At 39.9% G+C, this 71,119-nt stretch overlaps 5 protein-coding genes, 1 non-coding gene and 1 pseudogene across 8 annotated transcripts; 4 read left to right on the forward strand and 3 right to left on the reverse strand.

The window, feature by feature from the left end:
* The first annotated feature begins 1,375 nt into the window (after positions 1–1,375).
* LOC104757891 (protein EARLY STARVATION 1, chloroplastic) lies at positions 1,376–5,614 on the forward strand. The gene is made up of 11 exons (XM_010480672.3): positions 1,376–2,649; positions 3,016–3,107; positions 3,273–3,466; positions 3,739–3,778; positions 4,056–4,137; positions 4,243–4,320; positions 4,431–4,556; positions 4,723–4,844; positions 4,939–4,978; positions 5,174–5,248; positions 5,331–5,614. Exons 1-11 carry the CDS (start codon positions 2,354–2,356, stop codon positions 5,485–5,487), a joined length of 1,302 nt encoding a protein of 433 aa, XP_010478974.3. The 5' UTR covers positions 1,376–2,353; the 3' UTR covers positions 5,488–5,614.
* A 947-nt stretch (positions 5,615–6,561) lies between these two features.
* Positions 6,562–9,416, forward strand: LOC104757892 (uncharacterized). Of its 3 annotated transcripts, XM_087494227.1 has the most exons (5): positions 6,562–7,471; positions 7,556–7,568; positions 7,646–7,702; positions 7,780–8,357; positions 8,432–9,416. In XM_087494227.1, exons 4-5 carry the CDS (start codon positions 7,788–7,790, stop codon positions 8,546–8,548), a joined length of 687 nt encoding a protein of 228 aa, XP_087350353.1. In that variant the 5' UTR covers positions 6,562–7,471; positions 7,556–7,568; positions 7,646–7,702; positions 7,780–7,787; the 3' UTR covers positions 8,549–9,416. The 3 variants fall into 3 exon arrangements, with proteins under 3 accessions (XP_087350353.1, XP_010478975.1, XP_010478976.1); XM_010480673.2 differs by having other exon boundaries at positions 7,556–7,702; XM_010480674.2 differs by having other exon boundaries at positions 6,562–7,454; positions 7,556–7,702.
* A 14,221-nt stretch (positions 9,417–23,637) lies between these two features.
* Positions 23,638–24,162, forward strand: LOC104759754 (uncharacterized). Its single transcript, XM_010482642.1, has one exon. The coding sequence runs from the start codon at positions 23,638–23,640 to the stop codon at positions 24,160–24,162; it is 525 nt and encodes a 174-aa protein (XP_010480944.1).
* A 2,420-nt stretch (positions 24,163–26,582) lies between these two features.
* Positions 26,583–34,990, forward strand: LOC147924487 (uncharacterized). The gene is made up of 3 exons (XM_087496799.1): positions 26,583–26,759; positions 26,982–27,524; positions 34,832–34,990. Exons 1-3 carry the CDS (start codon positions 26,583–26,585, stop codon positions 34,988–34,990), a joined length of 879 nt encoding a protein of 292 aa, XP_087352925.1.
* LOC147924488 (small nucleolar RNA R71) lies at positions 29,608–29,708 on the reverse strand (annotated as a pseudogene).
* Positions 34,991–37,651: 2,661 nt separating the features above from the next.
* Positions 37,652–37,758, reverse strand: LOC147924489 (small nucleolar RNA R71). Its single transcript, XR_015587942.1, has one exon. It is a non-coding gene; the product is annotated as a small nucleolar RNA R71 (small nucleolar RNA).
* Positions 37,759–42,662: 4,904 nt separating this feature from the next.
* Positions 42,663–53,962, reverse strand: LOC147924490 (uncharacterized). Its single transcript, XM_087497350.1, has 7 exons — positions 53,777–53,962; positions 48,205–48,302; positions 47,747–47,890; positions 47,556–47,636; positions 46,233–47,182; positions 43,127–46,136; positions 42,663–43,051 (listed from the first exon to the last, which is right to left on the reverse strand). The coding sequence occupies exons 6-7, from the start codon at positions 43,523–43,525 to the stop codon at positions 42,920–42,922; spliced, it is 531 nt and encodes a 176-aa protein (XP_087353476.1). The 5' UTR covers positions 43,526–46,136; positions 46,233–47,182; positions 47,556–47,636; positions 47,747–47,890; positions 48,205–48,302; positions 53,777–53,962; the 3' UTR covers positions 42,663–42,919.
* Positions 53,963–71,119: the final 17,157 nt, after the last annotated feature.

Here is a 71,119-nt window from a genome sequence, read left to right on the forward strand (position 1 = left end):
TCTTCTTTGTCTCTGTATTTTTCTAAACCAACATTCTACAGTTTTATTCAACTATCTTCCATTTGATAGTGAACGAAACCCCAGTCTTCTTTATATATAAAATTTTATTTCTTTAGGGACAAACTTTCATGAATTTCTCTACAATATTAACCAATATCTCTATCACTGCTGCAACTCTTCAAACTATTGACAAAATTGTAACGCCTAAACCATATGCCCATACATTCATTGTTTATACTAAGAGGAAAAGGTGGTGTTTTGAGTCACTCCCTATGCCCTTTACTCTTTTGGTGATCCATCTATTTTCTTGGGACATGTTCTAAGACTCTCTAAATTTCTTATGTAAATACTAAAATTGTTTGTGATATAAAAAAAGAATAAAAGACATTAAAGATGTTTCATATTCCTTTAAGTTTAGGTATGTTTGCTTTTAATGAGGATATAAATGTGGCACTCTCTCCAATGTTGACCTGTCACTCAAATGGATATATTGGCTATCTTTCATAGTATAGATTATATTTATTTATATTCTTAAGCAACCCTTAACAACCCTTTAAATACCACAGTTGAACGAGCTCTTAGTGAGAGGTAATGATATCATTTAACAATATCTAGACTTTTTATGAAGGTCATCCTTAAGTTTCAATGTTTTTTATGAAGGTCATCCTAAAGTTTAAGAACGCTTTCATGAATTTCGTAAAATCCTTCCTTAATTTTGTGAAAAATGTTGATGGATGCTGGTTTTTCAAGTTGCAAGAATAGCATAAAGGATTCTAAAAAATATATAGAACTTAAACTAGAAGGAAAAACCGAATAAAGATCCTTGTTAATAGCACTTAAAACAAATCTAATGCTATGAACATAACAACAAGTTAGAGGATTACACTACTAAATTTAAACCTAAGCATGGTGATGAGATTTTCAAAGTCTCCAGCATGATGGCGACTCCAATTTCCTTCTTCTGTTAACAGTCACAAGTTGAAACTGAACTGGTTCATGTTCCAGCAAATTAACAACAATCACTAATTTTACCAACAAGACAATAAAACAGAGAACTTTGAACAGAAGAAACAACAACAACAAAAACAAAACTAAATCACATCTGAAACTATAGCATTACAAAACATTAGGTATAAGTTAGGATTTGTATCTATTACAACCTTAATTCACTAACAATGTCGCTTTTTTCAATAATAGCAAACATCATTCACTAATTGTAACAACTAATCTAACAAAAAAACAGAGAAAAAATACAAAAGTTTGCACATAAACTACAAAAATCAAACTTCAAACACCCAACATACACAAGCCTCTATAAGCACAAATGCATGAAATCATCATCAAATATAATGAAAACAAACAATGATACACACCTGAACCTAAATCTCCAAATACAACACATATTCTAAACTCAAATCATTTTATTTCCACCATTGTCTTTGGTTATGTCTTCTTCTACCTCTTTCCTATATCATTATACTTCCACTATGTCTATCAGTCACCTCCTCCTCCGTCTCTGCACCACCACCACCACCAACACTACCGTAGCTATATTGTGATCTTGTTTCTCCATCAACGAATCCACAACATCTTAGTTTCCCCTGCTAATAAAGATACGGAGACGAACACTAGTAACAATCGAGATTCAGAGAAGAACAGAAACCCTAATAAAAAATCGAGCGAAATATCCTTCTCAATTCCAGATTTCGCAGAATCATATCTCTCTGATTCCCCTAGCCACCGATCCGGTAGCGTATGATGACCTTCTAATCAAGTGAAGGAGCAGCAGCTAAACGCAGCCGCCTCAGACGTCGTCTCCGAATTGAATTTTATCTTCACGCTCTACTACGAAATCCTTTGGCTCCTCCAAGGCGTGATCCCATCAAGCTACAGGTTTTCAATTTCACCTCCACATTCGTTGGCCAAAAGCTTAACTTTCATAATAGAGTCATGAAATTAATAATTAAATTATTATTTAATTAGAACTTGGGTGCTAAATTTGGATAATTTAAGAATGTGTGTTAGGTTTTGTAGAAAAACTTAATATTTATGTTATTTTTGAGAATTATCTATTTGGATTCGAGTGTTCTCGGTTAGGAGTAGATCGGATCGGTCGGTATCAGATTGGTTAACCCGAATTAAACACCCTCATATATAATCTCGCCTCGGGCTTTCTCTTCTCTTCTCTACTGGACTGAAACTGAAACACTTTTCATTCTCTCTCTCTCCCTCTCTCTCTCTCTCTCTCTCTCTTCTGAGCTCGCTCGCTTCCACGGATCGAGAGTTGTGCAAATTCGCATCCTAGGGTTTCTCATTTCTCAGGTTTTATACCCATGGCGATTCTGTGAGCGCAATGGCGGCTAGCTCCGCAGTCTCTCTTCTCGACATCAAACTCGGACGATTCGGGGTTGGAACAAGAAGTAATCATGGATTGCGCCTAACGAAGTGGAAAAGGAAACTACTATGGTTCGATGGTGATCAAACCGGAGCTCCGATTCGAAGATTTAGCTGCGTTGCAGATATGCTCGCACCGATTCGTCGCTCTGGGGGCTGCGAGAAGTCTGAGGAACGGCGTTTCGATCAGAAGACGAGTGCCCACGGTGCCGGTATCAAAACTTCGTCATCTGCTGTGCCATTTGCCTCGCCAAAGTAAGTGTAAATGGACTTGATTTCCATTATAAGTCATTTTTTTTTCCCCAATTGAATTTGGTATCCTTGCTTGTGAAGATTCTTGTTTCAATTGAAGAAAGCAGTGTATATGATGATTAACGCTTCTGGCTTTGTTTGGTTCAGTTTTTGTATTATTTATGAATGTTGCTCAAACGTATACAAAGGCCCTTTATACTAAACAAAACCAGTGACATTTTTGTGGTTGTTTTAATCTAAGGTGCTAGCTAAGATGTTCTTTATTCTTTTCTATTATGGCTTCTTAGGAAGTCTTTGATGTTGTTTATGTGAGTCTTTTTGTTTTCAAAGTGAAATGACGAGCTCCATTAATTGGTTTGGCTTTGGCAGATCTCGATTTTTGTCCAAGCAAGAAAAGTTCTACCCTCGTTGTACTCCAAGGCTTACTGGCCCTCAGTCCCGTGATACTCCGCCTAAAAGAGGTAATCTACTTCTTTTATGGCTTTATCCGCGTTCCGAGTTATGTTGCTACTTTTGAGTGTTGAGCCCATGCCATGGCTTAATTGACGAAGTGTAATAGTGTATAATTAGTTTCAGATGTCTTACCGTGACAGATATTTTTAACCTTGTCATTTTTATTATTGTAGACACCGGGATTGCTAATGAAAAGGATTGGGGGATCGATTTGTTGAATGAGAATGTCAATGAGTCTGGCACTAATGAAGATGGCAGTAGTTGGTTTAGAGAAAGTGGACAGGACCTGGGAGATAATGGGTACAGATGTAGATGGACAAGGATGGGTGGTCAATCTCATGATGGCTCTTCTGAGTGGACCGAAGCGGTATAAAATCGTTACCCTAGTGTTAAACTTGACAGACTCCCTTTGCTTTTCTTCTCATTGTGGCCATTGATATTTACCATACCTTACTAGTGCTTGCCTTGTCAGAAAACTGACCGTATGAGTTTAATGAAAAGAAAGTTATAGATCTTAAATACTAGGATTGAATTATTATTGTTCCCTCAGTCTAGTTATCTTGAGGTTATTCTCCGTAAATCCATGGAGTATCACCCCAGGTGGACGTGTTTAATCGGATTTATTGATATCCTTGACAGTGGTGGGAGAAAAGTGACTGGACTGGATACAAAGAATTAGGTATTGTACTCCTATCCTACTCTTTATTCATCATTTTTATTTTTCTGTAAAGATCATACCTGGTTTGATAGGTGGGAAAATTGGGATGTTTAAATGGTGTTGTTCCCGCATTAAAACTGGTGGAAGTTACCTTTATATTTAGTTTGTTTTGCTTCACTTCCTTTCCATTTCCCCTTTTTCACTGGAATTTTGGTACTTCTTGATGATTTTTTAGTGTGTCAAGTTCTGTGTTTTTGTTTTTTCAAATTCTCACCCCAGTGGAGTGAACTTTTTGTAGGTGTGGAGAAATCTGGTAAAAATGCTGAGGGGGACTCTTGGTGGGAAACTTGGCAAGAAGTGCTTCATCAAGATGAGTGGAGGTCTATGTTCTAGCATTTCCTTTACCAGTTTTAGCATCTTTGCTAAAGTTTTTCACGTTGCTAGATTCTCACACTCGTCTCATTCTAAAACTGATTAAATTGCAGTAATCTAGCGAGGATAGAAAGGAGTGCACAAAAGCAAGCCAAATCAGGAACCGAAAATGCTGGTTGGTACGAGAAATGGTAGGTCAATGACAACACAAGTTGTTAATATTACCCTGCAGTGTCTGCTTTTGTTTGAATATTAGGGAACATATGCTGCTAGACTAATAGTATCATTCACTGAAAATCAGGTGGGAGAAGTACGATGCTAAAGGGTGGACAGAGAAAGGAGCACATAAATATGGTAGACTAAATGAGCAGTCATGGTGGGAAAAGTGGGGAGAACATTATGATGGAAGAGGATCTGTTCTCAAATGGTTTTCACTTCTAACTACTCTATTTTATTTACAAGTTCTAAACGTTTCGGTCACTGGTTAGTCTATAAGCTCCTAGTGATCCCCATAAACGGGGATGGGAGTTACTTGAACATGTTTCTGTAAGAGTTTTGAAATTTTGTTATTGGTGAACTACTGAACCATCCAGGACTGACAAATGGGCTGAGACAGAGTTGGGAACCAAATGGGGTGACAAGTGGGAAGAGAAATTTTTCAGTGGGATAGGTTCACGTCAGGGAGAGACATGGCATGTATCACCTAACAGCGACCGTCAGTTCCTTCTTCTTCTTCTTCCTTGATTATCCTACATCTCATCTGATACGTTTGTGATCCCATGTGACTCGATTATCTCACATGTTTGTAGGTTGGTCAAGAACGTGGGGAGAGGAACACTTTGGAAACGGGTAAAAGGAACTTTGAGTACTGTCTCAGATGTTTGTGCCTTAGTGTATATATTTTACTAAATGAATCCACAACATGATTTCTTCTCTTTGATGTAATATTTGTAATATGAAAATGCAATTTTTTCAAATGTAACTGTAAATGCATATATGAGCTGTTGAAACAATAGAGGCCTAATATTATGTATGTGATTGCAGAAAGGTTCACAAGTACGGAAAGAGTACAACGGGAGAAAGCTGGGACATAGTGGTGGATGAAGAAACATACTATGAGTAAGAGAGAGAGCTTACATCTAAACATATTATCTAATTTTGTGGTTTATTGATATGTCTTTGGATCATGTTTTTGGCGAAGGGCTGAGCCACATTATGGGTGGGCAGATGTCGTAGGTGATTCAACACAGTTGCTCTCGATCCAACCCCGAGAGAGACCTCCAGGTGTCTACCCGAACCTCGAGTTTGGGCCATCTCCGCCTCCTGAGCCCGACCAACCCCCTGATAAACCACTATAACATCGCATCTGTTTGTTTAGCTTATCAGCATAATATTCTTTTTGGTCGTCATTTTCTCGATAAATGTAGAATGCTGTGAATTATGGGTTTATATGAGATGATTCTAATCCATTTTATCCAACGTCCATAACTTGGAATCTCTCTTCCTCAAGTATTAGTCCTCTCTCGCACACTTTAATTTCTATGTACAGAACACATGTTAACTTGGAATCTCTCTTCCTCAAGTATTAGTCCTCTCTCTCGCACCCTTTAATTTCTATGTACAGAACACATGTCCACAGGCTGAGCAATCAAAATATCTTAATACATAAGAAGATTCACATCAACATGTAACGTATCAAAAATAAGTAAACTCATCTGTTTCTATCATAACAATTAAGCTTTATAATGATTCAGCACCATATTCTAACTCTACTGAGAACAATCAGGAAGAAAATATGCAAATTTTATCACATACAGAGGACAAAACTGGAAGACTTCAACTAAACCACCTCCATAACAAAAAATTAATTCAAATCAAAAATGTAAATTTAATTCAAACCAAAAATACTGATTTTACAATGACTGTGGTCTGGTTCTTAATCGATGCTGAACTAAAAGTTGAGGGGAAGTTATTGTTCACGAAAAAACTTAAACGTCAAAGGTCGACTAAGGCCTCGTGGCAAACCAGTGGGCTAGTCCGTCATCGTAGGAGAAATCTCCTTGAGTGCGGATGGAAATGAATCTGTTGCGAATGGTCTTGTCGATGTGCACGACCAGCTGAGCAGGTATGAATGAGATTCAGAGAAAATTATACAACATCAGTACCATTCTATAAATTGAAATCAAAGAAGCTGCGGGTAGAGACGTTCAGGCCAGTTGGGATAAGCATGCTTGTATAAATTCATGCACACTATGTCATGTTGCTGAACCACTCCATTAAATATGCATTTCATCGCCCGTGCACAGTGTAAATCCCCTTTTACTTGGGCTTTCACTGAGTTCATGGGTCGGGCCTCATGATGACACATCGGGGGTCTCCTTATCCTATAAATACCTCCTCTCTTCATTTTACTTACTTCAGCTCTGGGGTATGCCCTTCTTCTCGCCTCTTTTTTTATTGTAGATTTCCTTTTTTTTTTTAACTTCCCTTCATGGATCCCCCCCAATCTGCTTCGTCCAATTCTTATGCTGTGAGCTATCTTCGCTGAGTTACTTCCCCCGATTCTGACGGCTCGGTTAGATCTAGTCGTCGTAGGGAAAAATCTCCAACACCGAGCCAAGGTTCTTCAGACTCGTCCTCGTCCGATTCTGATTTCGCTAATTTGGCTGAACTTCAACGCCGTTTGTCTTCTAGCGTAGTTGTTTCCAGCTCGTCTCGTATTTCTTGCAAAGTTCCTTCTTTGATCGACGAGCCGTTGGATGATCTTGGCGTTCCATTAAATCAGATCAGTCGTGGGTCTCTCCCGGTCATCACTGACCTTCCAGGAGGCACATTCTCTCCTTTGTCCCCAAATCCAACTCCAAGCTTGACTAGGCAACTAAAAAGGTCAGGATTGGGAAATTTTCTGTACAGCCCAACATTGTGATTCCTGCCTGGAGTGACAGTTCATGGGACATGCCACCGGGGTCATCTGCCTTTCTGAAAAGTTCTTCACTTTTTCCCTGCCCTCTTTATTGTTGAGGTACTTTGCCAGGAGGCAAGTGGTCATTTCCGAGTTTGCCCATGCGACCTTCGGCAACGCGGTCAGCCTTTCATTTTTGCCGAAGCGGGGGGCGTCAAACATACCTGTGATCATTTCGAGGATCTCACACGGTTGACCCCGACTAACAGGAGGAAGTAACCAGGGGTTTACTATGTAAGCTCGGTGAAGAAACCGCTGCTCGTCGAAGGAGCAAAAGGAAAAACCTAAAATTGGGGAGGATCTAACTTCTTCCTAAAACTGGTTCTCGGGCGTCGAGGATCCTACAATCCCTTTGTTTTCTGGGTGGAACCTCTCACCCGGTAGCCGATTTTGTTCCAATGTCCTTTTCTTAGCTTCTCGAATGTGTTCGTTTAACCTTTTCAATTCCTCTTTTGTTTTTCCAGTTCCTGTTCCAAGGTATCTTCATCCTTATCCTCCTGATTTTTAAGCCGAGATTGACGCGATAACTTTGGTGAGCCCCTATGCTTTACCAGGGATAGAAGCAAAGAGAAAGTCACCGTCCAAGAAGAAATCCACTCCTCAAAGACCAGGTAAATGTTTTGTCGATGGAGTATGGAATTCTCGTCCCAATAGCTTCGTCTTTAACTTTTGAGACCAATAATTTCAGCTACGGAAATGGGAAGGTTGAACATGGATGTTTCGGACGTTTCAGCTCGCCATCACCGAGCTCCCGAGGTCTCCTCTACACCTTGCTCAGATCCTCCTCGCCCTCATGGTCGGTCAAGTTACAGTCCAACAGGACCCCACTCATCTCAGAAAATTGCCTCCCTACCCTGCGACACGCGTTTCCCCGAGGCTCGTGCGGGTAAGCAAGTCGTCAAAGAGACAGCCCCTTTGCCACTAAACCGTCATATTAGCCCCGTCGAAATGGTTTCCCAGGGAAGAAAAGTTGGTAACTCGGGTCGCTCTTCCCTCTCTACTCGTCGAACTGAGCCAGGCAAGAATCCTCCTCAAAAGTGGAAGGAAGGTGGAAGTCCTGCTCTCACCGACCCTGCGAAGAGGCAAAAGAAAGCAGACTATCGGTGGGACTTCCACCATACCACCGCCAACCGTTCTCTCCCTAACAACCCCCCTTCTTGTGCAGAACTGTTTTGCAAGATCAATTTCGGATCAGGCTGTCTTCCTGCCGTCAAGCAAACGAAAGAGAGAGACTCAATCACCGACGTCACCAAAGCCTTCTTCGAGGTTCATCCTTTCTACACAATTCCTTCATTTATCCTGGTTCATTCTATTCATTCATTTTTGTAATTTCTGCATAGATCGTTGCGCTTACGAACCGTATGACCTTGCGTTACGAGCGATGTATTCATGACCTGGAGACCTCTCGTCCCTTGTCTGTAACACTTCTCGACCCTTCTACAACCGAAAGGGTCTAGTGGCTTGAAGGTCAGCTTGGAGAAGCTCTTCGTTCAAACCAGAAGCTGAGCGATGAAGTATCCAGGCTTGCTTATCATTGCAACGGCTTAACTGCAAAGAGAGACGACCTTCTCGCCAAGTTTGAACAGTCTGAAGTTTCTCATAACGGGCTGCATCTCATTCTTAACATTGAGACCAAGAGGCTACGAGATCAGCAAGACAAGTTTGGTTACTACGAGAGGGTCAGCGAATATTGAAGAATGTTAAAGTGTGTACAGAGACTCCTAAAAAAGCACAAAGAGTATGCCGAGGTTGTCGAAGCATCTCAGGCGCAGTTCCTTGAGTACAACCAAGCTGTGGGGAACCTTCGGATGTTTCAAACACTCGTTGCAGATCATCAGATCTCGTACCTGGTGGATGGGGTACTCGTTACGACGTTTCAAGTTAAGGATGAAGTAGGGGAGATTTTATGCCCGACATCACTGAATCCGAGTTTGATATCTCCTCGATTTTTGCCAATCCTTTCCCTGAATGGGTGGAATGGATCCCATCTCCAAGGAGCAAGGGGACTGAACCTCATGAGGACGAGCAGATAGAGGATGGGTCGGATGGCGACCGAGATGAGAGGGTTGAAGAGGAGTAGAACGACGATCCAGAAACGCCGGGTTTTCAAGAGGATGACTTTGCCATGAAGGATGATCTACGACCTTTGAGCGCAGCTCCCCTGTTGATGGTCTTGTTGAATAAGTTCTCTCTTTTTTTGTTCAAATTCTCTTGTTTGTGCCGTATTGGTGGTTGGCTCTATAATTTTTTTTTAACTCTGATCTAGCTCGTCGAGCCAGTGTAATCCTATTATCCTGTTTCGCGATAATCTGTTTTCTTTGATTTTTTCTTTTTCTTTTCTGGTTATTCTCCACAACACTATTTTCTTGTGCCTTTTTTGGTCGTTCAAAACTGCGGTGAACGACCTGGATTCGTTTTTCTTTTTACATACTCTTATTTCTTAGGTGCGACGCGCGATGATCATCTTATTCTTTCTCAGGTCTTAGGTCGAAACTGCGAGTTGCGGCTCAGGTTACTGTTTTAGTTCCTAAGGGCCTTTGCAAGCGACGTTTTGGCTTTATTTATTACTTACAATTATTATAAGTATATACGTCGGAACGTCGAATCGTTACTAGGCGAGAGTGACGATGTGCTTTTAGCTCGTTGTGTTGTACTTTAGTCAAAAAGATAGAAAAAATTATTAATGGGAGTTGTGTCCCGTGAACGGGAACTCCTACATACCTTCCGATCAAAAGGGAATAAATCGCTCGTAGTTCAGATTACATACTCTACGAATCGTTTTAAGTGCATCGAGTTCCATGATCTAGGGATAGGGTTGCCACTCATTGTAAATATTTCTTACACACAGGGGTGAACGACCTTTGACACGTGGTACGGTCCTTCCCTGTTTGCTCCCATATTTCCATTATTGGGTTCGGCGGTGTTTTCGAAAACCTTTCGGAGGACGAGGTCGCCTTCATTGAAATGCCAGTTATGAGCTTTCTTATTGTAATACTTAGCCGAGGTGAGTTAGTAATTCTGAATTCGTAGTGTTTTATCATGTTTTTCTTCAAGCTCGCCCAATCGGTCCACAATTATGTGGTTTTTGAAGTTCACGTCTTTTACCAGCGCCGATCATCGTAGGCTTAGCTTCCGACCTCTGCGGGTGCCATTGCTTCTATCCCTTAGGTTAACAAAAACGGGGTTTGGTTCCTCGCTTGTCGGGGAGCTGTGCGGTAGGCCCGGAGCACGCCATCTAATTTGTCGGCCCAAGCACCTTTCTTAGCATGATTATGCGCAAACTCAGCCTGACGAAGTTTGGAATCCCAGCCTTTGATATAATCACCCACCAAACACCGCAATAGACTGTCCAAGGACCAGTTGTTACCTCCGTCTAACCATCCGTTTGGGTATGATATGTCGTACTCATGTCGAGGCTATTGCCAAGAAACTTCCAAAGCGAGCGCCAAAAATGACTAAGGAAACAGGTATCCCGATCAGACACAATGGAAGAAGGGAGACCGTAGAGCCAATAGATTTCATGGAAAAAACAACACCGCCACGCTCACCACCCTTCACCATAAAATGTGCCATTTTGGAAAAATGGTCAACGACAACAAAGATAGAGTCGTTCCTCCATTGAGTCTGTGGAAGCCCAAGAACAAAGTTCATGCTTACATCAGTCCATGGTTGGGTCGGCATTGTGAGGGGAAAATAGAGACCCACATTAGAAGCTTTCCCCTTTGCTTGTTGACAATTCCTACAGCGCTCCAAATAACGTTCAACATCTCGCTGGAGCGAAGGCCAAAAATAAGAAGTGACCACGAGCTGTAAAGTCCTGTCCCTCCCCACATGTCCTTCGTGATAAAGCTCACAAGTGATTTATTGTCGCAAACTGCGCTGAGGGATGCAGAACCAGAGACCCTAGAAAAGGAACCCATCTTGCAGCGTATACTCATCATTCTGACCTTGTTGCACCTCCAAATAAATACGACAAAAAGAGTGAGTGGCGTAAAGATCCCAAATGACGCAAAACCGAGCATAGAGGAGTGCATTAGCATCAACAGACCCGTACAACAACTTAATGCATCCGCCACACGGTTAGTTTTGTCTACTTGATGACAAATGGAAAATGTAAACTGTTGCGGATAGGTGATCCAAGACGCATGACGTGATGACACCTTTACTTAGCTATCAAGATATCGGAGTGCTTCATGATCCGTAAACAACACAAACTCACGGTGGACAACGTAATGAAGCCAGTGTTTGATAGCTTGTACTATCACATATAATTCCACATCATAAGTGCTATAATGTCCCCTTGAACGGGAAAGCTTCTTGCTATAAAATGCAACTAGCCATCCTCGTTTGCTCAAGAATGCACCAATTCCTACCTTTAATGCATAACAATGGAGCTCAAAAGTGGTAGAAAAATCAGGGAGTACCAAGAATTGAGATGAGGTGAGCTTTTCATTGATAACCTCAAACGCTTTAGTGGCCTCCAGAGTTCACTAAAATTTACCCCGCTTCATAAAACTTGTGATTGGCTCCATTATAGTGCTGAAATGGTGGAAGAAATGGCGATAAAATGATGCAAGCCCACAGAAGATCCGTACGTCAATCAATGTCCGGAAAAGAGGCCAAGAACACACTACCTCCACTTTAGACAAATCAACTGAAAATCTCTTATCGGAGACAATGTAAGCGAGGAATAGAACTTCATGAACACCAAACTCACATTTTTTCTTGGCAGCAAATAACTGTTCGCAGCAAAGATCCCACAAGACATCACGCATATCCTCACAATGCTCAGCCACCAAGGAGCTAAAGATCAAAATGTCATTTAAAATATACCATAACAAACTTTCCAATAAAATGCCTAAGAGCTTGGTTCATGATGCGCGATACTTGGGGCGTTGGATAAACGAAAGGGTATCACCAACCATTTAAACAAGCCTTCTCGTATCTTGAAAGCGGTTTTCCATTCATCTCCAGGGTGGATCTGTATTTGATTATAACTGCTCTTCAAATCAAGCAAAAAATGGGGAAGCGGTAGCACACGATGATTTTGTTAATCGCCCTACTATCCACACATATTCGTCACATACTATCTTTCTTTTGAATAAGTAAGGATGACACTGCGCATGGACTAAAGCTTTCGCGTATCTAACCATTGCGTAACAAATCTTCCACTTGGCGCCATAACTCCTCTTGTTCATGTGGACTCATATGATAGTGCGGTCGATTCGGCAGTGTAGCACCAGGGACAAAGTCAATGTGGTGTAGAATGTCTCGTAACAAGGGAAGAGCAGCAGGTAATTCCGTGGGGAACACGTCATCAAATTTTTGGAGAACTGTAGAAAGTTCTGGGCTGAGAGTTGCACTAAAGACTGACATAGGTTGCGTGGCCAACATGGCATACGCAAGTGCTTCCTGCCGGAATTCCGTTGAGAATGTAGCTTCAGAACATAACATTGTTGATGAGGACTTTGGTAGTGTATGCGTCGTTGGAGGAACTAGCATTCGTGGTGGCGTGAGAAAATGGTCACGAGAAGGAAGGAGCAAAACATGGTGTGTCTCCCAAATAAAACTATACATATTTTGGGCATCATCATGAGTGATTTTGCAGTCAAACTCCCAAGGACATCCCAACAACAAGTGACTCATGTCGATAGATGCAACATCGCAATAGGTGCGGTCACAGTGGTACTGGCCTATAGAAAACGGCAAAAGCGCATGCTGAGAAATGCGCATCTCAACTCCCTCCCTCAGCCAACCAAGGTTGTATGGAGCTGGATGTTGTTCATGCACAAGTCCTAGCTTATCAACCGCAGCCTCGGCGATGATGTTGCGACAACAGCCCAAATCGATGATAAAGGTACACACACGACCTTGAATCATACAAGTGGAGCAAAATATGTTATTGCGAAGCTATTGTGTATCTTGACGACAAGGAGTAACACAAGTACAGGTGACGACCAACGTGTGACCAGTATCAGCAGGATTTACGTGGATACCTTCTTCCAGTGTCTGCTCCTCCTCACCCAACAAATCATAGGCAAGTTCTTCCTCCCCATAGTATCTTCCGAAAATAATCCACGTCGGGACTGATGTGTGCACGTTGTTTGTCGATGAACCATCTCACCGCAAGCATAAATACAAAGTGCTGGGACTCAACTAGAATTCACCACAAGAAAAAGGCTTATTAATAGCAATAGCACATTAGGATAGCACTAATTTCGTAACTGCTATAAATGATAGAGTTTTAATTTTGGTTAGTATTAATAGCACAAGAAGAAAGCTATGATAAAAATTCATTAAAACGTAAACCTAAAATCACTTTAGTCTGTCAATACTTAAAAAAAAAAGTTCACTTGAGCCTCGTTCGTATCTAAAAGTTTTAAGTGCCCCTATATTTTTTTCCCTTCTCTATACGATGAATAGAAAAAAAAATTTTCCCCAAACTGAAATCTAGGTCTTCTCGTGAAGCTCGTCGCTGACCTCATTTCGCATCCATTCTGTCAACTCCGAGCCTGAGACTGAAGACGCCAATGGAGACAAGACCAATCAGGACAAAGATTGAGACTGAGATTGAGATGGGGACCGAGTACGTGAGCACGACTGGGAGAGTGATAGGGGTGAGATCGAGATCGCGATAGGAATAGAGAGAGAGAGAGAGAGAGAGAGAGAGAGAGAGAGACCGTGAGCTTGACTGTTGAGGTTCAGATTGTATGAAACAATCAAGAGTTTCACGTTCGTCCAAGTGCACCCACCATGTGTTTGCTTTTATTCCTTACTCACAATTTGAGTTTTTAATTAATTGAGCTTAAAAATTTCTTAGCTTTGGATGTTTGTCTGAATATAAGGTTGTTCTATTCTTCTGGTTATTAATCGAGCTTCAAGTTCATAGCTTTGGATGTTAGTCTGAATTGAAGGTTGGATGTTTGTCTGAATTGAAAGTATCTCCCTTCGATAGAGAGAATATGTTCACAAATCTCTTCTTGGACAAGTAGGTTCTTATCCTTGCGGGTCGGCTCCAGCTTATCAAGTCAGTTCTTACAAGTCTCGCAAGTCTCTGGCTCTCTGCTTTCCGGTTACAAAAAAAATGTATCATTGAGATTGAAAGCCTCTTCTCGGCTTTCCTTTAGTCCGGTCCAGCTCTTAATCCTCAAAAGGCGAAGGTCGCTTGGTCAGAAGTTTGTAAGCCAAGAAAAAGAAGGAGGCTTAGGTGTTCAGTTACTCTCGAAATCAAACACTGTTAGCCTCTTGAAGCTTATCTAGCGGTTGCTTTCGGCAAAAGACTCCATGTGGGTTACTTGGTCATGCATTACTCTACTTCGAGGTAAAGCTTTGTGGTCAATTAAGGGAACTACTTGCTCAGGCTCATGGATATGGCGAAAACTCTTGAAATATAGAGATAAGGCCATGTCTTATCACAAAAAGGAAGTGCGATCAGGCACAGATACTTTCTTCTGGTATGAAGTTTAGTCCCCTCTCGGGAGGCTCATTGATCTATTAGGACCTCGTGGTACCATTGATATGGGGGTACTTCTTAACGATACCATCGCTGCAGCCCTGGCCACCCATTGTCGACATCGACATCGGGCTCATACACTAATTCAGATTGAGTATGCGATGGATTCTCTTCGTTTAACTACGGGTAATGATATCTCCCTTTGGAAAAAAAAAACTGGTGTTTTTAAGCCACATTTTACTTCCAGTGGTACTTGGCATTTGGTCAGGCAGACAGTCCCGGTCTGTACGTGGTACAAAGCAGTCTGATTCCAATATTCTACTCCTAAATACTCTTTCATCACCTGGCTCGCAATACGTAACTGTTTAGCAACGGGGGATAGAATGCTAAAATGGAATGGCTCTGCCAATGGAACATGTGTGCTATGTGAGGCGGCTGTTGAAACACGAGACCACTTGTTCTTCTCCTGCCCGTACTCCTCCCAGGTCTGGTCAGCTCTTACAGGAAGGATTCTAGGAAGCCGATACACAATAAGATGGCACTCACTTCTTACCATACTTGTTGATACAGCTCCACGTCTACACGCTTTTGTGCTACGATACACTTTTCAGCTCACCATACACAGTCTTTGGACCGAACGGAATCGCTGGCGACACGGAGATACTGCAACACCGCTCCGTATTCTCATTGCTATGATTGATAAACATGTCCGGAATCGTTTGAACACCATGTCAAGCATTCCGGCTTATGCTGACAGCCTCCTTTTTTGGTTACAACATCATGGTTACTAGTTTTAGTTTATTGCCACACTTTTCTAAAATTTCAGATTGAAGTTGCATTTATTGTAAAACAGTTTTTTTGTTGAATATAATTTTATATTCATACAAAAAAAAAGTTTGAACTGAAGGTTGTTCTGTTCTTCAGTTCGTCTTTTCTATTTAGTTCTTTTGAAGAGGACTTTGAAATTTTGTTATTTGGTTTTCCTAATCCGTTCGCCTGTTACTGTGCTATGTTGGGGGTAACTATTAGATTGTGTATCCATTAAACCTCGAGGTGGTTTTGATGAGTTGGTTGCAGATTGGTTCTACTACGATTGGAGTAAAGACAAAACAGGGAGGTGTTCTTGCAGTCAAGAAGCGTAAGGAGATAATAAGAAGGTTTGAGAACTAAATCTTTTTGTGAATTTTTGTTGTTTATCATTTTCATGTTTGGATGTTCTATAAACATTTTGAATCTCATATAAGAAAGAAGAAGGCTGTTCACAAGTCTATTACAACCGATGACAAGTTTTGTTGTCCCTTCTTTCGATCTCCCTTGCTCAAACTTTGTTTTCGTTGAGCTGTTGTTTGTATTCTCATTTTTTTTTTTGGTAGAAAGGAGATAAGAGAGCCAGTCAGCCAGAAATACTAGGCCACAAGGTTAGATTTTTTTGCTTTTATATTGTGTTACTGTTACTAAACAAGACCTTGACACTCTTGGCTAGAGAGTCTGCTTCCTACCAATTTGTATTGCTGCATTTGGTCTGATATTTACTTGAATGTGCAGATTTCTAAAATACTTTCATGACTAGCAATTCATCTAGTGTCTTGTCTTTCTTTTTGTCCATTACTAATTTTATCAGAGTCTTTCTCTCCTTGCCTCTATGATCTAGTTCTTAAATTATATTTTTTTTTCACTTCGCTTGATTCTTCTCTCTTTAAATCTGTTATAGTGTCTCATTCTCTTATTCATTCGTGTGTTGGTTATAGGCTGAAAAAAAAACAGATGATAAAGTTATATTTTTACTTTTAGACTTCCACTTATGTGCTTTGTGAGAGCTTGCTTATAAACACTTATAATGTTTCTTGTTTGTGCAGTGTGTGACTGTTTGGAGTTTCCAACATGAATGAAGAGTCTGGGATCCATCATTATATATAGAAGGATGATAGTTTTAAGTATTTTTTGGAGACTTGTGTTATGGATGAATAATGTTTATTTTATGAAATGATGTGTATCTTGTGGATGTTTATTATATATAAATTGGATATTTTGCAAATTAAGCAGGTGAATAATGCATATTATAGCTTCATACAATTGCATAAAATTATTAGCTTCATACAATTGCATAAAATAAGAGTCATAACAATGCATATTATAGCAATGGGAGCATAAGTAATAAAACAAATTATGGCATGTGAATAACGCTATGATAGGGTTACATATATTATAGCGTCGTATAACAAAACAGCTATGGTTGATAGAGCCAATAATAGCATACAAGAAAAATGCTGTAATATAGGTGGTACCTAAGATAGTTGCGGAGAACATAGCGTTCATGAAAACGCTATTAAACACATATGATGGCGGTTATCATGTGCTATGAATATTGATATTTCTTGTAGTGCGAACGACAGAATTGTTGTTCACCGGTGGTGTTGGGAGACTTAGCGGGTGTAGAAACCCAGTCTAGGCTGTCCTTGGAGAGGTTCGCTGTGAGTTGCGAGCCTTGCTCCTGGCTGCGAGGGCGAGACGGCGAACTAGTCCAAGATGTTGAGCGAAATTTCTGTTCAAATGTGGCAGCACACAGTCAAGCTTATGCGATGGTGTTGGGATAAAACTGAGACAATGCTTATTAAAGTTGCGGGCAAAGACCTCCAATAAACCGTGAAACAAGCTGGCTTTTGTTGGTGCGGGAATTGGCACCCCCAACATACCGATCTAAACCAGCAGGGAAACCGGTTATCTAAACTGGGAGTTTTGCCTTGAGATGGATTTTACCCTCGAATGAAGGCCCAATAGCGTCAGGAAGCCCAGCTCAGAAACAAGGAACCGACCTCCCAGTTCGCCCGGCGGCCGGCCTAATAAGAAACAAGAAACTTTCCAAATCATGGTCGATCTGATTAGGAAAGTAGATATATTTTGTAATCTAAGACAAAGTATAAATAGAGGAATACCTCCTCCTTGTAAATCATCTAGCAATTAATACAATAATTCAACTTCTTTATTGTTCTTGAGCAAAACCCTAGCTTGTTCCTTAAGAAATTAAAACCCCCTTTTTGATTGCTAGCTTTGATCTGATTCTTTGAGAGAGTTGTTAAGTGAATTTGTTTCCCCCATTAAACAAACATTGTGTGAACCCAATTTCTACAATTGGCGCCGTCTCTGGGGACGCTAAGTTCTCAAATCACTTCTCTATTAGATTCCTGATAACTCTCTAATTTATATGTTTTTAGCATCATTTTTTGTCCATATTTTGCATTGTTCATACCTCTAACTTAGCATTTTTAGGCCATTAACTGTAGGAATTCACTTTTAGACCATTTAGGGTGTTGCATTTCTGCATTTGCATATTTTGGATGAAAAAATTTGCTAAGAGCCAAAAATGGGGAAAAACAAGGACAACTCGAGCATGTACCCAAAGGAGCCATCGAGCTGCAAGAACAAGTCTGAACCCCAACACGATCGAGGAGGATCCAAGAGCATGAAGAGCCACTCGAAGATCCACCCGAGGAGTAACCCGACTTCACCCTCGTGTACCCCATCGAGTAGAACATCGGGCAGGTCTAGGAAGCTAGGTCAAAAGGGTTTCCATATATAAACGCCCTCCTCTCTTAGCTCGGAAAGGAGCATGCCGCAGACCCTCAAAGCAGAGAGCGAGAGCTTCTGTGAGAGAACTAAGAGACTCAACATTTTTCCTTTTTGTTTTTACATTTTCTTTCATAGTTTTTATAGTTTTTTCTTAGAATTCTATATTGTACTCCTTCTATTCTACTCTATCTTTTAATACAATGCAATTTTCTTTCATTTTCGTTACTTTATTTCTTGTTATCATGTCCGAGTAGTGTAGTAAAGTTTCTAGGGATGAGATAGATGATTTTGTGTTCTTGATCAGTTAGGATGCCTTAGTTTGATTGTAAATGATTGATAGTTTTCCTTCTAGGTTAGTGTTCTTAATGCTGTCAACAGACCGAGAGGTTGAGATTAGATCTAGGGCGTTTACCAATGCTACAGGCCGAAAGGAGTAGATAAAATGCTTGATTTAGCCAATGTTAGAGGTTTACTTGACTCTGAGTAAGAAATTAGATGAGTTCGAGTCTACTGACAATAATGAATCGATCTTAATGCCTGCTTGTTCATATTGCTAGTGCGAGAGTGTGGTGACAAGGTTTTAAAGATTTATTGTCTAGGAAATAATTGCTTGAGGAAATAATTGCTTAAAGAATACTTAGTATTCGATTACCCCATTCTTAGGAACTTTCGTATTTTATTTGTTTGCATTTTCTTTACTTACTCGATCACTTACCCGATCAGGTACACGATAACCTGTATCGAGTAATACCTCGAGCTGTTCATATCTCATTTGTTTACTCGATCCCCCCCCCCACTCGATCCTGTACTAGATTGCTTGCATCGAGTGCTTAGGTCGTGTGGTTTCTTTGTTTATATTCTTTTCTTTTATTTATTTTAGGACTGTTAGAACCAAAACCCTATCTCCTTGGCTTGACTTGTATTGTTCTGATCATATCCTTCCTGCTAGCAATAGACAACCATTTGGATTGTTAACCCTTTGTACTACAACTGCATAAGGAATTTATACCCTAGGTGAAAACCTGTCTATCAATTCCTTTGAAACTTATCAAGCAAGAAAGACCATGTCTCTAGAATCCGACAACGGTGTCACCAACGCGACCGCTCCACAACACGACAACCCGGTCACCGGAGCCTCCGACTCGCAGGATGTCACCACGGATCCACCCACCAATTCGCCTGCCACACTTGTCTATGTCCGACGCCACCTCGGCACGTCAGAAAACCCGGCAGACGACACAACGGCACCCTCCGTTGGGGTAGAGGATGTCAAAGCGCCCAATCACGGAACCCAAGGGCCTGACGGAGAACTACCCGTCGATGGATCTGTGGCTAGACAAACTTTGTCTGCGCAAACTGCGTAACCCTCCTAACTCGTCTCCATAGACGATCTCCGTCATTTATTCAGAACGATCTCTAAGGATCTCTTCCAGGCGATATCTGACACAATCCGACAGATGGACGTGATAGAACATCGTGTGCCCCCTCCACTTCAGCAAAACACCTTGTCACTGCAGGCAGCCCGGACGAATGGGCCCTTAAGCCGACAACTGTTTAGCGATCCGCCACCCTCGGCCTTCCAATCTCAAAACCAGTACGCACCCTCGGTGCTAGCTTCATAGGTGCAGCCCCACATCAGACAGTCTTCTCAGGGAGATCCAATTCCTGCTCCCTATCCAGAGTTAGAAGAGATTCACCTCAAAATCCGAGATATCGGATCACTCCTCCACCGGGCTGTGAGCACGGCCCCATAGATCGACAGGATGTTTGAGGCCACGCAGCGGACCCCGTTTACCAAATAAATCTTGGAGATGGACGTTCCGGCCATAAAGCTAAGGCTTCCAACCTATGAAGGAACAAAGGATCCCGTACAGTACATCACTTCGTTCATGGCTACTGTATTCAAAGCCAGATTCACCGAGAAACAGAAGGACGCTGGTCAGTGCCAGCTATTCGTCGAGAGTTTAATAGGGAACGTAATGTAGGGAGATAAATACGAAAAGGTCTTAAGATATCTATGGATTCTTGAAGAGCAAATTCGTAGCTGAGAGTTCTTGTTCTTATGGATCAATGGATCAAAAGAAGAGAGAAATCAAAGACTTAAAAAAAAGAGAAGAACATCTCTGTTTTCTTTATCAATAATATCAAAAAGCTGCGTTCAACTTACAATAGACTTAATCTTAAATAAGAGTTGAAAACCCTAAGAAGCAACAACGTGTAAAGAAAGAAATGTGATTAAGAAGTAACACCAAAGCCCAAGTAAAAAGCCCAAACGAAAATAATAGAGATAAGTTGATATCAAACATGTAAAGCTCAAAGTGTTTGATATGAGAAGATGCGGTGCATCAGGTCTCCTGGGGTGAGAAAAAATTCGACCTCGAATTGGCATTGTCATCCTTAGCAAGATAAGGTCTGAGATGCTGAACATTGAAGATATCTGCTGAATGGAAATGAGGAGATAAACTATCGGTAAGCACTTCATGAAACACAACACCATCAGTGAGAAGGTCTGCAGAAGAGGGAGCAACAGCTAAAGAAGACGACGAATCCGCCAACAGAGCGCACACCGTATTTGTGTCTTGAGTAGCAGCAGAACATTGTGATTGAGTACAAAACAGGGCATGTTTGTGTTCCGCCACTTTTCTTGTATTCTGGTCTGCAACTTTGTCACATGAAACAGTTTTGGTAGTCTCTTGGGAAGGCAATAAGGTGATGTGTTTTCCTTCAAATGTGAAGTTGTAGGCGTTGGCAAAGCCATTGTGTATTGTGCGTCGATCATACTGCCATGGACGACCCAACAAAAGATGACAAGCATCCATGGGAATAACATCACACCAAAGTAAATCCTTGTAGTTAGCTCCCAACAAAAACGGTACACGGCAACGTTTAGAAATACACATATCTGTTTTTGATTGTAACCATGCCAAACGATATGGAGCTGGATGTTGCTCAGTACTTAAGGCGAGTTTATGAACAGCCTCTTCCGAAATTGCATTGGTACAGCTTCCAGAATCAACAATGAGACGACACTCTATGCCATGTATTGTGCAAGTCGAGTGAAAAATGTCCGTACGTAGCCAAGATTCGTCAGCACTATATGGCATCAAAAAACTTCGGCGAGTAATCAACATCAACCCAGTATCACCTGAAACTTCTTCAACTTGCATATCATGTTCATCGTCCTTTGGAGCTTCATCACATATCGGGTCATCTCTCGTGAACAGGCCTCGTCGCCCTTGATGAGGACAATTAGATTTTTGATGCCTTGTTTCTCCACATCCAAAACACTTAGAAAGGCGGTTACCACGATGGGCAAGTGTTCCTTCGCCTGCATCAAGTGCTTGTGATGGAACAGATTGGAGAGGAGTAATCTCTGTTGGCTTATTTGTTCCCAAATCAATAAACGAACCTCCAAGTTGACGCGTCGTTGAAGAATTCCAAGAGGAATAAGAATGATTAGCTTGTTGTTCGATTAAGAGAGCTCGTTGGTGAGCTTCAGAAACTGAAAGAGGATTAAACTGGAGAAGAGAATTCTGCAGTTGCAGACGCAAACCAATAAACCTGGAAACCAATTGTTCTTGTGTTTCTTTTAGTGAATTTCGGGACAAGAGAGAAAAAATTCTGAAGCATAATCATCAACAGATTTATTTCCCTGGCGCAAATTCTGAAGACGTGTATACATTGTCTGTGAATAGTTGAAAGGTAAAAACGCCAATCATAGTTGTTGTTTTAATATTTCCCAAGACGTAATTCGACATTTCCCAGCTCTCTCTCTCTGCTCTTTCACCTGTTGCCACCACGCAGAAGCACGGCCTTTAAAACGTGTAGCGATCAAAGGGACACACCTATCAGTTGGAACTTGCTTGAACTCTAATATTTCATCCACCGAACTGATACAATCCAACAATTCATCTGCTTGTAGGCTGCCGTGAAATTTAGAAAGGTCAACCTTAGATCCTGATTCCCATCTACATGCATCATCTCTAGGGTTAGCGACAATTTCACGTTGTTGTTGAACATGATCTCTTGCAAAGGGGTTATCTTCAACTTCATCACCCTCATCATCATCATCCTCATCAAAGATTGATTCCTCACGACGTGGCAATTTGGGAGCTTTGTTTTGCACTTGAATGACGGCACGAACTGCAGTTTCAATAGAGGTACGCATCGTCTCGACCATGCTCCGTTGAAACGCGGCTAACATCTTTTCAAATGCATCTTGTTGCTCTTCCAACTGTTGTTGAAGGTTTTTCTTTGGAGGCATAATGAATTAGGATCTTTTGTCTCTGATACCAACTAATGTAGGGAGATAAATACGAAAAGGTCTTAAGATATCTATGGATTCTTGAAGAGCAAATTAGTAGCTGAGAGTTCTCGTTTTTATGGATCAATGGATCAAAAAAGAGAGAAATCAAAGACTTCAAAAGAGAAGAACTTCTCTGTTTTCTTTATTAATAATATCAAAAAGCTGCGTTCAACTTACAATAGACTTAATCTTAAATAAGAGTTGAAAACCCTAAGAAGCAACAACGTGTAAAGAAAGAAACGTGATTAAGAAGTAACACCAAAGCCCAAGTAGAAAGCCCAAACGAAAATAATAGAAATAGGTTGATATCAAACACGTAAAGCTCAAAGTGTTTCATATGAGAATATGTGCTGCATCAGAACGCGTTAACCTGGTTTTCTCGACTCCCGGTGAACTCGATCGACAGTTTCGCTCAGCTGTCAACAGCCTTCCTACGGAATTACCAGGTCTTCATAGAGCGCGGTATTTCCAGTGCTGAATTATGGGAGATAGTTCAGGAGCCCGGCGAACCCCGGCGAACCTCTGCGACAATACCTTACCAGGTTCAAGGAAAAATATGCCAGCGTCTCGGTCACCGAAGACGTCGCGATCGCCGCCTTCAAGAAAGGACTCACTCCCGGGTTGCCTTTGCAAGTAGACCTCAATATCCACGAGGCCAAGGACTTGGATGATGCGCTTCATTGGGGGTCTCGTTTCGCATACGTCGAAGAGGACGAAGATAAGCGGACTGCAAAGGCCCCTCCTACACGTCCGGTCTCAGCAAAAGAAAAAAGTCGAGACGATTATCATGAGCCCCGCAAGCATCACGACCCAAGAGATCCTAAGTGTGGAGTAGTCAATGCGATCTCTGAAGATGAAGGGCAGGACAATTCGCCTCCGGACGCACAAGCAGAACTGTATTGCGATTTCCACATGTTCGGGGTCCATTCCATAGCTGAGTGTAAACATCTGTCCAACTATCTATTCGAAAAGTATTTATCCGATGAGATCAAAGCTGTCTATCATCCTAAAGACTTCCACCGTGGTCGTGGAGGAAGAGGTCGCGAAGGCAGATCCGGACGATCCAACCCTCCAAATAACGCGCCGAGCGAGCAGCAACACCCACCTCCTGTCACGGAACAGAATAATCCAGCGCCAGTGGAAGGACTCCTGGGACCGCCGAAGCGCCAAAAAGGACAAAAACTGAGCGCACAAACTTCCCACCTAGGGGTCGTATCTACATGATTATCGGTCAGACCGAAGAATGCAAGGATTCCGTCCGGGCTATGAAAAAGCGAGCGCGCCAGATCTGTAGTGTTCAGGCGATCTCCAAAGAAGAACCGGTCAATGCTGACCCCATCACATTCACAACCGAGGACGCCAAAGGAATCCAGCATCCTCATAACGACCCCCTGGTCGTGGAAGTCACAATGAGCGAGTTCGACGTGGAGCGAGTCCTAGTGGATACCAGCAACACGGTCAACGTTCTATTCTGGCAGATGTTGGCGAAAATGGGCATGACACCGGAGCAAATCAAACCAGAGTCCAGGACGCTGACCGGATACGATGGTGTGGCCAAAATGTTAATGGGCGACGTGAAGTTGCAAGTCCACGCTGGCGGAGTAACTCGCAAGACCAAGTTCGTGGTCATATACGCACCGCCAATTTACAACGCCATTTTGGGTTCACCTTGGATCTACTTGATGCAAGCAGTCCCTTCCACCTATCACCTCTACGTTAAATTTCCAACTGCTACTGAGATTTAAATGCTCTATGGCGATCAAAACATGGCCAGAACCTGCTCTGTTCTCGAAAAAAAGAAGTGGCGGAAAGAGAACGCATAGCAATTATAGAGCGGGGATCACCTGGTCGATCCTCATAATTTAGCCAAAGGCCACGAGATGCCGAATTATCCAGGTCAACATAGACGATACGGATCCCTACCGGACGGTTGGGATTGGGGCCGAACTCGAAGATCGGAACAATACCAAACTGATAACTTTTCGGAAGTCCAGATCCTCGACATTCGCCTGGTCCACTAAAGACATGGTCGGTATCGATCCCTCGGTTACTTGCCATAAAGTGAACGTTGACCCCACTTTCAAACCTGTGCGGCAAAAACGTCGACATCTCGGATCCGATCGGGCAAAGGCGGTGCAAGACGAAGTCGAGCGACTTCTTAAAGCCGATCAGATAATGGAAGTACAATACCCCGATTGGCTGGTAAATCCGGTGGTGGAAAAGAAAAAGAACGGCAAATGGAGAGTCTGCGTCGATTTCACAGACCTTTACAAGGCATGTCCCAAAGATTGCTTTCCTTTACCTCATATCGATAAACTCGTAGAAGCCACCGCGGGGAACCAACTACACTCGTTCATGGATGCATTTTCCGGATACAATCAAATCGCAATGAGCTCAGCCGATCGCGAGAATACTGCATTCATTAGGGATAGTGGGACTTACTGCTACAAAGTAATGTCCTTTGGGCTGAAGAACGTGGGGGCGACTTATCAGCGCCTGGTTAATACGATGTTCGCCGACCTGTTATGAAAGACAATGGAAGTCTACATCGATGACATTCTAGTCAAATCCCTGATAGCGGAACAACATATCCAGCACCTCGCTGAATGTTTTGACATCTTGGATCAATTCCAGATGAAGCTAAACAAAACCAAATGCACATTCGGCGTAACCTCGGGAGAATTCCTAGGGTATATCGTGACCGAGCGAGGAATTGAAGCAAATCCAAAGCAAATCGAAGCAGTACTGGGACTCTCATCTCCGACCAATAAGCTAGAGGTACAATGCCTAACAGGTCGGATAGCCGCGCTAAATCGGTTCATCACCTGATCAACGGTCAAATGTCTTCCGTTCTACCAACTCCTCTGGGGTAATAAGGATTTTCACTGGGACGACGCATGCGAGATAGCCTTCGGACAACTCAAAGAGTACTTGACCAGTCAGCTGGTACTCGTCAAGCCTGAAGAGGGGGAGACATTATATCTCTACGCCTCTGTCTCCAATTCGGCAGTTAGCGGGGTGATGGTCCGAGATGATCACAGTGATCAGCGACCAATCTTTTATGTATCCAAGGCCATCAATGACGCGGAAACACGTTATCCCACCTTGGAAAAGCTAGCTCTTTCCTTGGTCGTCGCCGCTCGGAAGCTCCGGCCTTATTTCCAGTCACACTCCATTGTCATATATACCGATCAACCACTCCGGACTGTTCTTCATAGCCCTCTTCAATCCGGGCTAATTGCAAAATGGGCGATCGAGCTAAGCGAGTATGATATCGAATATCGTTCTTGCCCGAACTATCTCCCGAACTCGAAGAAGCCATACCCAAGGAGGAACCTTGGACGTTGTTCGTCGATGGTTCTTCTTCCAATCAGGGATCCGGCGTTGGGATCATTCTCCGATCACCAACTGGCAAAGTCCCCGAGCAGGCTCTGAAACTTGGTTTCAACGAACAACGAAACTGAATATGAAGCCGTCCTGGCCGGACTGCGGTTGGCACAAGGACTTGGGGTAACCAGCATCCAAGTTTTCTGTGACTCATAGCTCATGGTCAGCCAATTCAGTGGAGAATACGACGCTAGGAATGAGCGTATGGGGGCGTATCGCCAGTTTCTCCGATCTCTTTCGGAGCAGTTCACGTCGTTCTTGTTAATCAAGGTTCCGAGGAGCGAGAACACATTGGCAGACGCTCTCGCCACCCTGGCAAATTGTTCTGATCCTGGCTTGCGACAAACAGTTCCGATCGAATGCATCGACACACCTAGTATCGATCGGGCAGGTTTTACTTTCGCTATCCATGACGACGTGGAACCAATGGAAGTCGATGAGCCAGTTCAAGGCTCGGCGGATGTAACACAATTCCAGTTGATTGGCAGCTCGAGATCAAAATGTACATCGCGGATGGCAAAGTCTTACATCGAGATCAAAATGTACATCGCGGATGGCAAAATGTACATCGCGGACGGTTAAAAGCCCGATGTGCGCATTACGTCATGTTAAGGGATAACCTTTTCCGACACAGTTCTTCTGGAGTCTTACTCACCTGTGTCGATCAAGAAGTGGCAGAACGTATAATGATGGAAGTCCACGAAGGTGACGGTGGTAACCATTCCAGAGGACGTGCACTTGCATTGAAAATTAAAAAAATGGCCATTACTGGCCGATCATGGTCGCTGACTGCGAGGCGTTCTCGGCGAAGTGCGAAGCTTGTCAACGTCACGGACCGATGAAACATGTTCCTCCTGAGCTGCTAAACACGGTCACTGTGCCATATCCATTTATGCGCTGGGCAATGGGCCTCGTCGGACCACTGCCTCCATCAAAGTCGAAGCGTTTTCTTTTGGTCTTCACCGACTATTTCACTAAGTGAGTGGAGGCTGAATCATTTCACAAGGTATAATCGCTGGATGTGACCAACTTCAATTGGAAGAACATCATTTATCGCCACGGACTCCCATAAGAGATCGTCACCGACAACGGAACACAGTTCACCTTGCTCATATCCCGACGTTTTCTGAGCAAATGGCAGATTCGTTTGAGCACCTCGACTCCCCGATATCCTCAGGGGAAAGATCAAGCCGAAACCACAAACAAGACCATAATAGATGGTCTGAAGAAACGTCTCGAAAAAAGAAAAGGAGCTTGGGCAGATCAACTCGATTGCGTATTGTGGTCCTATCGGACTACCACGAGGCGAGCTACGAGGCAGTCTCCGTTCTCGTTGGCTTATGGCATCGAGGCATTGGCTCCAGCAGAGGCAGGGGTGCCAACACTTCACCACACCATGTTGGTCGTCGACTCTGATCTTAACTATAGTATGATACTCGATCATATCGACTTTGCCGAAGAGTTACGCGATCAAGCTTTGGTCCGAATCCAGAACTATCATAACGCTGCAGCCAAGTACTACAACAAAACTTTCTGTCAGCGGCGATTCAATGAGGGCGACCTAGTGCTATGCGAAGTTTACGAGAATACCAAGGAGATAAACGCCGGTAAACTCGGTGCCCGTTGGGAGGGGCCATACCTCATCTCCAAAGCAGTTCGCCCCAGAGTCTACGAGCTCTTAACCATGGAGGATACACAGGTCAAAAACTCTTGGAATGCGGTGATATATCATGGTTTTTGTGGTTTTTAACCATGATATAAGGAGTCTTTTAGAGTCTTTTGATTTGTTTTCTAGGATGTTTTTGAGTCTTCACAGGTTTTCTAGGATTTTGGCATGAAAGGAGTAAAGTGGAGCAATCTGGATCAGTTTGGAGCAATAATTCGCAAGAAATCAACTTGAAATCGATCAGAGGAGATGGTGTCGATCGACACTGCCTTAGCATCGATCGACACCCAGTCCAAACCGACGAGAGAGCCAAATTTGGAAGTTTTACAAAGTTGCCCGAAGTTTTCCATATTTGCAAGACTAGTCCCTGGCGTGTTTTAGGACATATATATATAGGTTTTAGGTTTTCCAAACCCTTAAGTTTTATTCTAGCTAGTTTTTATTTTTCTGCAACCCTGTGAGATTTTGAGAGCTTTGGAGAGAGAGATCTGCTTTGAGAGAAGAATTTCTTGAACTCCCTTTTACTCTTTTAATTTCAATTGCTTATTATTCAGAATCATGTCTTGTTCTTCATTGATTATGTCTGAGTAGTTTGCTTGTTAGGTTTAGGGTTTTTCACAGGGATTTTATGAATTATTAGATCTGATTATTTAGGATTCATTATCTATCTAGATCTTCATCTTAGGTTGTTCTTCATATTAATCCTTGATTGGCCATCTAGAATTAATACTTTAGAAAATAAATTGATATGAGAATATAATTGATTTTCCTGATAAAACCTTTTGATGAGCAAAATTATTTCTTGCAAAGAGATTTGATTTAATAATTTTGTGAACAATCTAAACCTGTTTTTAAAGCTGATTTATTACCTAGAATTTTACAAAGAGATTTGGATTTTCTGGTTTTAAATTTAGATATTATTTGCACTGAGAACTGATTTAATTTACAAAAGTGTTTAGAGTTCTAGTTCTGTTCTTAATTGCTTGAATCCTAATTTATTGATTGATTTAATATTTCATAATTTCCTGAGAAATTCCCTAGGCCTAGCTTTTTGATCTTCTGAATTTACAACAGCTTTTATTTAATATTTTGCATTGCTTTTCTTTATTTAAATCAATTTGTTTAGCATAATTATAAAACTCTATAATCCATTGTGTGTGATCTTGAGTCTCTGTGGAATTCGACCCCTAAGTACTGCAGTGATCTCTTTATTTGAGAGAGTAGCTCTAGGGTTAATTGGAGCATATCAAATTTTGGCGCCGTTGCCGGGGACTCTTTGATCTACCATTAGATTTGAGTTTTAGATTTTGTCTAAATTTTTCTTTTTATTTTCAAGTTAACACGCTTTTGTTTTCTTCTCTCTTGTGTGTTTCAGGTGTATGCCTAATAAGCCTAACACAAGGAGCAACAAGACTGGTCCAATTCTGAAGCTTTCAAACCAAGAGTTGGGAAAACTTGAGTGTGAGAACAGAAAAGCAGCCAAAACTCTGAAGATGGTTAATACGATTATTCTGATGCGTGATGAGGCTGGTGTTTTGAGGGATCAAGAGGGCCACTTGATGCTGAAGGAAACGTGATTGTTGAACCTGTTGTCAACGAGCAGGCTGTCGTGAACCAGCAAGCTGGTGTCGTTGATGATCCGGATCTTGGTGTCGATCGACACCAACCAGGTGGCATCGATCGACACCCACCTGCAGACGTGCGTGGAGCTGCCAACCACGTACAGAACCCAGTTCGACGACAGGAGCAAAACCGGGACTTGATCAGGACCATTGCTGACTACAACCGGGCTGATCTTGTGTATGAGAACCGGTCTGCTATTGTTCCTCCCCCTTTTCAGAGGAATAATTTTGAGTTGAAACCTGCGTACTTTCAACTAGTTGGACAGAGACCTTTCTCTGCTTTGCCCAATGAGAAGCCTCTAGACCATATTGAGCACTTTGAGGATCTTGTGACCAGTATCAAGGCTAATGGAGTGACTGAGGACTTCATATTCTGCAAGCTCTTCCCATACTCACTTGCAGGAGAGGAATCTCAGTGGTTGAAGCAGTTGCCAGCTGGATCTTTGACATCTTGGCAACAAGTCAAAGTGGCTTTCCTCAACCATTTCTATGATGATGCAATGTCAGATGAGTTGAGAATCAAGCTGTCTTCTTTCAAGCAAAGACCAGATGAAGCCTTCAAAGCAGCTTGGGTGAGATTCAAGGCTTACCAAAGGGACTGTCCACACCATGGTTTCTCAAGGGTTCAATTGCTAAGTATCTTCTTCAGAGGGTGTGACTGGGAGTATCAGTTAGCTTTAGATGCTGCAAGTCATGGGAATTTCAAGACAAGAATGCCAGAAGATGCTGAATTGTTGATTGAGAACTTAGCTGCTAGCAATAGTACTAAGAGAGCAGATGCTGAAAGTAAGAGATTACATGGAGGATATGATTCAAATCAGCTAGCTTCTGTTAATGCTAAGCTTGATTCAGTGCACAATCTTCTTGTGGGAAAGAAGTCAGTCCAATTTGCTGCTGAAGTTGAGACGTTTGAGCCAGAGCCAGAGAATTCAGAGGAGAATGTCAACTATGTGTATGGAGCTGGGTATCAGGGACAGAGATTCGGTAATCAGCAAGGAAACAGACCTTACAATGGTGACCAGAAGCAGCAACAGAACAATGGCTATACAAGAACCTATGAGAATTCATCTTATCAGTCTCCACCTCCTAAGACTTCTTCTGAGAGTAGAATGGAGACCATGCTTGAGCAGCTTCTACAAGGTCAAGAGAATTTGAAAGTGACATTCAATGGAAAGATTGACAATGTCTACACTGAACTGAATGGGAAGATAGAAGCATTGAATGTTCATGTTAAGAAGCTGGAGGTTCAAGTTGCACAGACTGCTGGGTCTGTCAAAAGGCAAGAGAATTATCTTCCAGCAAGAACTGAGTCAAACCCCAGACATGCTTGCAATGCCATATCAGTGCGAGATGAAGATGATGGTGAAATTGCTGCTGCCGAACTGGGTGAAAAAACGACAAAATTCTCGGTTTCAGATGATGGTGTCGATCGACACCACCTGGGTATCGATCGACACTCATCTCAGACGGAACCAAAAGCTGCGAAATCTCAGGTTCCAACAGTTGAAAGGGTCTACAAGCCTAAGGTTCCTTTTCCCAAGCCAAGAAAGTCTAAGCAAGAGATGGAGGAAGCTAGATGCAAAGCAATGATGGACAAGGTGATGATTGAGATGCCATTGATTGATGCAGTAAACCTTTCACCACCACTTAAGCGCTATGTCAAGAGAATGGTATCCAATGGTTTGAGCCCTGAAGAAGGAGCACTGCTTACTAAGGATGTCAGTGCAATTCTTTTAAACCAACCTTCACAGAGGAAGAAAGAGAGGAAGCAGGAGGTGGTTGTCTCTAAGGAAGTGAGTGCAATCATTCAATGTAGGACTGCTAAGAAGTTACCAGATCCTGGAAGCTTTGTTCTTGATTGCTCAATCTCAGCAGGAAGGTTTTCTCACTCACTTTGTGACCTTGGCTCTAGCATCAACTTGATGCCACATTCTGTTGCTGTGAGACTTGGGATGAGAGAATTCAAGCCAACTTAGATTTCTCTTATCTTGGCTGATCGCTCCCGAAGAATTCCTGAAGGTGTTTTAGAGGATATTCCAGTTAAGGTTGGCAACTTCATGATTCCCACTGACTTTGTGGTGCTGAAGTATGATAAAGAGCCTAAAGATCCTCTCATCTTAGGAAGATCTTTCTTGGCTACAGCTGGTGCCATCATAGATGTGCAGAAGGGACACATAACAATGAATGTGGATGGATTGAGTATGCATTTTGAGATGGATAAGCTGAGGAGGGCTCCTACTATTGATGGACAGACTTTTTCTGTTGAAAAAGTTTCTGCAACACGGGCATCAGGCTGAGTGTCGATCGACACCACCAAGGAGGCATCGATCGACACCCCTCCACATCCGAGTTCAACCTTGTCCAAGACTGATGTTTCAAGTCAGAAACCTGTTCCCAAACAGAAGAGTCATCAATCCACACTCCAGAGCCCTCAGGTAAGGCAAAGGTACACCTCTTCTGCACCTAATCCTCCTCCTATCATCAACAAGAATTTCAAAGAGAGAAAAACAGTTTTGCAGTTAACCAAGCCACGAGATTATCGTAGAGCGCTTGTTTCTTCTGTTGATGATTTTGTAGGACATAAGAGAGGCAAACCAATCCCTAAATCCCACCCTGGTCCTGTTCCTCACATCCTTGGCAAGCCTCATGCACCTAAAGCTTATACACCACCTTGGATGAAGAGGACTTCACTGCCACGTTCTGATCCTCCGGATGCATGAGCTCCAACACAGTCAAGCTAATGACTGAAAACAAGCGTTTTGTGGGAGGCAACCCACTAGTAGGTTTTCTTTTTCTTTTGATTTTGATTTTTATTTATTTTGTTTTTATTTTTGCTTTCCTCTTGGTTGATAACACTGGGGACAGTGTTGTTTAAGTCTGGGGGAGGTTAGTTACTAACTATGTTTTCTGTTTTTGAGTTTCAGTTGTGTCAGTCAAAACCATAAAGTTTGAGTCAAATTTTTCAAAATTTTTCTTTTTGTCTTTGGGAGTTATGATCTTGACTAATGATTTCTCTTATTTGGCTAACACTATAATGATTACTTGTTTATGCTTGATCTCAGAACTGAAGCTTAGAAAGTCTATGAGCCTTATCAACAATCCTGAAAGCCCTTATTCAATGGATATATGATTGATCTAACGTTGTCTCAACTTTTATCAGGATTTTAACCGGACTTAATCTCTTACTTTGGGGTTGGAAATCAGTGGACTAGACTTCTTCTTCAGGCCATACAAGACAGTGCAATTTTTCAAAGTATGTCTCCCCTCTCTCTTCCCTTCAGTGCTTAAAAAAAAAAGGAATAAAAGATGAAATGATTTTGATCAGTTTAGAGAGGTAGGTAAATTACCTGTGACCTCATTATTCTACTCTTGAGTCAAATGATCACACAAAGCTTGGAAGCGAGGGGTAGATAAATTACCGATGACCCCGGTATTCGCTTACACCTTTGATTTAGAAAAAAAAGAAAAAAAAAAGAATGGAAGTGAGAAAAGGGAGAGGAAAGGAGATGTAAGAAGAATGTCTTGGCCTGAAGAGAGTCCATATGCCACTGATCGATACACCCAAGGTAAGAACTCACCTGTACTTGCTTTAATTTATATAATGAGATGACAATGGAGATTTCAGAGATTCCAAGGGATTGTGGGATTTGAGTAAGGAATGTTGATGCTAATCATGGTTGAGTATAAGAAGTAAGTTCTTGAGTCAGGTAAATGAAGAGTGTAAATAAGAATCATCATGCAGTTGAGTGAGTTTCCTGTTTTCAAACCTCTTTCACATGTCTAAGCTTATGTTTCGCTTGAGGGCAAGCAAAGGCTAAGTCTGGGGGAGTTGATATATCATGGTTTTTGTGGTTTTTAACCATGATATAAGGAGTCTTTTAGAGTCTTTTGATTTGTTTTCTAGGATGTTTTTGAGTCTTTACAGGTTTTCTAGGATTTTGGCATGAAAGGAGCAAAGTGGAGCAATCTGGATCAGTTTGGAGCAATAATCCGCAAGAAATCGACTTGGAATCGATCAGAGGAGATGGTGTCGATCGACACTACCTTAGCATCGATCGACACCCAGTCCAAACCGACGAGAGAGCCAAATTTGGAAGTTTTACAAAGTTGCCCGAAGTTTTCCATATTTGCAAGACTAGTCCCTGACGTGTTTTAGGACATATATATATAGTTTTTAGGTTTTCCAAACCCTTAAGTTTTATTCTAGCTAGTTTTTATTTTTCTGCAACCCTGTGAGATTTTGAGAGCTTTGGAGAGAGAGATCTGCTTTGAGAGAAGAATTTCTTGAACTCCCTTTTACTCTTTTAATTTCAATTGCTTATTATTCAGAATCATGTCTTGTTCTTCATTGATTATGTATGAGTAGTTTGCTTGTTAGGTTTAGGGTTTTTCACAGGGATTTTATGAATTATTAGATCTGATTATTTAGGATTCATTATCTATCTAGATCTTCATCTTAGTTTGTTCTTCATATTAATCCTTGATTGGGCATCTAGAATTAATACTTTAGGAAAATAAATTGATATGAGAATATAATTGATTTTCCTGATAAAACCTTTTGATGAGCAAAATTATTTCTTGCAAAGAGATTTGATTTAATAATTTTGTGAACAATCTAACCCTGTTTTTAAAGCTGATTTATTACCTAGAATTTTTCAAAGAGATTTGGATTTTCTTGTTTTAAATTTAGATATTATTTGCAGTGAGAACTGATTTAATTTACAAAAATGTTTAGAGTTCTAGATCTGTTCTTAATTGCTTGAATCCTAATTTATTGATTGATTTAATATTTCATAATTTCCTGAGAAATTCCCTAGGCCTAGCTTTTTGATCTTCTGAATTTACAACAGCTTTTATTTAATATTTTGCATTGCTTTTCTTTATTTAAATCAATTTGTTTAGCATAATTATAAAACTCTATAATCCATTGTGTGTGATCTTGAGTCTCTGTGGAATTCGACCCCTAAGTACTGCAGTGATCTCTTAATTTGAGAGAGTAGCTCTAAGGTTAATTTGAGCATATCATGCGGCTCATCTTAAACGCTATTACTACTAGGTCGCTTGTCCGACCTCGATTTCAAAAGCGCTTGTACTATGAACTACGACTGGCTTGATCCCAACTTTGGGTACGTAGGCAGCCCCAGATCTTTTTGTTAACATTTAGTGGGCACAGCTAGAAAAATATTAAAATTTCTTTTCACCAAAGAGAAATCTTTATTCATTTCAAATTGAGTAAAAAGTCAGTTCGGCATCTCGCCAAATAAAAGAGCAATCTTTCGACACGGCATATCGCAAATATATAAAAAAAAAACAACAAAGAGCAACAGTACTGCAAAATTTTAAAGACTTGGTTTCGACAACTTGGGGGAAAACCGGTCTCAATGGACGAAATGACTAGCCTTCTGATCTCGGGGAGCTTGTCCGAAATGATATCTCCCTCCTGTGATCTCAACCTTCTCGGCGACTCACAGGCGCAGAGCTTGAGAGGTCAGACTCCAGTGGCTCTTCGATGATCAAACCCTCGAGGTAGGATCGGCAGCTTTGACGCTCCCGCCTTAGTTCCTCTAGCCGGACTGTCGGCACCTCCGCACCTCTGGCTGCCATCTCTTCGAGGAACGGACATGGACCTTTTATGGTGTTGCTTTCCCGGAAAAGGTGCTCCGTGGATTCCAGATGGAGGATGTACCATCTTAGCTTCTGATTGCGACTCCTGTAGATGGGGATCTCTGTGATGTGCAGATGTTTCGATTCACCCAGCGGTTCGTAATCACCCTCCGGCAGATCGGGTATCAAGGCCCTAGCAACCTGTACTTCACATCGGGCACGGTCGGCAAGCTGTCGGGTCATACGCCAGTTCGCCAGATAGAAGCCGTCGGCGATGAGCTCGTCAAGAACTGAGATGGTTCCTTCTAAACGTTATAGCTGGAAGATGAGATCGTATTTTAGGCGAAAGGCCTTGATGTACGAACTCATCCTTTGACAGCGGGCTCGGTACACATGGGTTTCTTTTTGTAACGGACTCTCCTCGAGGTCCGCCACGTCCGATCCAATAATAGCAAGCTCGCGAGATTGAGACAAAACTTTCCCATCTAAGGGGAGGGCAACATCTGATGCTTCGGGATCAAAACCACTAACTCCGGCGGAAGTTAGTTGTCGAGCTTGCCTCAACCATGCGGATCAAGTTGTTGTAGGCATGCTTTGCAATCTGTCCTTCTTAAATTTGGATGTGAGATGCTCAGCGTACCCCTTTTCCTCCTATTGATAGTGAGAAGGGGGGAGATAAATGCTGCCTCCCGAAAATCTCACACCAATCAGATTGTAAGGGGATACGCGCTGCGTCTCGAGATTTTCCCCGCAAATCAGATTACATTGTGAAACCGCGTTCGCATTTAATGCAGCGGTTATGCCTCGGGAATGAGCAAAAAAAAAAAGACTAGTACGTCTATCCAGTTCGGAACGGAACGTATCGACATCCTGGCCAGATGATCGACATGCGTTATTGATATATCATGGTTTTTAGGTGTTTTTAGCCATGAAATAAGTCTTATCGATAGAGTCTTTTTGGTGTTTTTAGAGTCTTTTGAGTCTTTATAGGATTTAACATGGATGGGAGCTTAATGGAGCTAGGAGGATTTGGAGCATATTCAAGCATTGAGGCTGAGCTACAAAGTTGGGAGACGAAGTTCAGAGACTTGCATCGGTCGATGCAAGTGATGTGTCGATTGATGCAGTATCCACAAGAAGAATTGGAAGTTTTCCCACAAGTTTTGAAGATTTACAAAGTTGCCCCAAAGTTTTCCCTATTTGCATCATTAGTCCCTGGTCGTGTTTTAGGAATATAAATAGGATTTTTAGGTCATTGTTTAGACCTAAGATTTATTTTTCCCTGCAACTTTTGAGAGCAAAACCCTGATAGATTTTTAGAGAGTTTTTGGAGAGAAGAATCAAGACTCCTTCAGAGAAGATTCAGAACTCCTTTACTTCTTCCTTTAATCTCTTAATGCTATCTATTTTATTTATGATTTGTGTTCATACAATTATGTCTGAGTAGATCTGCTTGATAGGTTTAGGGTTTCTCATTAGGGATTTCATGGATTGTTAGATCTGTTAATTTAGGATTCATTATCTTTCTTGTTCTTCACCATAGGTTGTTCTTAATGCTAGATCTTTGATTAGTCATCTGGATTTAGATCTTAGGATTATTAATTGATATGAGAATATAATTGATTTTCCTGATAAAACCTTTGGTGAGCAAAGAGATTTGAATTAGTGATTTTGTGAACTTATCTAACCTGATTTTATTGCTGGTTTTTAACTTGAATTTTGCAAAGAGATTTGGATTTTCTGGTTTTAAACTTAGATAATATTTGCAGTGAGAACTGATTTATTTTATTATTGTATTTAGAGTTCAAGAACGGTGCTTAATTGTTGAATCCTGCTTGCTTAATTAATTGATTTGATTTTCCATGATTTCCTGAGAATTGTCCTAGGCCTAGCGTTTATTCCTATTGAATTTACAACACTTTTTAATTCTATTTTTGTATTGCTTTTAAATTAATATTTTACTTTAGCATAATTAAAAGATTCATATATTTATTGCGTGAGTCTAGAGTTCTTGTGGATTCGATCCCTAAATACTACATTGATCTTTTAATTTGAGAGAGTAGCTCTAGGTTAAATTTGAGCATATCAAATTTTGGCGCCGTTGCCGGGAACTCTTTTGATTCACCATTAGATTAAAATCTTTGATTTTGTCTAAATTTTTCTTTTTCTGTTTTACTCACACGCTTTTGTTTCTTTCCTCTTGTGTGTTTCAGGTACATGCCTAAGCCTAGCACCCGAAAAAAATCCTACTGGTCCGGTTGTTAAGCTTACAAACCAAGAGTTAGGACAACTAGAGCGTGATAACACAATAGCAGCCAAATCAGCGAAGATGGCCAATATAATCATATTGAGACCTGATGGTAATGTGCGCAACGAACATGACCAAAAACTTGATGCTGAAGGCCAGGTTATTCAAGAAGAACTTGTTGTGGCCGATGGTAATGCAGATGGCGTCGATTGACGCAACAATGGCATCGATCGACGCAACCAGGAAGACATCAATCGACACAATGCTGGTGTCGATCGATGCAATGCCCAAGCCGATGCGGAGAATGTTCAGAGGCGACAAACAACAATGGAGAACTTGTCAAGACTCTTGCGGACTTCAACAGACCAGACATGTTCTATGAGAACCGCTCTGCAATTGTCCCTCCTCCATTCCCAAGGAATGACTTTGAGCTAAAGCCTGCCTACTTCGCTCTTGTTGGACAAAGGCCATTCCAAAACTTGCCAAATGAGAAGCCTCTCGACCACATTGAGCACTTTGAGGACATAGTTACAAGCATCAAGGCTAATGGAGTCACTGAGGACTATCTCTACTGCAAGCTTTTCCCCTACTCTCTTGCTGGGGAAGCTTCTCATTGGCTAAGGCAGCTCAAACTAGGATCTCTGACAACCTGGCATGACATTAAGGTGGCATTCTTGAACTATTTCTATGATGATGCGATGTCTGATGAGCTGAGGATCAAGCTCTCTACCTTTAGACAAGGACCTGCTGAATCTTACAAAGCTGCTTGGGTGAGGTTCAAGGTATACCAGAGAGATTGTCCGCATCATGGGTTCTCAGAAGTGCAGTTGATCAGTATCTTCTTTAGCGGGATTGACTGGAGGTATCAAATGGCTTTGGATGCAGCTAGTGATGGGAATTTCAAGACAAGGTACCCAGATGATGATGAGAAGTTGATAGAAAGGCTAGCATCAAGCAACAGTACCAAGAATGCAGACTTAGAGCGGAAAAGAGCATATGAGGGCAATGGTTCAAATCAGTTTGCTGCGGTAAATGCTAAGTTGGATACAGTGCACAATCTTCTGGTAGGAAAGAAGTCTGTCCATTTTGCTGAAGATATTGAGATTTTTGAGCCAAAGCCAGAGACTACAGAAGAAAATGTCAACTATGTGTATGGAGCTGGCTATCAGAATCAGAGATTTGGTCAGAAGAATTCCTTCACAGGAAATCCACACAGCAATTTCACAAGGAACTATGGATCTTCTTCTTACCAACCCCTCCCTCCACCCAATTCAGAGAGCAAGATGGAATCAATGATTGGACAGATTTTGGAAGGTCAACAGAAGTTAACAGTAGACTTCAATGGGAAGATTGATTCTGTATACACTGAGCTGACTGGGAAGTTTGATGCATTAAATACTCATGTCAAGAAGCTGGAGAATCAAGTGATTCAGACTGCTGGGTCTGTTAAAAGACAAGAGGAAATTCTTTGTAGAAGAACTGAGAACCCCCACCATGCTTGTAATGCAATTTTGGTGAAGGAAGAAGATGAAGATACGTCAGTCGGTCTAGCATCGATCGACACTACACAGGAGCATCGATCGATGCAATCATCACCAAGCGTCGATCGACACAATGTCAGCAACAATCGACACCCCCCACAGACATCTACGGTTTTTGTTCCAGTTCAACCATCTGATTCAGAAAAAGCATACAAGCCTAAAGTCCCTTTTCCTAAGCGTAGGAGGTCCAAACACGAGATTGAAGAAGCTATATGCAAGGCTATGATGGACAAGGTAATGATTGAGATGCCTTTGATTGATGCTGTCAAGTTTTCTCCTGGTATTAAGAGATATGTGAAGAGGATGGTCACCAATGGTTTGAGTCCTGAGGAAGGAGCACTGCTTACAAAGGATGTCAGCTCAATTATGTTGAAGCAGCTCCCACAGAGGAAGAAGGATAAGAAGCAGGAGGGGGTTGTCTCTAAGGAAGTAAGTTCAGTGATTCAGAGTAAGATTGCAGAGAAGTTACCAGATCCTGGAAGTTTTGTGTTAGATTGCTCTATCTTCACAGGAAGGTTTCCTCACTCACTTTGTGATGTTGGCTCTAGTATTAATCTGATGCCACATTCTGTTGCTGTGAGACTTGGGATGACAGATTTCAAGCCAACTAAGATCTCTCTTATCTTAGCTGCTCGGTCCAGAAGGATTCCTGAAGGTGTCCTAGAGGATATTTCAATCAAGATTGGAGATTGCATGATTCCCACTGACTTTGTGGAATATGACAAAGAGCCTAGTGATCCTCTCATTTTAGGACGCTCATTCTTGTCTACAGCTGGTGCCATCATTGATGTTAAGAAGGGACACATATCTCTGAATGTGGATGATTTGGTCATGAACTTTGAGATGGACAAGCTGAGAAGGGTTCCCACTATTGATGGTCAGACATTTTCTGTGGAGATTGCTTCTGATTATGATCTGATCATAGAGCTTCATGAAGACATTACTGCTGGGTATGTCAAAGAGTTGGAGACTGTTGAGAAAGTAAGCAAGCAAGTTGTTAAGCTTGAAGATTGGAGTGGGGATCATCTAATAAGTACTAGAGACCATGATGAGGTTCTGATCCATGACAAGTCGCTGGTAGATGATGTTTTTGTAATGGAAACACGGATTGCTGAGGAAAGTTGTAGAAGCGTTGACGAAACACGAGTTGCAAGCACTGCATCGATCGATGCAGATGTTGCATCGAACGACACTCCTTCCAGAGTCAGCTCGGACTTGTCCAAAACCGAAGATTTTCGAGTTGATGACTTAGCTGCAAGTTCTAGACCAGTTGTAAAGCTAAAATCTCACCATTCCACAGTCAAGAACTCACAGGTAAGGTCAAGGTATGCATCTCCTTCTCCCAAACCTTCTCCTACCAAAAATAAGGATTTCAAAGGTATAAAAACTGTTGTGCAGTTAACCAAGCCACGAGATTCTCGTAGAGCGCTTGTTTCTTCTGTTGATGATTTTGCAGGACATAAAACAAAGCCACCCATACCTAAGTCCCACCCTGGCCCTGTTCCTCACATCCTTGGCAGATCTCATGCACATACTGCCTACACACCACCTTGGATGAAGAGGACATACTCTCAGAAAGCATTCACTCCCATGTTCCGATCCACCGGATGCCTCCGACACAGTCAAGCTGATGACTGAAACCAATCGCTTAGTGGGAGGCAACCCACTGGTAGGTTTTTCTTTTTCATTTTTCTTTTGATTTTCATTTATTTTTATTTTTATTTTTATTTTATTCGCCAATCTCTTATTTGATAGCACTGGGGACAATTACTAACTATATTTTTGTTTTTGAGAGTAAAAAAAAAAAGGTTTTATTGAATCAAAATTTTGTTGGGAACTATGATTTTTCTTTATAGTGTATTGCCTTGGTTGATTAATGCTGCAGATTGAATCCACAAATCCGACTAATGAAAAATCCAATGGCTGATTAGTGACCCAGAGACATCCAAATTTCCAACATAATCCATAAAAGCTTGAGGTAATTTATGTACTTTTCTTTTTATCTCATCAAGGAGATTGATGTTCATAGAGCTTGACTCCTTGTTTATACCTGACAAGTAAGACTTCAGAAAGAAAATGGTACTCCTCTCCCTTATTCATGTTAAGAAAAATCCTGATAGCTTTGTTAAAAAAAAAAGAGAATAAAAGATGAGATGATTTTGATCAGTTTAGAGGGTTAGGTAAATTACCTGTGATCCCAATATTCTACTCTTGAGTCAAATGATCACACAAAGCTTGGAAGCGAGGGGTAGGTAAATTACCAATGACCCCATTATTCGCCTACAACTTTGAGAAAAAAAAAAGAAGAAAACAAAGCAAAGCTCTAAGGAAAATTAAAAAGAATAAGTCTGGGGGAGAGAAAGAGTACCACATGTGGTAAAAGATATGTCTTGCTTGTTATGGTATTGTACGGGAATGAGTCTAGAAGGTTCTTGATATTGATCAAATTGATGAGACTCACCGATGAAAGCTTAATGGTGGAATTGGTGGAATTTTGTTTGAATTTGGGATGCTATGAAAGTCAACGGAGAAGTACATGGTGGTTCGATTTCAATTTATCTGCTAAGCATGTGGATTAATGTTTGGATGATCATGGTATTACTTTAAAAAGAAAATGAGTTCTTGCGTTTTCAAACCTCTTTCACAGATGAAGTTTATGTTTTGCTTGAGGGCAAGCAAAGGCCAAGTCTGGGGGAGTTGATATATCATGGTTTTTAGGTGTTTTTAGCCATGATATAAGTCTTATCTATAGAGTCTTTTTGGTGTTTTTAGAGTCTTTTAAGTCTTTATAGGATTTAGCATGGATGGGAGCTTAATGGAGCTAAATAGGAGGATTTGGAGCATAATCAAGCATTGAGGCTGAGATACAAAGTTGGGAGACGAAGTTCAGAGACTTGCATTGGTCGGTGCAAGTGATGTGTCGATCGATGCAGTATCCACAAGAAGAATTGGAAGTTTTCCCACAAGTTTTGAAGATTTAAAAAGTTGCCCCAAAGTTTTCCCTATTTGCATCATTAGTCCCTGACCGTGTTTTAGGAATATAAATAGGATTTTTAGGTCATTGTTTAGACCTAAGCTTTATTTTTCTCTGCAACTTTTGAGAGCAAAACCCTGAGAGATTTTTAGAGAGTTTTTGGAGAGAAGAATCAAAACTCCTTCAGAGAAGATTCAGAACTCCTTTACTTCTTCCTTTAATCTCTTAATGCTATCTATTTTATTCATGATTTGTGTTCATACAATTATGTCTGAGTAGATCTGCTTATTAGGTTTAGGGTTTCTCATTAGGGATTTCATGGATTGTTAGATCTGTTAATTTAGGATTCATTATCTTTCTTGTTCTTCACCATAGGTTGTTCTTAATGCTAGATCTTTGATTAGTCATCTGGATTTAGATCTTAGGATTATTAATTGATATGAGAATATAATTGATTTTCCTGATAAAACCTTTGGTGAGCAAAATTACTTTTTGCAAAGAGATTTGAAATAGTGATTTTGAGAACTTATCTAACCTGATTTTATTGCTGGTTTTTAACTTGAATTTTGTAAAGAGATTTGGATTTTCTGGTTTTAAACTTAGATAATATTTGCAGTGAGAACTGATTTATTTTATAATTGTGTTTAGAGTTCAAGAACGGTGCTTAATTGCTGAATCCTGCTTGCTTAATTAATTGATCTGATTTCCCATGATTTCCTGAGAATTTTCCTAGGCCTAGCGTTTATTCCTATTGAATTTACAACACTTTTTAATTCTATTTCTGTATTGCTTTTAAATTAATATTTTACTTTAGCATAATTAAAAGATTCATAAATCTATTGTGTGAGTTTAGAGTTCTTGTGGATTCGATCCCTAAATATTACATTGACCTCTTAATTTGAGAGAGTAGCTCAGGGTTAAATTTGAGCATATCAGTTATGACGCGGTAACTCTCGGGTGAGAGAATAAGCCAAACACAGAGAATTCTTTTGAATTGTTTTGCAAGTTCCGGTTTGGACGGATATATAAGCCGAAACCAGATTATTAAATTTCACCGTCTGACTTCCAAACTGGAACAAAGGAGGTAAGCCGAAGTCCCGTACTTCGCCCTCCGCCAAAGTGCATGTACGCTTGGGTTAAATTACCCTAATAAGGATTACCCGGTGTAAGTCGGGAGACGTCCCTCATGTAAAATTCCGAATAAAGGGAAAACTTTATTTATTGCAAACACAATTTGTCCAAATGCGACACTTTATTAATAACTCAAAAACTGAATGGCTCAAATCGCCAATTACAAATACATCAGTTATCCTAAACTTGGGCAAGCCCCGCTGCAATTTTCCGAGTATATGTCCTGAGCCGTTTCGGCATGGGCCATAGCAGCTGAAGTACTGTCTTCTCCCAATCTTCGGGATGGGATTCCAGTGCCCTGATCTTCTGCTCGGCCTCGTCAAGACGACCTATGTTCTTTTTCTCTTCGCCTTCAAGGTGGTGACCTCGGCCTCCAGTACAGCTAAACGATCGTCGATCTCATTCTTCTTCAGGCGATGATAGTAAATTTTATGGCATTGCTCTCGATGCACGGAATTGATCTACACACCAAAAAAATCTTCAGTTAGAACTGACACTTAGCGGGAAATAATATAAATAGAGTTAGAGAGTGTTACCTGGCGAACAAAGGCGTGAGCTGCAGCAGCCTCTACATTATTGGCACGTTCATTCATATAGAATGGTTTCACTTCGCAGGGCATGAACTCGCCACTCAAGGAGAAACTCGGAGTAGAGTTTGCCAAGTAGTAGCATTCGTTACAATACTCAACCAAACACGACGGCATAGCCGCCACCCTGCCTAATACATTTTCGATCAAGAATCTTGGATAGGACTGGAGCAGCTTGAGCTTAAGTAGCAATTCGCTCTGCGACTGTTCTGCCACGGCAAGCCGATTACGATATTCGGTATGGCGTTCTTCGATACAAGAGAGGAAAGTCTGTAAGTCCGACCTTGCTTCTGGCTTAACGCGAAACATCACCATCCACGGAGCCAAGATATTTGGATAGTACGGCATTCCCCTCTCGATAGCTTATGAATTCGAGAATGTTGGAACATCGTTTCCAACTTCGACCTCGAGATCAACACTTCCTACAGAGCTTGGCATCTTGGAATCACATTATCTAATTAAATTTACGATCAAAATAAGGGACACGATTAGTATATTTATACTGATCCCAGGAGAGTGTTTTCCAATTGTGAAATTGGAAAACTAACATTTCTCCTCAAGCAGGGTCTCATCTTTGGACATTAAGAAAATATTATATGCAAGCACAAAAGGGAATTTTCCAAGAAGATAAATGTAATGAAAAACCGGCCGCAAAACGGGCAATATTGTTACAAAGGTATCAAAAGAAAACCGGATTCAAAAGAGTTCATAAAGTAAAACTGCAGCCAGGAGTCTACGGTCAGATTTCTGAAAGATCGGACAGATCAGCTTGGAAGACACCGGCATTGGATCCATGCTGATGCCGAACAGAGTCCGGAGCTGTCGTTCTAGGATGAAGGAGTCCGAAGCCAAGTTGATCTGGAGACATGGTGAGATCGCCTTTGTCCAGCTCAATGATGTCCAATGTCTCGACATCACTAAAAGCTTTCGCCCGCCTCTCCTCAATTTCGACGACCAAGTCACTCAAAGCTGCACGAGGAGGTTCGAGTAAACATCGAGAGAAAGACCGAACAGTATGCGCGCTTCTTGAACCGCAGACGCAAGCCTATGTTGTTCAAGCTAGGAGATTGGGTTTGGTTGCACTTAAGGCCGGAGTTCCAGCAGAAGAGACAGGACAAGCTCAGCCCACACGGAGACGGACCATTCAGAGTCGTCAAGAAGATCAACGACAACGCCTACCGTCTTGAACTACCAGGTGAGTATAATAAATCAACCTCCTTCAACGTTACTGATCTTGTTGCGTTTGACGCAGGTGACAACGAAGATGTTTTGGGGACAAAACCTTCTCAAGCGGGAGCGAATGATGTGAGCACAGGACAGGAACCCAACCGAGACGCACCTGACGCGACCGAGACGCCTGACCAAGACGCACCAGACGCGACCAAGACGTTTGCTTCGAACACGGCCAAAGCACCAGTAATCTTCCCAGGAGCCACAACATGGTCTAGGAGCTCCGCCAAGTCTACCAAGCAGAGGATAAACCTCTTTGTCCAAGCTTTCGTCCAACACCGCGAACCGACCAAGGAAGACCATGAAGAAACAGTTTGCACGGCCTTCACCCTTACCCAAGGGTGAAGGCAACCAAGTCATTGTAAGCAAGGAATCATACTCTTTTTCCTCACTCCGGGTTTATCCCACGAGGTTTACCGGAGGATGTTTTAACGAGGCGAGGAGCTTCAATGCACAACGTCCAAAGCCAAGTCGTTTCCCGCACCAAGGCCAAAGACGGTTTTCTATCTTTACTTATGCAATGCGTTTTGATTTGAACTCTTTTGAACGTTAAGTAGAGTTTGGGGATGTGTTTGAATCGCTAAGGAGCGAGTGTTCTATTTCGAAGAGAACACGTCAAAGGACAAGTGTGCGGACCATTGCGAGTCCGCGTGTCCTTAAGCCTCTCTTAAACCTAGCTATGTAAACCCTCTCTTAACATTTTGTAGCCTTCAGACTTGAATGAAATAAAAACATTTCTCAAAAAGAGATTCTTTGACTCTTGTCTCACTTCTTTCTTTAGTTTCAATCCGGGATTGTTCTACTGAAAGAACCTTAGCTAACCTCGAATCGGGTTTGACGTTCGCTAGCTTGACCGTATCATGTGACGAGTCATCCCTCACGTGTCGTCGTTCGATCCACCATCGCAACCACTCGCAACCTCCATCGGTTCGCTTCGAAGCCACTCGCAACCTCCATCGATTCGCTTTGAAGCCTCTCGCAATCGCTCGTGTCCACCGTCGTTCCGTATCGAAGCCTCTCACAACCGCTCGTGTCCACCGTCGTTCCGTGTCAAGGCTGCTCGCAGCCTTCCGTAGCCGTTCGCAGCCTACCGTAGCCACTCGGCCAGATCGAGGCCAAAGTTCAAGACTTTCAAACCACTCGTTGGTTTTCCTTCATTTCTCGTTTCCATCGACGAATCCCACGTTAGAGTCGATTCACCTTGACTTGACCGAGGAAAGTCGCCCCTAGCTCGACCAGCCCGAGAGCACTCACTTCTGTCCGTACCGCGAGGCGTCCGACGCTCGCATCAAGAGGAGTCGGGTATTTATAGAAGCAAGTGGACGACAACTCTACACGGATTCATTATGATCACTCAACCTACGCGACGTTTTAGCTTCTGAGCTGATTAAAGCGACGCGTCCGACACGTGTCCTGATAGCAATGGATGATGAAACGGCGTGAAGATCCGGGTAATTAGATTCGATTTTCCTTATGATTCAGATTGGATATTCTTTCCTATAGTCCGAACATTCGGATTAACTTCTGAATGTACCGAACTGGGGGGGACTAATTGTTGGTGCGGGAATTGGCACCCCCAACATACCGATCTAAACCAGCAGGGAAACCGGTTATCTAAACCGGGAGTTCGGCTCTGAGGTGGATTTTCCCCTCGAATGAAGGCCCAATAGCGTCAGGAAGCCCAGCCCAGAAACCAAGAACCAACCTCCCAGTTTGCCCAGCGGCCGACCTAACAAGAAACAAGAAACTTTCCAAATCACGGCCGATCTGATTAGGAAAGTAGATATATTTTGTAATCTAAGACAAAGTATAAATAGAGGAATACCTCCTCCTTGTAAATCATCTAGCAATTAAAAAAATAATTCAACTTCTTCATTGTTCTTGAGCAGAACCCTAGCTTGTTCCTTAAGAGATTAAAACCCCCTTTTTGATTTCTAGCTTTGATCCGATTCTTTGAGAGTTGTTAAGTGAATTTGTTTCCCCCATTAAACAAAGTCATTGTGTGAAACCCAGTTTCTACAGCTTTCGCTATCATAAACATCAGTACGTGTTAGTAACAAGGTAAACTCTTTTGCATAGTCATCCATTGTTGTTGTCCTTGTTTAATATTCTGGAGACGGTTGTAAGTCGTCCGCATATAATTGTGAGGAAGGAAGGTCTTACCCAGATGCTTCTTGAGCTTGTCCTAGGTTTGGATCGGTGCTTTATCATTACGGACGCGAATTGCTTTGACCTGTTGCCACCATGATGTTGCATGTCCTCTAAAAATGCATCGCTACCAGTGCCACATGGCGGTCTGGCAGTAAGCGTTTGAACTCCAAGACTTCTTCAACCGACACAAGCCAATCAAGGAGTGCATCGCCCTTCAAACCACCATGAAATTTTGGAATCTCAATTTTGAAACTCGATTCCATCTGGTGTCCTGCTTGTCCATGCGGCCAAGTTGATTCTCCCGACAAGGATGTCCCTCACAGTCCTGGTGTTTCCTTGTATTGCGGATGAGCTGGTTCTCTAGTTCGACAGGCAACAGCTGGCTCTGTTGTGCAAGTCTGTTGATGAGAGTTTTACCGAGCTCTTGGATAGGATATGGATCGTGGTTTGAAAGTTTTCTTGCATCGCAAGTAACATGTTCTAAAACGCAACCCAATCAAACACTGCCTTTGTTGCTCGTGGAGCAGTGGGGTTACCGTAATCGTTGTGTTTCACGTTCTTACAGTTAGGAGCCATGGGTAGCGAGAGTCGTCACGTCCAAGAACATTCCAAATCAGATACCACCTGATAGAGTAGCGGAAGCTTAGAAACAATGGGGAGAGTACTCCTCTCAATGCTAAGCAAGGCAAAACCTCTTTGGACAATTTAGATTGCCTCTTTTTGGTGTTTTATTGGTTTTTCTTGAAAACAAAGATGTATACAACAATGAAAGACAATCCTATATATAATCATTGATTCCCCAACAAGATAAGGATCCGGTGATTATTATCCTAGAATAAAATAAAAGAACTCCAACTAACAAGATTCATACTTATCAAATGCAAACGAAAAGATAAAGACAACACCAGAACCGGCCTACATAACGAGCTCACATAAACCCATTAATGAGGCCGCTACGGTAATGTGATCCTGACGCTACTACATCAATAAACTTTACCTTATGCTCCGAAATAAAGTGGTACATAATGAGAGTATTCTTGGCTGTGGCTTTCTCTGTAACCCAAACATCATCTTCCACCTAAGAGCCATAGGACATGATCATAAATTTTAATTTTTAGAGAATGAAATCACAAGAAACAAAAGAAAACATAATCTCAGTCTAGAAAACATGAAATCTAGTGAAGTGACCTTAGTGCAGTGGCAGGGGTAAGTCCAATTATAGAAGGCACCATCACATCTGGAATCGAGTCCCGGTTCTTACGAATGTAGGAATTTGGCTAATGGGCCGGCCAGTTGTGGTCCAATGGTTGAAAAAAAAACATGAAATCTAATCTGTTCAAAATCAACATCAAACCAAAAATTGTAACACAAAACTAGTAAGGCTTGCTTCAGGAATTGACATCTAATCTATTCAAAATCAGAATAAAACACAAATTATAGAGTAGACACATAAATTGTAAAGAAAATTTTTAATTATTCTTTTCAAATTGAGTTGGAAAGAGACGAAACCTCACATTCAAAAACCAAACCTAGCAAATTTGACTAACATGGACTGGCAGAAAAAGTGTTAAGGAACTAAAATCTATGCTTGATCCGAATTCTCAAACACAAAAGTAAAAATCGAAAACAAAAAACAAGACTTTTACCTATCTTCTTCCAGCTCTTCCCTTTAAACGTGCCAACTGCTTCTTCAAGCTTCTTGACTAAACTTCTCTAAAATTTGCCATGATCCCAAATCCAGTCTCTTGATCACAAACAACAAAATAGTACATTAACCAAAAAATCACATGTTCAAACCATACGCTTCTAAGACACAAAACACACACACACACTTACACACGGAAAATGGTTATTACCAATTTCTACACTAATAAAATTCAAAATTCATACATGTACTTTCAAATTGAGCCAAATTTAGAGTTCATTTTAACGGATCTAAGGGCATCTCCAAGAGATACTCTATCCCCTCAAATTTGAAGTTTTATGTACTCCAAGAGATACTTCAATACTTCATAATTTGAAGTTTTGAACAGTGACACTCTATATTTGAAGTATCACTGTTCAAAACTCCAAATTTGAAGTTTCATCTTTTCTTTTTGCATTTCAATCCCTAGATTTGTGTATCTCATAAATAATCTCAAAAATTATATTTTTAATCATTTTAATCCTAAAAAATTATGTTTTTTATCATTTTAGTCCTAAAATTTTATCACTTCAAAGTATTTCACATATATCCTTATAAATTTAGTTGTTACATATATTTAATAAAAATTAAAATATTAAAATTTCATAAAAATTACATATATTACAACAAATATTACACAACAAAATATGATACTAAACATAATTAATACAAAATAAAGTAATACAATGAAATAAAATTACATGAACACATAAATATGACACAAATTAAAATACTAGAACAATACTAATAATCACCTAAATTTGATATTTTATCAATTAATATTGTGTGTAACATTTTAATGTATGTTTTAGACTTATTTATAAAAGTTTTATGATTTTAAAGTAACTATGAATAATATAAGGACTATAGTGCAAAATACTTATTTTAAAAACTTCATATATGAAGTATACTCTTGGAGGAAAGAAGTCTCATACTTCATTTTTGAAGTTTCTCTTGGAGATGCCCTAAGTAAATAGTAATGGATGATGACTCAGACTCCACATGTGTAATGACATGGCATCGTCTTCATGAAACGACGTCATTTTGTGCTCTTTTCAATAATAATAAAAACATTGTAAAGGCCAACACCCACGACTCGAACCCATGCCCTCTAATAATTTTACCATATCATATAACTGATTGGTGCGACAACCAAAATTAATACAAGGTTAGAATATATGAATATATATACCTCTAAAAGTATTTTAATCATAAATATTTTATAATAGATTAAATAAAAACTTAATCTTATTATATAAAGTTGGATTTTGAAAGTTAGTCATTAACAAGATTTTGATATTGTCAAGTTATCAATTTCAGATATTGACATGTGTAAAAGTTAATATTTAATAGGAGAACTATGATTACAACAAAAATAAATTATTTTGAAAAATATTAATAATGTAAAAAGATAATTATAAAAAATTACAGATTTTATAAAAAAATACAAAGGTTTTTTAAATAATAATAACCAGATTATATATATATATATATATATTTCATAAAATTTGAAACTATAATATTATTTACTTATTTTAATATTAAATTATTATACTTCTACAAAAAAGGATTAAGGATAATATATAGTTAATTATTAATTCTATAATTTTGTAAATACTGACTTTTATATAAACATATACCGTCTCATAATTAAATAATTTATTCAAAAACACTGCTTTCAGCTTTATTTAATTAGAAATTTTTTTGAATGGGAAGGTAATTTTTTCTTATTCTTTTAAACAAAATTTTTCTCCTACTTTCTCCTATTTCAGTTGAAAATAGGTAAGATTAATACGTTAACCCAAGAAAAATATTAATAAATGTATCTTCTTTTCCTAATACTGTATTTTAAAATTTATTGTAGTATTTTTAGATTTTTTTATTTAGTTTATATTTCATCTTTGAACTATTTAAGATTGATATATTACCGTGCTTATAATATTCTATTGTTTCTTTAATTATGTCAAATTATTTTGTTTTAATTTCTTAACCTTGATTGGTTGGTCATAAACCTTTTTTTTTCAAACATAATTGTTACCATTATTCATTCAATCCCAAAGGGGGATAATGAGTAGAAGCTCATCAACCTAATGAATGGATAAAATAGGCTAATCAAACACAAGCTTACAACAAACATAGATAGATAGATTAGAAAAACATAAATCGTTGTTGATAGATCCATATGAGCTCAAAGATTGTGACATCTTGATTTGCGGAAAAGGTATAAAAGAATTGATTTGGCCATATATGTCACCAAAATGCACTTATCTTTTTGGTCAAGGATCCTGAGAGAACTTTATGATTGGTGACCTTCCTGGAAGTGATTTTCGGAACTGTGCGAGTGAGGACAAAACACAGAAAAGATCATTTGTAAATTTGTAGGGTCGGTAAACAAGTTTTTAAAGCCTCTCAGACATAACAAACCGGCAATCAAATATGGGTGGGTCCACGGGCCGGAAAAGATATAGGGCCCACTTAGGAAGGTGGGCATATGGATTGAGAGTGGACATGGGATCACTAAGCAAGGTGGCGGTTGATGCGTTACAGAGACAGAGCTACATCATGGTGTGTCAAAGACACTTCCACGAATACATTGGGAAATTTAACATTAGTTACTATCAAAAGATTTTGTGACGTTAAAAATTTTTTTTACTTTCATTAGTTGTCGGAGCAACCATTTTGAGATAGCAAAAAAACGTGAACATGTTCTCTCTACACAGGGGGAGGGCAGAGCCAAGGTTCTTTCTATAGTGGAGAAGGTTGCACACAATGTTATCTTCCCTAGGGAGGAAGGTGGAGGAGGTTGGACGCAATGTTATCTCTCCAAGGGAGGAAGGCGGAGCCAAGGTTTTCTCTATGGTGGAGGAGGTTAGATGCAAAGTTCTCTCTATAAGGGATGAGGGCGGAGCCAAGGTTTTCTCTACGGTGGTCATACATTATTGTGATGGTACACAATTGATTAGTATATTATGTAATATATTTTTTATTCAAAATATTTTTTGAGCAACAATTTTTGTATATAAAAAACTATGGAGAAGTGAAAGTAAAATGGTTGGCTTAATGTGTTCATATAGACATTTTCTAGGTGGTGATAAATAATATATTTGTATCATAGAATATAGGGGCATTCTCAAAAATGCCCCATTTTCCATACCCCTTTTTAAAAATACCCCTTCATGTTGACCATTTTTAAAACTACCCCTCTTTATATACAAAATGACCAAATTACCCTTTTTGAGTGACTGTACATTCTTGCTGTCAAAATCGAAAATATTTTCCCGCAAAAAAAATTTCCCGCCAAAATTTTTTTTTTCACGCCAAAGTCGAAATTTTTTCCCGCCAAAAAAAAAGTTTCCCGCCAAAATCGAAAATTTTTCTCGCCATAAATATTGAAATTTATACCTTTTAAAAACATTGTAAATACTTTTAAAAGTGTTTACAAGGTTTTTAAGCACATTGTAAACGCTTTTAAAAACCTTGTAAATGCTTTTAAAAAGCTTGTAAATGCTTTTAAAAGGTTTTTAGACACCTTGTAAATGCTTTTAAAAAGTTTTTAAAAGCGTTTACAAGGTGTTTAAAAACCTTTTAAAAGCATTTACAAGGTTTTTAAAACCCTTTTAAAAATCTTATAAAAACTTTTACAAGGTTTATAAAAACATTGTAAAAGCGTTTACAAGGTGTTTAAAAAACTTTTAAAAATCTTTAAAAACCATTTGAAAACCTTTTAAAAACCTTTTAAAAACCTTTTAAAACCTTTTAAAAATCTTGTAAAAGCGTTTACAAGTTGTTTAAAAAACATTTTAAAACTCTTTAAAAAATATTGTAAAAGCCTTTACAAGGTGTTTATAAGGCTTTTCTAAGGTAGAAACCTTATAAAACCTTTTAAAAACCTTGTAAATTTTTTTTAGCGGGAAAAATTTTGGCGGGAAAATTTTTTTTTGTCGAAATTTTTTGACAAAAAAATTTTTGGCGGGAAAATTTTTTCAAAAAATTTTTGGCGGGAAAATATGTCGGAAATTTTTTGACGGGAAAATTTTGTTTTTCTTTTTATTGAATAAAATAATTTTCATCTAAGAGTAAAATGGTCATTAAAAATTAAAAGAGGACAAAAATAAAAATGGCCAGAAAAGAGGGTATTTTTGAAAAGGGGTATTTTTAACAAATTCTCTAGAATATATTTAGGTTTTAAAAAATACACTTTTAATAGTACACATACATAAAATATTTATAAATGGATATAAATCCGTGTATTATAACAAAAATAAAATTTATAAATAACGTACAACAAATTTTGATATATTTTTGTTAAATTTAATTTAAATTATAAAACTTTAAACCCGCACATCGGGCGGGTCCTTATCTAATTTATAATAAAAATGATCAATGATAAAATCATTAATAATATCTTAAATAAATTAATAAATTTCTTTTAATTATTAAGAAATTTATGATTATACCTTTAAGATGAAATAATCATTAATAAATTTTAGATAAAATCATTATTTATCATCACATACATTCTAAAATATGTTAAAACGTATATAATCATAACTTAATTTAAAAGGTATATAATAAATTTATTATTTAATTTATTATTAATGATTAAATTTTTTATTAAAATTATTATTAATAATTAAATTTTTTATTAGTGACTAAATTTATTAATTATTAAAATAAATTTATTAATTATTTAAGATATTATTAATGATTTTATTATTGTAGCATTTTTATATTTTTTATTATAAATTGATTTCTTATTGAATTTATCATAAAATATTTATGATTAAAATATTTTAAAAGGTATATAATCATAAAAGTTTAACCTTGTTTTGATTATGGTTATGGGATCAACTGTTTATGTTATATGCTAAAATTGTAAACGGTTGTGGGTTCAAGACACAGGTGACAGGTTTTTTAACATTTTGTTTTTTTATTGAAAGAAGCAAAACTACGTCGTTTTACGAACATGATGCCACACATGTGAGTAAGCATCTGTTGACTTAGATCCGTTACTGTGGACTTTGCATGCTTAAATTGGAAAGTATATATATAAATTTTGAATTTTATTAGAGTATAGATCTAAATTGACAATAATAGTTTGTATATGTAAAATTTACACCTTTTAGGAGGATACACATGAATTTCCCCACACACACACACATAAGAATTTATCAAATAAACACAACAAAACTGAGTTGACTCTGTGAATGACAGTGCAGTTGATTTCAAAGATCCGAGAATATCTGTAAACCCCTAATTATGCCCATCAAACAAAGACAAAATTCAAGAATCACAAAGTCTTGGAGTTTTTAAAAAGGTGGAATTTTTTTTATATTGAGACGCAAAATCAGGGCTTCCAATTATAGGGAATGCATGTGGGTTTTGAGAAAAGAAATGAGGACAAGTTAATAACAATCTTTGCCAAAGACTTATTTTGCGGGTTTGAGACTGGAACAGATCTGAAATGTTTAGGTCTAATAAGTTTTTCGAGAAGTCATAGAGAAAAAAGGGGATGCATAGAGATAAAAACTTACTCGGCATATTCAAATCGATGAGATGTGGGTGATGATGGTCGGAGGCTTGGCGGTGGGCGACGATGGTCAGAGGCTTGGATTCATGGTTAATAGTCTATTTCAAAGGTGTGAATAGAGGTGGTTTGGAGAAAATTTGCCTGTAAAATAGAGATTAATGCTATATTCTTTTAATGTATAGAGGCAAACAAGAAACTACATATCATACAAACTATATAAAACAAAAATATCATTATATGAAACATTACAACTTGAATTGACCCAACCGTTTTTTTTAAATAAATAATAATAATAATAATAATAATAATAATAATAATAATAATAATAATAATAATAATAATAATAATAATAATAATAATAATAATAATAATAATAGTAATAATAATAATAATAATAATAATAATAATAATAATAATAATAAATAATCTACAACTAGTGGTCCCATATCCACTAGCCACCTAACCAAAATCACAACCAACAGCGAAATAACAAATACCAATATCCAATAAAAATCCAATAATAAACCAATAACTATAACATAATCAGTATCCAAAATTCAATCAACAGAAACATAGAATCATCAACCTAGCAATGTTTCTAATGACCCAACCTAGCAACCTAGCAATGCCAGACAACAATCAATCGAGTCCCTAGAACATCCTCCTCTTCATTGCCTTGATTCCACGATCACACTTTGCCTTTACGTGCACCACAAACACAAATTGCAATGCATGAGTATTTTATAAACACTCAGTAAGGCAATCCTCCCATCTACTGGGCTATACACACAAGCAATAGAGATATCTCTAACCATCAATCAACAACCAACAATCAACAATAACAAACCAGGACTCTGCATCAACCGACACCAGTTGGGGGTTGCGTCGACCGACACATGGTATGCATCGACCGATGCAAGGTTAACTTGCATCGACCAATGCTCCCATTGCATCGACCAACGCATGCTCGACATAGCACGAAAACCCTATGTTTTACTCGCTGGCCTCGCACTTGCATCGACCGACGCACAAAGTGCATCGACTGATGCACATGCCGAGCATCATTTTCCTCCAAAGCTTCTCGCCGGATCTCCGTGCCTACAACCACAAAACTTGATCCCAAGCCGCAAGAAAGCTTCCTAACGTCCCAATTAACGATCTAACAAGCCTAACAACACATAACAAGCAAATTAGAGAGATCTCCAACTTAGATAAGCCATTGTCATGCACTTACCTTTGCCAAGATGATTCTGAACCTCAAACAAGCAAGAAAACACTCCTAGCAAGCTCTTACAACGTTCTAAGCCTCAGATTTCACCAGGAAACGCCACAAACCTCCAAGAATCCCCCAAAAACGCTTAAGAACTCTTTACTCTCTTATTTTCTCTCAAAAACGGCTAAACTCGCCTAATGAGACAAAAACTCGAGTTAAGGGTTTTCCTAACCCAAAACGTAGCGTTTAACTTAAACTCGTCCGCAGAGAACCAACCTTGCATCGACCGATGCAATCCCTAAATCGGGATTTCGGTTCGCGGATGTTACACAACTAATACTTTTTATTCATAGTTTTTTTCCCTAAAAGATGGTCGAAACAAGCACGATTAACGATAACCAACCATCATTTTTGTGATATGTGCCTATTGAACCCAAACAAGATTAACAATAAATAACCATTACATGATGAAAGAAGTTTAGTGTGTTGACGACCAATGGTTACTCTCAAGCAGTACATAGCCAATCAATGAATCCAGATATGTCTATTGACCATCGGAAAGAGACGAAAAGAAAGAGACGTTGAACACACGGGTAAACTTTTTTCTTTCCTTTCGTAAAATTATTAGCCAACCAAATGATGCTACGTTACAGGTTCTTAAGTGATGTGATTCTCCCAAGGAATCGAAGCTCTAAGGTAGGTAGACTGATAATCCTAAAACTCAACGGCTCGGGAAGCTGGATGATAAGGCGTGAGATGAACTCAAAAATCCTTATGCCCAAACTCTCTAAAACAAGCCAAACAAAGCAAAGCGGTAGAACTTTAGATAGAAGCTTCGTCGAGATAGATGACAAGACGTGAGACGAATCCCAAAAATCCTTGTGTCCTATACTCTTTTGTAACGACTCTTCAATCATCAGCTAACAAATGGCAACGTCAAGTGTGGCAGAATCACTAGATATACCAAAAACTCTTTGATGTAACCCACCAAGGAAAACTCTTTGATGTAACCGACCAAGGAGAAATAAATAGTTCTAAAAGGAACAACTCTCAAATAAAAGATAAAATATTTCCTGGATTGATTATTTCTCAAATGAGATTACATGTAATTATAAAGAGATAAGAAACTTGGTAACAAAGTCAAGTATAAATTGTTCTTGACACTAGAAGTTAATAAAGATAGTAATTTGAATGAAGATCCAACTCTTGGTGTTTCCCTTCCTTCAATGTGACTCTTGATCTTCATTTTCGTCACTCTTCTTTAACCACAAAATAAAGTGATTATTTTGGAATTTCTTAGACTTGTATTAGGCTCAAAGTAGACTGGACTTTATAGACATTATTTCCAATAAAACTTCCCATGCTCTTTTTGGCCATAAGCTCTTGAATTTTCCATTAAGTGCATCCTTGATCTTCTTTCCTTTTGACTCCTTGGTCCAATTTGCTGATGAGAAACAACATGGGCTGCATAATTTCTTCACCTTGGGATTAGTAGAAACGACTCCTGATTGCCAAACATAATTCTAGAAGCTCCTAAAACAGTTGGACCTAAAACTCTTCATGTGAAGAACTAGATTTACCTCCTTTGAAAAATGAGGCGTATCCTTGTATTTAATTGGGCCAAATCTTCTGTTTCTGAGCTTGTTGGAAACATAAGAGAACCATTAACTTCCTCCAAGTGGTTTAGTGTCGAAATTGTTGCTGAGTTGATCTGTGTGATAGGATCTTTGGCTCAGACGTGAAACTGGGACTGGGATAGATCCACTGACTTGAAATATCCATATCTTTCACATATAAACTGATATTAATGTGATTCCAATTCTCCGTGGTTTGGAGTGAATCAAGATTCCAGAACAGTTAGTTTCATAGCTTGAATACTTCTGAATTGGTCGAAATCCTCCGTTGAATGCTCGTAGGTCTAAATCGCGTAGCCATGAGTTCACCTGATTTGTAAAATGAATAACTCCTTCATCCGAACTCTGATTGGACTGATTCCACTTCGAGATATGCTCTAGATGAGGTAAGAATGTATCCCAAATAGCTGTTTGGCTGGAAGAGTTAATTTTTGACTTCGTTCGTGTTGAACAAGACTCAAGGATCTTCTTGGATGGTCTCATGATCATATCATTAAGAGTTCTTAAAACTCTCATTTAAGAACCCGGTTCTAGACTAATTTTGCTGTTTTGATCTATTTTTAATACACTTTTGTTTAAACCCCCTCCTAAAAGACATCATTGGAGGTGGTCTAAGATCATCTCCATCAATGGATGTAAACAAAGTTGCTTAAAATATATTGTATTATTAATTTTGAAAAATAGTTAAATTAAGAACTTGTTACGAAACTTTTAAATTTTATGGGTCTATTGATGATTGTTAAATTTGGAGTTCTTAAAAAAATTTTGTTGTTCTAGACATGGATTGCCTTCCACAGTTCTTAGAGGGCAATAAGCTGTGTTGATCTTCTCATTAACATCAGCCTGGAAGACAGATCATAACACATGTCAATACCTACAAAAAACACTCTTCTCTGTTTTGTAAGCTTTTATAGCTACTACTTTATCTTATCATCTTCCATAAAAATGGCAGATGATGGATCACTTTTGGACATCATTTCTTGTCCTTGTTGGAGACCAGGAAGCATATCTGAAAAGCCATTAACAACAACTAATGATGATAACAACACCGGACAAAAAAAGAATGAGAAAATGCAAAGAGAAGTACGGTAGGACAGGATGATGGGATTTTTCTTCAGCCTTTTCCACCCTAAAGAGTAAACAAAACAATGAGATGTGTAAGAAGAAAGGCCCTAATAAAACTGAATATAACTGATGTATCATTTGATGCTTTAAACAATCTCACTTTGGGGTTGAGAATATCGTTACTAGCTGTCTATTTGCAAATAATTCATACCCATCCTCCACAACCTAAAGTAAAAAACAATCATCTTAAATTGGTTAAGTATTCGTCCATAGTTAGTAAGTCATAAGCTTGAGTAGCACTATGATGAGAAGTTGAAATGCCACAGATACATGTCTAAAAGGGTTTTCCTCAATCAAAATGTCACCTGATGAGCTCTGCAAATTAAGTCAAGGTCATGTGTTTGAAGAAACTCCTCGACTTTATCAACCCCAAAAGTGTAAGGGACTGTAACGCCCGTATCCCGAGAAAATAAGAAATATTAGAATTTATATCGAGAATTGGAGTGGATACGGTTAAGTTTCCGGTTGGTTTACTAAGCTGGTCGATTTATTAATTAAATCAAGGATGGTTTAATTAATTCTGGTTTAGATAAATCTCGGTTTAACTTAATTAAACCAGAAACCCTTTTTTTAATAAGAGGACGCCTCCTTCTTTTGTGATTGTCGACATTGGTTGCTCAGATAAAGAGAGAGAGATCTCTTGGTTGATTTGTTGTGAAGGAGAAGGAGAAAGAGATCAACAAAGCTTTGGCTTAGAGAGAAGGAGTAGGAACAGAATCATTAGGATTTGGGAGAAAATAGTTTTGATATATCAAATCATTGTCAAAGGTTAGAAAATTTGGTTCTAAAGCCTTTTATCATCATTCTCCTTTTTACAGAAGTTAATTTAAGTTAATATTCTAGGAGATATTGGCAGTTTCGTGGGGCGTTTCTTCTCAGTCGCGGATTGAGACCAGCAGGTGTTTCGGGATGGATTGCGGTTTCATCTGAAATTTGATGGTGCTGAAATTTTGTGGGAAGCTTCTGGACCTCTAGACCTTTCTTTTCACCGGAGGGATTGGAAAGTTAACGGTTCGTTTTGATTTCGTGGTTTCACTTGTGAGGTTGTTCTTTTCTGATTTTTCTGGCAGTTTGTTTTCAATATTTGTTTGTTGTTGTGATTGGTTGTAGGAGTGAGTTTGGTTGTTCTTGGATATTGGAGAGCTTCTCTTTTGGCTGTATTTATTTTCGTGAATCACTTGTTAAGGTGAGTGCGTGACCATGAGCTTATCTAAGCGATTGCGTTGTATAACTTGTTTTGTGTGATGATATGTAGTTGTGGTGAATGAATTATTGGGTGTTTTATTTAATGACTGATTTTTATGTTTTATTTGTGGTTGTACTCTTCATTTGCTTGTGCGTATAGATTGTAGATGGGAGGATCGCCTCACTGGATATTTCTGGTAATACTCACGCATCTCATTGTGTTTGTGGTGCAGGTAATGAATGTGTAGCGTGGAATCATGGCGATGAGGAGGAGGAGGATCTAGGATCTCAATTATTGTGTTGTGGTTATGTTGGTTAGGTTTATATGTTTCCGCTTTGCATGTTTATGGTTGGTTTTATGTTAATTGGAGTTGTAGATGTTGGTTTATTGTTTGGGTTGTAATTAAATATTATGGGATATTTAATTATATTATTATTAAAAAAATGGGTCGGCTTGTTTCAGTTTGGTATTAGAGCCCTTACGGTTTTAGGATGGTTAAGTGGATGGTTTAGAGCGGTTCAAGAATTCAATTGGTTGAATTATATTCCTGTTGTTTGATGCATGATGCTGGGTGATGGAATTGATTATGAGTAGTTAGTCAATTTGAGTGAGTATAGAGTCCTAGAATCATCCTCTTCGAGCCTTCAATGAGATTCGACGGTAAGTTGTTTTGTGTGTTGTTAGTTGTGTAGTAAGAGGTGGATCGGGAAATACCGTTAGCGGCAACTTGTGAAAGGGGATGTATTGCAAATGGAGTTGACGCAGTCGGAAACTCTAGGATTAGCAAGCACTAAACCTGGTTAGAAATCAAGTTCTCAAGCGTGAACTTGATTAAGAGAAACTCTGGAAATCCAAAGTGTTTATCCTATCAATCTAAACCCAAATGATATAGGAACCCAGATGAGGGAACCCACGTGGATAGATGGAAATAGGCAAATGGTTGATAACACTGTTCTACCTATTCAGTGGATGATAGATGGAGTGCAGTGAAGAGATGGTGAATAGACAAATGGTTGAAAACACTGTTCTGTCTATTCGGTAGCAGTGGAAGATGAAAGGATAGATGGGTGGATTGAGGGACGCCACACAGATCTGTGAAAGGATCTATGATAAGTCAAATCTCAGTCTTCAAGGATTCACACACAAGAAGAAGGAGAAATAGGTGGTTGCTTCTATCTAAGAAGATAACCTAAGAAAACTCTCATTTTATTTCATAAAAACTTGAAAGGTTACAATGCTGAGAAGGGACCTTATATAATGGTCCAGCAGCACGGGACCTTCTAGGGTCGAAATTTATTACAAATAAAAGGACTAAACTTGCAAAAACAACAAACTCGATTTTAGGACTTAAATAAATAAAAGACTCATAAAGACCCAACGGTCGATTCCTGAAAACAAGAAAAGAACGACCATTTATTATTTGAATTCAAACACTTACCTTGATAATAGCTCTCATGCACGCTCCAGCCCTTCATTGATTGCTTTGGAAATGATGAAAAGAACGTGTTCTTTAATTCCTTGTAGAACTGGCAAAAATGATGCTTGTCGAGTCTTCACTTTGGAAACTTCTAGTTCAATGAGAGTAATCAGACTTGCAATGGACTTGTTGAATTGTTCCCCTAAGGTTCTTGCTCCCAGCCTTGTCATAGGTTTGTGTATCATTGTTGGCAGAACGGGTTCTTCAGGAATTGGTAGAACGGATTCTTCAGGAAATGATAGAACGGGTTCTTCAGGAAATGGCAGAACAGGTTCTTCCAGAAGTTTACTATTGATGTCATCATCATTCCCTCCCTCTTGAGAGAGTTCTGTCCGTAGAACTATTTCATCTGCATGGAAAGGAGATAAATCAGCAACATTAAATGTAGGAGAAATGTTCAACTCACCTGGTAGTTCAATCTTGTAGGCATTGTCATTGATTTTCTCTAAGACCCGAAATGGTCCATCTCCTCTTGGTGACAGCTTGGACTTCCTCTCCTTGGGAAATCTCTCTTTTCTTATGTGTAACCTGACCCAATCTCCAGGTTCAAACGTCAGCTCCTTGCGGTGCTTATCCGCATGCTCTTTGTTCTTTGCGCTCTTCTTCTCAAGATTCTCTTTAACCTTTTGGTGGAGTTTCTTCACAAAATCAGCTTTGGTGACTCCTTCTGCACTAGAATAAACTGCTTGGGGCAGAGGTGTGATGTCTAATGGGGTTAGAGGATTAAAACCATAGACAACTTCAAATGGAGAGAATTTGGTACCAGAATGCTTAGCATGATTATAAGCAAATTCAATATAGGGTAAACAGGATAACAAGTTTCGGAGATTCTTACCCACCGTAGCTCTCAAACGAGTGGAGAGAGTACGATTAACTACCTCAGTTTAGCCATCAGTTTGAGGATGACAAGTGGTGGAGAAGCGTAGCTTAGTTCCTAGCTTTTTCCACAAAGTCTTCCAAAAGTGGCTGAGAAATTTGGTGTCTCGATCTGAAACAATGGTCCTTGGGATTCCATGTAAACGCACAACTTCTTTGAAAAAGAGTTCAGCAGTTTGAGTAGCATCATTTGTCTTGTTACATGGAATGAAATGCAACATTTTAGAGAACCGGTCCACCACAACAAAGATAGAATCTCGGTTGTTGATCTTAGGTAGCCCTAAAACAAAATCCATAGAAATATCTACCCATAGTAGATTAGGAATAGGCAAAGGCATATATAAACCATAAGGGTGTGACCTTGATTTTGCTTTTAAGCAAGTGATGCACTTTGCACAGAACCTTTCCACATCTCTTTTCAAATGCGGCCAAAAGAAATGTTCCATTAGAACACTGAGAGTTTTATCACGCCCAAAATGTCCCATAAGTCCTCCTCCATGTGCTTCTCCTATTAGCAGCTCTCTCATGGATCCTTGAGGACTACACAGTCTTTTGTCCTTGAAGAGAAATCCATCATGTTGGTAGTATGACCCATAAGCGGCTTTGCTTGTTTCCTTAAAAGCTTCTTTGAAATCTGGATCCTCCTCATATAGACCTTTGATGTGATCAAATCCCATGACTTTAGCCTCCATTGTAGTGATAAAACATCAGCTACAATGTTCTCTTTGCCCTTCTTGTACTTAATCACATATGGAAATGTCTCCACAAATTCAAGCCACCTTGCATGTCTCTTCTTAAGTGTAGTTTGTCCTCTTAGGTGCTTGAGTGTTTCATGATCTATATGAATAACAAACTCTTTGGATAACAAATAATGTTGCCAAGTTTCTAGAGACCTTACCAAAGCGTAGAGTTCTTTATCATATGTTGGATAATTAAGTGCAGCTCCACTGAGTTTCTCACTGAAGTATGCTACTGGTTTTCCTCCTTGAGTTAGAACAGCACCTATTCCTGTACCAGAAGCATCACATTCAATTTCAAACATTTTATCAAAGTTAGGAAGTACCAAAACAGGTGCATTTGTTAGGCTGTCTTTGAGCAGTTTGAATGCATCCTCTTGTGCTTGACCCCATTTGAATTCCACATTCTTTTAAATCACTGATGTCAAGGGTGCAGCAATGGTACTAAAATCCTTCACAAATCTCCTATAGAAGCTAGCCAGCCCATGGAAACTCCTAACATGTCCAATGGTTGTTGGAGTTGGCCAGTCTTGTATAGCCTTGATCTTTTCCTCATCGACCTTTAGTCCCTGAGAACTCACAACAAATCCTAGAAACACAACTTGATCAGTGCAAAACGTGCATTTCTTAAGATTAGCATAGAGATGTTCAGCCTTAAGCGCTTTTATCACCATCTCAGGATGCTTTACGTGATCTGCAAGACTTGTGCTATAAATCAAGATATCATCAAAATAAACAACCACAAACTTACAAATGTACTTCCTTAGGACCTGGTTCATTAACCTCATGAAGGTGCTTGGGGCATTGGTGAGTCCAAATGGCATGACTAACCACTCATATAATCCTTGTTTTGTCTTGAAAGCCGTTTTCCATTCATCACCTTCTTTCATTATGACTTGATGATAACCACTCCTTAGATCAATTTTAGAAAAGACAGTAGCTCCATTAAGCTCATCTAGCATGTCATCAAGCCTTGGAATAGGATGTCTATATTTGACAGTGATGTTGTTGATTGCTCTGCAGTCTACACACATTCTCAAAGTTCCATCTTTCTTAGGCACTAGAAGAACCGGTACAGCACAAGGGCTTAGGCTTTCACGAATGTAGCCTTTTGACATTAGATCACGAACGTGCTTTTCCAGCTCCTTTGCTTCTTCAGGGTTTACGCGGTAGGTTGGTCTGTTAGGCAATGGTGCTCCTGGAACTAGATCAATTTGATGTTCGATTCTTCTTATAGGCGGTAGTCCAGGTGGTATCTCCTCAGGAAAGACCTCTTTAAACTTTCCTAGTAATTCAAGCACTTCTGGTGGTAAGTCTTTCTCCTCTTGACCTGAAAACAAACCTTCCTTAAAGATCATTAGTAGCACCTTGTCCTGTGAATTAATTGATTTCAAAACAGTAGAAGGTGTTATGTAAAGATTGGTTTTGTTTGACTTAGCTCCCTTTGACATTGTTTGTTGCATTTCATGCACTTCTTGAGGGGTGAGTGGAGCTAGACTATGCTTCTTGTTGTTGTGTGAGAAGGTGTAGTAGTTGGTTCGGCCATTGTGTAAAGTCTCCTTATCAAATTGCCATGGCCGTCCTAGAAGAAGGTGTCCAGCTTGCATAGGAACCACATCACACACAACTTGGTCTGAATATTTGCCTATGGTGAATGGTATGGTGACTTGCTCGGAGATCCTTAGTTCAGCCTCATCATTGAGCCACTTAAGTCGATATGGATGGGGATGCTTTATCTTTTGGAGACCTAGCTTATCAACCAAATACTTGCTGGCTACATTAGTACATGAACCACCATTAATGATTAAGCTACATACCTTGGAGTTTATGGAGCAGCGAGAGTGGAAGATATTTTCTCTTTGAATTGTTTCAGGATCAAAAAGAGTGCTAAGAGCCCTCTTTATGACTAGAAGCTCTCCCATCTCAGGATAGTCCACAATATCCTCCTCAGATTCAACATGTTCTTCTTCCTCATCTTGTGATTCATACTCTCCATTGGCTTTAAGGATCATTCAATCCGATCATGAAGACCATCTAGAAACTGCGCCATCAAGTTCTCCTCAGACTCTTCTACCTCCAATCTGTTTTTAAGAGATTCAAACTCTTCAAAGTATTCCTCAACAGATTTGCTTCCTTGTGAGAGCTTGCGGAACTTCTTTTGTAGCTCTCAGTGGTAATAAGCTGGGACATATCTCTTTCTTAGCTGAAACCTCATATCATCCCAAGTAGTGATTGGTGTATGTCTATGCCTCCTCCTCTCAGATACATCTCTGTCCCACCAAGCTAAGGCATTATCTGTAGGTTGAGCAGCAGCTAGGGATACCTTTCTCTGTTCAGAAAAGTTGTAGTAGCCAAAGATATGCTCCATACGTCTTTCCCAGTCAATGTAAGCTTCAGGATTAACCTTTCCAGCAAATGTCGGCGGATTGAGCTTAAGATCATAGCCTCCTTCTCTTATGTTGCCTTCATCTTGTCCTCTAACTTGTTGGTAGTGTCTCCTTGGCCTTTGGTCTTGATTAAGATCTTGATATTCTTCCTCTGAATCAGACTAATCTCCATTATCAACCTCATGGTTTCCTCTTGGCAAATTACGAACGGGTGCTCTTGGTGCAGGTGGGGGTTGTTCAATTCATGTCATGCGATCACCAAGCGTCTGGAGTTGGGTTTGAATAGCTGCAAGTATCTCAGCCATATTCACATCTCCTCCTTGTTCTCCCATGGTTCAAAACGTTTCTGTAAAAGTAAGAAAAAGAGATCAAGTGCACAAGAAGTCGAAAGGTCCAAAAACTGACAGATCTAGGATTTGAGAGATTTTGGGCAGTCAAAAAGACAGATCTGAACGGAATTTTTTTTTTTTTTAAGAAGACGAACAGCCAAATAGAGCAAAACACACGAAAATAACAGATATAAAAGTGCAAAAACGAACTGAAATAAACACCAACTGAAACAGACACAAACTGAAGCAAACTAAGGGTGACAAACTGAAACAAAAAGGATAGATAAAATCTGATTTGGAGCGTTTTAGCTCTGATACCAGATTATATAGGAACCCAGATGAGGGAACCCACGTGGATAGATGGAAATAGGCAAATGGTTGATAACACTGTTCTGCCTATTCAGTGGATGATAGATGAAGTGCAGTGAAGATGTGGTGAATAGACAAATGGTTGAAAACACTGTTCTGTCTATTCGGTAGCAGTGGAAGATGAAAGGATAGATGGGTGGATTGAGGGACACCACACAGATCTGTGAAAGAATCTATGATAAGTCAAATCTCAGTCTTCAAGCATTCACACACAAGAAGAAGGAGAAAAAGGTGGTTGCTTCTATCTAAGAAGATAACCTAAGAAAACTCTCATTTTATTTCATAAAAACTTGAAAGGTTACAATGCTGAGAAGGGACCTTATATAATGGTCCAGCAGCGGGGGACCTTCTAGGGTCGAAATTTATTACAAATAAAAGGACTAAACTTGCAAAAACAACAGACTCGATTTTAGGACTTAAATAAATAAAAGACTCATAAAGACCCAACGGTCGATTCCTGCAAACAAGAAAAGAATAACCATTTATTATTTGAATTCAAACACTTACCTTGATAATAGCTCTCATGCACGCTCCAGCCCTTCATTGATTGCTTCGGAAATGATGAAAAGAACGGGTTCTTTAATTCCTTGTAGAACTGGCAAAAATGATGCTTGTGGAGTTTTCTCTTTGGAAACTTCTAGTTCAATGAGAGTAATCATACTTGCAATGGACTTGTTGAATTGTTGCCTTAAGTTTCTTGCTTCCAGCCTTGTCATAGGTTTGTGTATCATTGTTGGCAGAACGGGTTCTTCAGGAATTGGTAGAACGGGTTCTTCAGGAAATGATAGAACGGGTTCTTCGGGAAATGGCAGAACGGGTTCTTCCGGAAGTTTACTATTGATGTCCTCATCACCAAATGATTTTAGTGCTACCCTTTAACTTCTACTTTTTTCTTTCACCCTTTTCTTTTTTGGTTTTCAAGACTTAGGAGAGGTTTCTTATTTGATTCTTCTAGTGGGATGGGGTGATATCTTGTGTTTTTATTAGTTTTTAAAGCTTATTTCCTCATTGTTTTGTGCATATTCATGAGCATTTAGGTTGTTTAGGCTGCATTGTGCATCAAGTCTGGTAATTCAGGTGTTGGAGTGGAGATATGTGAGGAAAGTGTGCTTTGGAGCCAAATAAGTCAAGAATTTGCAAGGAAATGAAATGAAGACAAGGAGGCCGAACAATCGACCAGCCAATCGACCAAATGGTCGATCACCGCATCACCAGATTCTCGGACTAAAAGCAATCGAGCAAGCAATCGACCATTTGGTCGATCAAAACACTCTCGGACTTCTCGGACATGGCACAGGACAAAACGATCGACCAATGAAATCGACCAAATGGTCGATCGTGACGCGAGCCGAAACTTTGGAGACCAGAACAATCGATCGAGCAATCGACCATTTGGTTGATCGATACGCAAGCTAGATTTGAGCTAGACTTGAGCAAGACTGCGGAGACTTGGACAATCGATCGAGCAATCGACCAAATGGTCGATCGAGACGCAAGCGAGACTTCAGACTTCACGGATCAAGACTTCGGGACTTCAAGGATCGAGACTTCGGGACTTCAAGCGATCGACCGACCGATCGACCAAATGGTCGATCACGAAGGAGGACCAATCGAACAAATGGTCGATCAAGTGGTCGATCGTGTGCCATTTTGAGACCAAAACCCGGTTTGTTCCGGTTTTCTCAGAATTGTTTAATTTTAATCCGGTTTGTTTCGGTTTAGTTTATGTTTTCCTATAAATACTCTAACCCTAATTGTGGAGACTTATCTCTAATCTCTTATCTTATCATTTATCTCTTGTATTAGTTTTTGTTAAGCAGCCACCTAGGGTTCTTAAGCATTTCCATATTTGGTTTTGTTGAATCTTTGGTGGATTTTCCAGTTTTAATAGCAATTTGTCTTTCTAATCTCTTAATCTACAAGCTTTTATTATGATTTCACAAAGACAAACCTCTTTCCTTTGTGTGATCATGATGATTAGTGAGTAGATCTTTTAAGAACTTTGGGCTTGGTAGATTAGGGAGATAGATGGTTGATCTTTGATGTTTAGGGTTTATTTTATGCATTTCCTATCTTGATTAGTGATAATATTGCTAGATAGCCTTGATCAAGCTTAAATCTAGACTTTAGGATTTCCATGCCCACAAGGTGTTTGATGAAATTCCTGAACCAAACTTTTTAAGAGCTTTGCATTCCTAGCCAATGGAAATTGATGATTAGGGTGCTTAGTGGTATTTGAACTTGTTCTTAATGCATGCTTGTCTTGTGATTACCTTTGGAAATTGTTGATTATCATTTGACTAGCATAGGATCTCTATCATGGAAATGAATTGATTTGCATTAGTGTTCTAGCCATAGGATTGTTCTTGATTGTTACTTAGACATCTAGGATTGATTAGCTATCTCCCAAGTCAATTACCTTGCCCAAGGTTCTGTTGTTAATTCTGGATTTTCAGTATATTTGCTATTTGAGTTTGTTTGCCTTGAGTTTGCATTGTCTTGTTTACTTTATTTAAGTGACTTTGATTAGATAAGTAGTGACATAAGAACTTTTACTTGATAAAGAATAGATTAAGCATTTTGTGTATTCTTGGTGTGGTGATTGATTGCAAATTGTGGATTGATAATAATTGATACTAAAAGTTACTACATCATGGGGGATTCTTACTTATTTGCTATGGTCCTCTTCTCTTCTTATTCTTAAGACATAAAAGCATTTTGCTAGACTTTTCTTTTCTTTCTTTTCTTTTCTTTAACTAGAACCATCTTCAACAATTTTTTTAACTTCCCATCCTTTCACTAGACTTTGCTTAAACACATTCTCCTCTTAAAGACTCTACCCTTTTTTTTCTTTCTCTTTTTCCTCTTTTCTTTTCAAAACAGCCAAGTCCCAAACCCAACAAGTGAACCACCTAGTCCTATCTAGTTTGAAAAATGCAAACTAGAACTACACAAGGCTTTACTCTTGTCAGTTCAAACCTAACACTTTCTACCAAGCTCAATCCCAAAAATAGGCCTCACACACACAAGAATAAACATGGCTTGAAAGAAGGGTTGGTTAAGGGGTGGGGAAACTGATTTTATTTGTTTAATCAGCTACTTGGATCAACAAGAGTTTAAAGCAATGCACACATTGATAATTGAAAGTCAATATTAGGTTCTTATAAATAGGAAATGGTATCAAATCACAACATGCTTCAATTTAGACCAAATGCAATGCAGGAATTCAAGACTTGGTTCAATCTTATGCTTCTAACTACTCAACTAGCATCAAAGTACTATTAACTTGGGCATTGGTCCTAGTCTAGTGAATAAAACAAGCTAGCAAGGCAAACTCATCATAGATCCCTAATGCAAATATTATACAATCCTACATGAAACATGCTAAACAAGATCCTAATATGCAATGCAAACTACATGAACACTCTTTTTTTATAAAGATTTTTGCAAAAAAATTTCAAATTTTTAGGGTTTTTCTATGCCTTAGATGCTATGCAAATACTAACATGATTACGCTAAAAATTTGAAATAAGAAAACAAAACACAATATCAAATGCTATCTCAAACCCTCCCCCAAACTTAAATCACACAGTCCTCTGTGTGAAAGAAATTTGATTGAGGATTCAAGATAGAAAACAAAACACAATATCAAATGCAATGGTATTTACAAGTGAAGGTGATAGTGGTACCTCAAGGGTTGTGGAAAAAACTGTCCACATCCTCTTGCATGCTGTCAAAAGTGTAAGTGGGGGATTGTTGGTGACTTGGAGATGGAGATTGGGGCAGCTCGACAATGGCGATCGACCGTGACTCGGTCGAGTGCGTGCTCGAGTGGGGGGGGGGGGGTCGAGCTGGACTGCGTGTGTCAAAATATTGACCTTGCTGCTGGTAGAACTGGTGCAAGAGTGCTGGATCCATGAAGTACTGGGGTGGGATGGGAGGGTAACCTGGATATCCTGGATAAGCAGCTGGAGGTGGGAAGCCATAAGGTGATCTGGGCTGGAACTCGGCCGAGTGCATTTGGGGTGCTCGGTCGAGTGGGTGCTCGAGTGACCCGGTCGAGTGCCTCGAAAATTGTTGTTCTCGGCTACTTGAACTCCTTTTCCTCTGATTTGGCTCATACATTGAAGCCCTAGCTGGTTCCACAGGGTTTGCAACTCTTGAAAGTGCTCTAGTTGAGCTACTCCTCCTCAAAGGGCTTGAATGGCTTGGAGATGAGTTTCCACTCTTCAGCTCAGCAATCTCCTTCTTTAAGCCCTTGATAGACTTAGCCATGTTGGTCACCTTCTTCTTAAGCTTATCAAACCTCTTCCCATGCCACTTGTTCCATCTTTGCAAAAGTGTCAACCTCTTGCTATTTTCCCTCACTCCTCTATTATCCCTTGGATTGGGCTTATAATCCTCAAAGTAAAATTGCTCCTCCTTATCAGCCATTTGTACATCTCCAGCTTCATCAACTCGAGGTTGAACTATCCCATCATACAAGAACTCATCAGCTGGCCAAAAGTCAATGTTGGCTCCTTCTTGAATGGTGGTGAGCTCTTGGTTAGGTAGGATCAACTGTTTCTTCCCAACTGTTGGAAGCTCAAAGTTGAAAATTTGATTTCCTTGATGCATCTCCTTGGCTAATATGAGAGTAGAGGTGAGGTAGCTTGAGTCAATCCATCTTGGTGAGACCCTATCTCCTCTAAGTGGGACCTTGGTAGCTTGTAGAATTGGAGTGATGATGCCTCCAATGGTTAGTGCTCCTCTTGAACCTTTGTTCTCCAACTTGCCCACCCAACTTCTCAAATATATCATGTGGTCAATGAGCACCATTACAAGGTCAGTCTCCACAGTGCTCCCAAGAATGATAGTTCCATAGAGCCTTGAGGATGATTCCATTGAGATCCATTTCAATCATCTTAAGCTCTCCCTCATTGACATTTCCAGTCTCCTTTCTAGCAAAGAAAGTGTTTGCTAAGGCCTTGTGGAAGTACCTTAGGACTGGGCTCCTTATCTTTGAACTCTTTGTTTTGGAGGATGAATAGGTGATGTTGTCTCCAATGGTCTCCCAAATGGAATAGAGCTCCTCTCTTGGTATCATCAAGCTTCTATTACTCCCAACTTCAAAACCAAACAGATTGGCTATCTTCTTCATTGAAAGCTCATACTTCTTCCCCTTGATTGTGAAGGCAATGTGACCAGCTCCAACCTCAGCATCCTTCCTTGCATATGTGTGCAGCTTGACTGTGGCCAGAAACTCACAACTTTCCTCCTTGTAGCCCTCCATGCAAAGCCCCATGAACTTGGTTAAGTTGCTCTTCCCAAAGAGATACTCCACATCTTCATCAATGGCTAGCTTCTCCATGGTTTCCTTGTGTGGATATCTAGTCCCTATGAACTCCATTCTCCATTCTCATGAAGGCTTCATAAAATTGCCTCTTTGTCAAACCACAAGATTCTGCTTCTCCATCATCCTCTAGCTCTTCTTCTTCATCTTCTTCCTCACTCTCACTCACAACCTCCTCTTGTTCAATCTCAACAGCTGGCCTCTTCCCTTTGGCCTTGTTTCTCCTCATGAACTCCATAAGAGTTGGCTCCCTTTCTTCTTCACTCTCAGTTCTCTCAGGATCTTCCTCAACTGACTGATTCCTTGGACACGGCATCTGGCTCGACCGACCACTCGGACCACCACTCGGTCGAGTGCTTGATCGAGTGGGGCGTCGAGTGGTTCTTCCAGATTATTCTCTTGATTAAAGGCCAGCATCACGACGTTCCATGGAGTTTGCACCCGCTTGTTGAGACTTCCTGGTAATCCATGAAGACATTTTCGAACAGAACTGAAGGGAATAGACTCAAAGCTTAAGGTTAATAAGTTAGTGACCAACAAACAAAAGAGCTAAGCTTTGAGCAAAAAGATGAACTTTGAGAGAGATTTTAAACTTGAATTTAGTTGTTTTCAGCAAATGAGAGAGTGTGAGAGATACATGGTCGAATCAAGCTCTATTTAAAGAGGCTAAGAGGACAAGGAG

The sequence above is a fragment of the Camelina sativa genome, chromosome 17, assembly GCF_030686135.1.
Source record: "Camelina sativa cultivar CO46 ecotype springtype chromosome 17, ASM3068613v1".
Classification (NCBI taxonomy): Eukaryota; Viridiplantae; Streptophyta; class Magnoliopsida; order Brassicales; family Brassicaceae; genus Camelina; species Camelina sativa.

Bases quoted from the DNA above. Each gene is read 5' to 3' on its own strand.
- LOC104757891 (XM_010480672.3), top strand. From the start codon at position 2,354: ATGGCGGCTAGCTCCGCAGTCTCTCTTCTCGACATCAAACTCGGACGA. The intron at 2,650-3,015 runs GTAAGTGTAAAT...TGGCTTTGGCAG, and splicing joins GTGCCATTTGCCTCGCCAAA to ATCTCGATTTTTGTCCAAGC. The intron at 3,108-3,272 runs GTAATCTACTTC...TTATTATTGTAG, and splicing joins TGATACTCCGCCTAAAAGAG to ACACCGGGATTGCTAATGAA.
- LOC104757892 (XM_010480673.2), top strand. From the start codon at position 7,788: ATGGGAAGGTTGAACATGGATGTTTCGGACGTTTCAGCTCGCCATCAC. The intron at 8,358-8,431 runs GTTCATCCTTTC...ATTTCTGCATAG, and splicing joins TCACCAAAGCCTTCTTCGAG to ATCGTTGCGCTTACGAACCG.
- LOC104759754 (XM_010482642.1), top strand. From the start codon at position 23,638: ATGATTATCGGTCAGACCGAAGAATGCAAGGATTCCGTCCGGGCTATG.
- LOC147924487 (XM_087496799.1), top strand. From the start codon at position 26,583: ATGGTCGCTGACTGCGAGGCGTTCTCGGCGAAGTGCGAAGCTTGTCAA. The intron at 26,760-26,981 runs GTCTTCACCGAC...CGATATCCTCAG, and splicing joins AGTCGAAGCGTTTTCTTTTG to GGGAAAGATCAAGCCGAAAC. The intron at 27,525-34,831 runs GTGATATATCAT...TGTGATGTGCAG, and splicing joins TCAAAAACTCTTGGAATGCG to ATGTTTCGATTCACCCAGCG.
- LOC147924490 (XM_087497350.1), bottom strand. From the start codon at position 43,525: ATGCCGTACTATCCAAATATCTTGGCTCCGTGGATGGTGATGTTTCGC. The intron at 43,052-43,126 runs GTAACACTCTCT...TTTGGTGTGTAG, and splicing joins CTCACGCCTTTGTTCGCCAG to ATCAATTCCGTGCATCGAGA.